This window comes from Notamacropus eugenii, chromosome 5 (genome assembly GCF_028372415.1).
Source record: "Notamacropus eugenii isolate mMacEug1 chromosome 5, mMacEug1.pri_v2, whole genome shotgun sequence".
In the NCBI taxonomy this organism is placed as follows: Eukaryota; Metazoa; Chordata; class Mammalia; order Diprotodontia; family Macropodidae; genus Notamacropus; species Notamacropus eugenii.
In genome coordinates, this window is record NC_092876.1 from 79543571 (window position 1) to 79614073 (window position 70503).

At 45.1% G+C, this 70503-nt stretch overlaps 2 protein-coding genes and 1 non-coding gene across 5 annotated transcripts; all 3 read left to right on the plus strand.

The window, feature by feature from the left end:
- The first annotated feature begins 8105 nt into the window (after window positions 1–8105).
- PABPC4 (poly(A) binding protein cytoplasmic 4) lies at window positions 8106–27753 on the plus strand. The gene is made up of 15 exons (XM_072609945.1): window positions 8106–8442; window positions 12320–12513; window positions 13591–13706; window positions 15066–15205; window positions 16492–16586; window positions 17094–17231; window positions 18136–18231; window positions 21554–21826; window positions 22422–22509; window positions 23392–23511; window positions 24772–24899; window positions 25002–25095; window positions 25203–25333; window positions 26652–26750; window positions 27373–27753. The coding sequence occupies exons 1-14, from the start codon at window positions 8250–8252 to the stop codon at window positions 26736–26738; spliced, it is 1893 nt and encodes a 630-aa protein (XP_072466046.1). The 5' UTR covers window positions 8106–8249; the 3' UTR covers window positions 26739–26750; window positions 27373–27753.
- On the plus strand, window positions 20015–20149 carry LOC140509393 (small nucleolar RNA SNORA55). The gene has a single exon (XR_011968717.1). It is a non-coding gene; the product is annotated as a small nucleolar RNA SNORA55 (small nucleolar RNA).
- Window positions 27754–32093: 4340 nt separating the features above from the next.
- PPIE (peptidylprolyl isomerase E) lies at window positions 32094–51880 on the plus strand. Of its 3 annotated transcripts, none has more exons than XM_072609946.1 (10): window positions 32094–32503; window positions 35244–35342; window positions 37278–37321; window positions 38923–38949; window positions 44674–44755; window positions 45548–45648; window positions 47346–47469; window positions 47920–48105; window positions 48908–49050; window positions 51478–51880. In XM_072609946.1, exons 1-10 carry the CDS (start codon window positions 32473–32475, stop codon window positions 51544–51546), a joined length of 906 nt encoding a protein of 301 aa, XP_072466047.1. In that variant the 5' UTR covers window positions 32094–32472; the 3' UTR covers window positions 51547–51880. The 3 variants fall into 3 exon arrangements, with proteins under 3 accessions (XP_072466047.1, XP_072466048.1, XP_072466049.1); XM_072609948.1 differs by lacking the exon at window positions 35244–35342 and adding an exon at window positions 35379–35490 and having other exon boundaries at window positions 32466–32503; XM_072609947.1 differs by lacking the exon at window positions 47920–48105.
- The last annotated feature ends 18623 nt before the right edge of the window (window positions 51881–70503 follow it).

Here is a 70503-nt window from a genome sequence, read left to right on the forward strand (position 1 = left end):
TAAGATCTTATTAAATGTTTGTTGGCTGTCCAAATTAGTAGCAGTGTAAGTAGAGAAAAAAATATGAGCATTAGGAAGAGACTACACACTAGATACCCATGGCCAGACATGGGTCAGAATCACCCAGGAGAAGGTAGGGAGAATTTGTATACAGAGAGGTAGAAGGGATGCTGGCTAAGAGATAGGGGCCTTCAGCCTCTGCTTCCTGAGCCCAGCTCTTTCACCTGTGTCCATTCCCCTCACTCCCCCTCCCAGTTCTTTCTTTTGTCCTCTATACAAGAGGTTGCTGTGTTTTCTCCTTCGTTCTTGAAGAGGACGTTTTGACATAACTTGACATTGATTTAAGTGAGGGAGGGCTGTGCAACCAACCTCACTTCTTTCTCCTGTGCCTCCTGGATCCAGTGGCCTACTACTAGAAAACCCTCTTCGAAGGAGGAAGTGGTTTTGGAGCTGGGGTTGGAGACCAAACAGGTGCCTCATCCTTATCTGGTCCCCCCAATCCCATGCAAATAAATGGCATGATCTTTGTCGTGAGAAAAAAATACTTTATCCCTCAAAGGCAGAGAGAGAGCCAAGGGAAACTTCAGTTCTGGGCCATTTCCTTCCTTGGAAGTAGGTAAGGATGATTACTTTTTCCTTTCAATTACTTATGCAGTCCCACCTTTGTTGAGCCTATGATGACGTGTGCTCACAGCTGGGGCTTGGGGCAGGGAGGGGTGCAAAGTTTAGATAATTTAGTGTGGAGTCTAGTAGGACAATGCTACCTTGGGGTATTATGTAGCTCAGTGGTTAGAGCACTCACTTTGGAAGTCAGAAAGACCTGAGTTCAAATCTAGCTTCAGACACTCACTAGCCACAAACCTGGGCAAGTCACTTGACCAAGGCTAGGGTTGTTATAAGGATCAAAGGAGATATTTGTAAGGTGTTTCCTGAAAGTGCTATTTAAATACTATCTATTAACATATAACACAAAAACTTGTAAAACAAAATTCTTTTTTTAAGCACCTGCTATGTGTGGAATATGGTGCCAGGCTCTGGAGACAGGGGTACTAATGAAACAGTCCTTACCTTCAAAAAGTTTTTTGGGGGGGGAGGGAAAGACAGGGTTTTTTGCACTTCATTTTTCTTGCTTTTCCTTCCCCAACATGGCTACTATGGAAATACTTTGCATGATTTCCTGTGTATAATGAGAATGTGTTTCTTGCCTTCTCAATGGGTGGGGGGAGAGGGAGAGATTTTGGAACTGAAAATAAAAATTTTTTAAAATTAAGAATAAAAAAAAGAGAAAGTGATGAGGAAAAGCATGCCAGGAATGGGGTTGACAGCTGTGGAAGAATTAAGACTGATACCAGACACATGGTTTAGGTTCAGATCAGCCAAAAACAATTTTATTTAATTAAACTTCATCTATAATACTAATTTAATCTAAGACATTTCTAGCTTGGAAAGAGATGTTCTCCATGACCTCTGCTGTGACTCTGCCAAGAAGACTTCAGGTAGTATTTATAAGAATCTTAAACTAGGAAAATTTATCTCAAAACATAGTCTGGGTTAACATTCCAGAATTGAGCACCCAAGTCTCTATCCCATTCCTTACTGACCACTCCCCTCCTTTGCTCTGGGAGTTAAACAGAGACGTCGTCCCAATCATTTTTATCTTAATCCTTTGCCTCTGAAGAGAGCAGGTGGGCTGGTGCTAGTCCTCAGGTAAGGTCTTTAGATTTATCTATAATCAATTGCTTCTGGCTGGAAAGGGGAGGGGGAGTGAAGAGAAAAAGGCAGGATTGTAAAGGTCAGTTTATTTTCTAATAAAAAATTTTTGTTCGTTTATCTCACCCTAACACCACCCTTCTTTCTTTTTTTTTTAAGAGGCAGTTGGGGTTTAGTGACTTGCCTAGGGTCACACAGATAGTAAGAGTCTCAGGTCACATTTGAACTCAGGTCCTCCTGACTCGAGAGCTGTCCCACCTGTGCCCCCAACATTTTCCTTTCCAAAAGTCTGAAAAGGGCACTTGAAAGAAATTTCCAGATAAACTCAGAAGGCAGTTTTCACTATGCTTCCACACAGTTTTATGCAAAGGCATGGAGGTGGGAAATGAGATATTATGTGCAGGGAATAGAAAGAAGGTCAGTTTGCATTAAAGAGAATACACAAAGTACAGTAATTTGGAATCAATCTGGAAAGATATGTTGGGGCCAGATTACTATGGACTTGAGGTAAATGTCAGAGGAATTTTGCTTTACTCTAGAGGCAATAGGGAGCCACTGTTCCTTTCTGAGGTGGGTGATGTGATCAAACCTCTGCTTTAGGAATGTCACTTGGACAGCTGTGGAGAAATGGATTGATAGTTTCTTATCTGCTTACGGCATTTGGACGCTGGGTCTGTGAACCGACTGTAGTGCTGGAAATGAGTCAAGACAAAAGGCACCAAGTTACAGAATTTCTCTTTCTTCCCACATGGCTGTCGGGTGTAGTGGAGGAAGAACTTGTATACACCTCCAGGTGGGGAGAAAGGCCTCAGGCTCCCTCCCTCAATGCTTCTCCCACTCTCCACCCCCAACACCTGGAACCTTTTGTTTCTTTGGTTCGTGTTTGTTTTGTAGATGAGGAAGAACTGGGGACGTAACAAGAGTGACCAGGTCAAAACCTTCTGACCCCCTAACTGTAGTAGAGGCTCAGCGACTGGGCTTTATGGGGGAGATCCAGCATCTGGAGTCCATAGCGGGGTCTGCCAGGTCAGCAGTTGAGGCTGGAAAAGATCCAGCTCTGAGGAGTAACCGTGGCTAGACCAGCACCTGAGATGTCAAGTCCTTCCCGGAAGGGAGAGAATCAGCTCTCGGCTGCGTTTCACTGATGGTGGAGGAGTGTTTGTGGCAGTCAATTTACATTGGAGTCCACTCTCTTTCCAGACTGAGACTGCTCTAGTTGTGGGATACCTTTTTGTTATTGGGGTCTCACTTTTTGTTTCCAGTAAACATCTCTTTGTTAAAGTGAATTTTAACTGGTTATCAATAATATTGAGGAGAATTTAGAATGAATTAATATTTAAGTCAAGCCAAAAAGCATTTATTAAGAGCTTAATAAGTGCCAGGCTCCGGGCTATACTGGGGGCACAAAGACAAGGCAAAAATGAAGTCCCTGTACTCAAGCAGTTTACATTAAAATGTGAGCGGACCGCAGAAAAGTTTAGGGAAGGGGAGGGGAAGGCACTAGGGGGAGAACTTGTTAGTGAAATCCTCAGTCATGGATTAGCTGCTCTGGCTTTTCCTCCAAATGAAGTTTTAGAAAGGAGCTCTCCAATGGGAGAAGGGGGCAACGAGAAAAGAGGAAGAAGGACGGGGAAGTAAGGTGGCATCATCCAGGGAACACGGCCCTAATGATACTACTACCTATTAGCACAGGTTCTTAATAAATGTTAATTGATTCACTGATAGCATTTATATGGCTTTTAAGATTTACAAAGTGCTTTACAATATGACTTCATTTGATCTTTACAACAATCCTGGAAAGCTAGTATTTTGATTATCCCCTCTGAATGGTGAAGAAACTCAGGTACACAGGTTAAGTGACTTGTCTAGGGTCACATAGCTAGGTAAGTATCTTAAGACTGGACTTGAACTCACCTTCTTGACTCTGAGTCCCAGTATTTGATCTAATCACTGATTAGATAACATTGCAGAGAGAGCTGGCCAAGTGATGCTGGGTGGGTACATACTGGCAGGGAGACCAGTATCTCCAGTATTAGGAGAATCACCTCATTCAGCCCCTCAGTTACCTCTAGAACCTTGACAGGGCAAGATATAGGCACTCTAAGGATCAGTGCCAATGCCAAGTAAGGTTTGGAGAAGCAGCTTCTGAGCCTAAGCTACTTTTTAAAGTTTTTCTTTATTTTTAATTCTGAAATGAACCAAATAAAATTAACATTCCCACATACAAAACAGAGCAGAGTTGTTACCAGGGCCTCCTTAATCTGGCCCCCTTCCCTTCTCATTTCCAAAAGTGTCATAAGCTTTTATTAAACACCCTCTATGTGCAAGGCACTATGGGAGACCCTAGGGTTACAGGGAAAGTGATACAATTCCTTCCTTCAGGAAGCTGACATTCCACAAAGTGGGACATAATGGAAAAAGAAAGATCCAAACACAAACCTTTCGGAAGATGTGAAGGCCAGAACGGCTCTTTCAGCCAACGGGAGATTGGGAAAGATTTGCCAAAAGAGGCCATGTCTGGGCTGAACCTTGGAAAAACGAGGAGGGTTCTGGAAGACCAAGGGGAAAGCCTCTCTGGAGGAGTACCTTCCCACCATGGGAATAGCTCTCACAAATGCACAGAGGCGTGAGACAAACGCATCAAATTTGGGGAAGGGCTAGTGGTCCAGTATGGTCAGAATTCAGAGTAAATGAAGGCACCAGTGGGGAAATGAAGCCAGAAGCGTAGGTAGGAGCAAGGTCCTGGAGGGGACTGAATCACAGACCCAGCCCAAGGAGTCTTTTATCCTAGGCTTTACCTCCAGAGCCTCTCAGGATTTTGGTGCCACAGCTCAGGAACATTATTTTGGCTGCTACATGCCAAACTGAACTAGGGAGACCAGTTGAGGCCAGTATCATGGCCCAGTGGGAAGGCTGAGGGCTTGAGAGTGGAGAGATGGCCATAAGATGCAAGAGGCAAAGTGAAGACCAAACTCCACATGGCAACTGATCTTGAATGGGAAATGCAGGGGAAGGAAGGTGATTATTTGAGTAGATTAATGACATCTTAGTAGGACAATACTTTTGACCTTGAGAATGCTCTAGGAGGGAATCAGGCGACCCCCCATACTCTGAGAACGTTGGTATCATGGAAAGAGCCCTGTATCTGGAGTCTGGAGGTGCCACTCAGCGGGCTGTGTGGCTTTAAGCAAGTCCTTTCGTGCCGCTAGGTCTCAGGGTTGGACTTGGCTTTTCATCCACCTCGAAGTCTCAGCAATGACTCCCTAAGGCTGCCAAAGGCCTTTGTGCACCTTAAGAAGCCAAGTCCACACCTGGAGGACACTGTGTAGCCCCAGAGGACAGGCAGCACTTTGGCTGCTGAGACCTTCCCAGCCTCTGGCACATCCACCCACAAGGTATTCATTAAACACCCACTATGTACCAGATCCCGTGCCAGGCACGAGAAAGGAAACCATGCCCGTTGAGCCCCTGAGGCTGGCAGCTCAATGAGGGAGGAAAGCAGGAATGCCGTGTAAACATCTTCAGCATCCCCGCGCATGTGATTATATGTATCCACATGCATCAGTTACGTAATATATGCCTAGATATATACGAAATGGACTCATTCCGAACGCACAACCCCCTGAAGGCCGGCGGACCGATGACGTCACTGGGGTTCCCTGACTTGTCCGGGACCGCGTGGCTAGGCTGGACTTGAACTCAGGAATGATGCCTGTATGTACATGAGACATAATCACACAATCCAGCCTAAAAGTCTAACACACAGAGGAGTGCAGCTGCGTCTACATGCGGGCACACACGCACACTACACGCATATGCCACCGGCTAGGTCGGGAGGTGGCACGGGCAGGCCGGGGAGGGCCAGCTCTGCGGACTCGGGGCGCTCTGGACCTGACCGCTCGGGCCGGCGGCGGGGCCTGGTGCCACCCCCGAACTGTAGGCCGCGCCCCCCCCCCACCGCGGCCGCCCGGGTCTCTCCCGCCCCCCACCGCGGCCGCCCGGGTCTCCCGCCCCCCACCGCGGCCGCCCGGGTCTCTCCCGCCCCCCACCGCGGCCGCCCGGGTCTCTCCCGCCCCCCACCGCGGCCGCCCGGGTCTCCCGCCCCCCACCGCGGCCGCCCGGGTCTCTCCCGCCCCCCACCGCGGCCGCCCGGGTCTCTCCCGCCCCCCACCGCGGCCGCCCGGGTCTCTTCCCCCCCCACCGCGGCCGCCCGGGTCTCTCCCCCCCCACCGCGGCCGCCCGGGTCTCTCCCGCCCCCCACCGCGGCCGCCCGGGTCTCTTCCCCCCCCACCGCGGCCGCCCGGGTCTCTTCCCCCCCCACCGCGGCCGCCCGGGTCTCTTCCCCCCCCACCGCGGCCGCCCGGGTCTCTTCCCCCCCCACCGCGGCCGCCCGGGTCTCTCCCGCCCCCCACCGCGGCCGCCCGGGTCTCTCCCGCCCCCCACCGCGGCCGCCCGGGTCTCCCGCCCCCCACCGCGGCCGCCCGGGTCTCTTCCCCCCCCACCGCGGCCGCCCGGGTCTCCCGCCCCCCACCGCGGCCGCCCGGGTCTCTCCCGCCCCCCACCGCGGCCGCCCGGGTCTCTTCCCCCCCCACCGCGGCCGCCCGGGTCTCTCCCGCCCCCCACCGCGGCCGCCCGGGTCTCTCCCCCCCCACCGCGGCCGCCCGGGTCTCTTCCCCCCCCACCGCGGCCGCCCGGGTCTCTCCCGCCCCCCACCGCGGCCGCCCGGGTCTCTTCCCCCCCCACCGCGGCCGCCCGGGTCTCTCCCGCCCCCCACCGCGGCCGCCCGGGTCTCCCGGGTCTCCCGCCCCCCACCGCGGCCGCCCGGGTCTCTCCCCCCCCACCGCGGCCGCCCGGGTCTCTCCCCCCCCCACCGCGGCCGCCCGGCCCGGCGCCCCCCGCACGGCCCAAGGAGGCGCTTCCCGAAGCCATTTCATCTCGTCTCCCCGTCGTCCAGAGGGAGAGCCCGAGGCCCCCGGCGGCCTCCCCCTCATCTCCCGCTCGCTGCACACAGCGGCTGTGAGCCGCTGGACTTGGGGCAGTGCCTGACATACAGCAGGTAACTAACACACGTCTGCCGACCGCTGGAGGCTTGACCTTCTTGGGGCGCCGAGAGGAGAGGGGCTGGGGCACTGGAACCCGGGCCTCCGGGCGCAGTAAAGGGTGACCCGCCATCTCGGTCTCGGGCGCAGGCCCCTAATAAACGAACGTGGACAAGCGGTATACAGTAGGCGCTCAAAGTCAGCTGCACGAGGACTTAACAGATGAACGTGCAAGGTTTGGACGGCTCGGACGTCCAGAACGTCCAGGAGAGGGCCGTCCCAAGCAGGGGGCCGTAACCGTCGCCTGGCCAACGGTCTTTCAACGGCCCCGCCCCGCCCCCTCCACCGCGGCCGCGTGCGGCGGCGCAGAGCGAGGCGGGCGGCGAGGGTGGGGGCGGGGCAGGGGAGGCCGCGGCGCACGGGTCCTCCGGGGCTGGGGGGCGCTCTGGCCCGCCGCGCGCCTGTCTCGTCGCCTCGCCGGCTCTCGCCCGCTCTCGCGCGCTCTCAGGCTCGCTCTCCTCGGTCGCACGCGCCGCCGGGGCTGCGTTGCGCTGCGCCGCGCTGCGCCGCGCTGGGCTGGGCCGGGGCGGGCCGGACGGCGCCGCCCGGGGCGCGCCGTGCCCTTTGACCGGCGGCGCTCCCGGGGCGGGGGTATAAATGGGGCGCGGCGGCCTCGCGGCTGTCTCTCTCTCCGCTCCTGCCCCTAGGTTCGGCGCTTCGCGGCCTCCCACCCCCCCCCCCCTAAAAAAAAATACCTAAAAAAAAAGAATCCCTCCAAGTGAAAGCAGAAGAACGGACGCGGACGCGGACGCGCGCGGAGACCGCTGCCGCCGGATCGGGGGCTTGGTGTGAGAGCCCCGGCGCCGAGAGGAGACCTTTGCCCCGCTCCGCCCACCCGCCGCGTGTCCTGCCCCCGCGTGTGGCTTCCGTCCGTCCGCGCTCCGGTACCGCGTGTCCGGCCCCCGCCCCCGCGCGTCGCCGTCCTCTTCTGCCCGTCCGTGCCCGGCCCCCACGTGTGCGGCTCCCGCGTGTTCCTCCTCCGTTCCGCCCGGGCCCCCACGTGGCCGGCCCGGGCCCCCCGCTTTCCTCCCGGCCCCCACGTGTCCTTGAGCCTGTGCCGGCCCCCTCCCTCCGCGCCTTCCCCACGTCCGCGGGCCGCCGCGCTCTCCCACGTGGCTTCTCCCCCGCGTGCCGCCGCCGCGGCTGCTGCTCCCGGGCCGGCCTCCGCTCCGCTGCCGCGGGAAGCGTCCTCGGACCGCGGCGTGCCCCGAGCCGAGCCGGGCCGGCTGTCCTGGGAGGGAAGGGCCGCGCCTGGTGCCCGCCCGGAGCGCCGGGCCCCGTGACGGCGGCCGCCCGAGGCCCCGAGGCCCCGCCGCCCGGCCCTCGCCTGCCGCCCAGGTCCGGCCCCGGCCGCGATTTAAAAGTCTTGTCTCTTTCTCCTTGCCTGGGTTCCAGAAGGAGGTCCTCCTGGCGGGGCTCGGGGTGCTGGGGGGCGGGGAGATGAACACTGCGGCCAGCAGTTACCCCATGGCCTCCCTGTACGTGGGTGACCTGCACTCGGACGTCACCGAAGCCATGCTGTACGAGAAGTTCAGCCCGGCCGGACCCGTGCTCTCCATCCGGGTCTGCAGGGACATGATCACCAGGCGCTCCCTGGGCTATGCCTACGTCAACTTCCAGCAGCCGGCCGATGGTGAGTGTGGCGGGGGGACCCGCGGGGCGCCCGCCCGTGCGGCTTGTTGGGAGTCGCGTTCGTTTCAGGCCCTTGCAGGTCGGTAAGGTGAGGAAGGCTGTCGTGTTCCAGCCGAGCTGGGGAGGCTCAGAGGTTAGGGGACTGGGAGCCCAGGCTTTCCACTGTGCCAGGGGGCTTCCCCCAAAGCCGCCCGAACGATTGAACGCAGTTTAACTAACAGGTAGGTGACCGCAGTGCTGACTGGAGTCGGGAGACCTGAGCCCGGTTCTTCATGGCTAGGGTGATGTCTGTAGCGCGCACTGTTGGCATCCCGGCGGTGGAGCGCTCCGAGCGTTACTCACCGGGTCCTCCCTGTGTACTTGTGTTAAAAACCCTTGGTGGCACTGGTCAAGCGCTTCTTGTGCAGTCCCACTGCGTTCTAGAGGATTTACCCGGTTCTGAGACTCAGTGGGCCATGGAGTACAAGGGAGTGAGGTCTGGATTAGGAGTAGCCGGGTTTCTGACCCGTCCACCATGCTTGAACGAAACTGAACCATCCCACGCTGACCCTGGCACTCGAGCACTTGGAGAGCGCGAAGTAACCAGTGGTCTTGAACTGCCGATAATCAAAGAAGTAAGGAGAAGGTGCAGCCATTTTGCTGATTAAAATTTCCATCTGCATCTTGGGTTGCACACACACCCCTTCCCCCTTTCTGGGGCACATGTGTAACCAGTTGAACACAATTAGCTTCCGTCGTCTTGGACACAGGAACAGAAAAACTCTTATGCAGAGGGGGGAAGTAACCTGTTTGTTAACTGGTAGTTGTCCAAATTCTTCCACACTTTCTCTCACCCGGTGGGTAAAAGGGACAGTCCGCAGGTCAGCCTTTCTGAGAGAATGCCTCAAGGCTGGTGTTGTCTGTCCAGTGGGTGTCTGGAGGAATGGAGCATCATCTAGAAAAGCACGATGGTAGCAGCTCTGGGGGCAGTCCCAGCCCAGCCACTCACTAGCTTAACCTCCAGGTCTCAAGTTTCCTAAACTGTGGGAATATTATATCCTACCTTAGGGCATCAGATGAAAGAGGGTATATGAAAGCATTTTGTAGCCATAGAGAATTATCTATAAATGGATATCTTTGGACTAGGTGACCTAGTTCTTAACATTATAAAAGTTGTATTAGCAATAATACAAAACCAAAATTATTTGAGCAACTGTTTTAAAACTTGAGGTAAGGAAAGTCTAAAATTCCTATCAGTCCCTTTGGCAACAAGAAAGCGCACTCTCCCAAGTTCTCAGTTACTGATATCCCTAGTTAGCCAGTTGGGAGCCTGAGGCCCAGAGAATGTTAGTTATTCAAGGTCAGAGTAAGACAGTAGAAATAGAACCCAGGCTTTTGCCTTCTCATTTAGGGCTCTAATCAGTAGTGAGATGTAGTCTTTTTTTGAACACAGTGTGATTTTAAACCCTACCAGTACAAACACACAACATTGGGGAAAATAGTGCTAAGAGGCTAAACATGGCCTTTTTAGGGGAAATAATGCTCTCTTTGGTACATGTGTTAGCTGCAGACTGCCTGTCACCTTTGAACAAAAGTACTGTTCAGTTGCAGATAACATAAGCTATTGGTTTGCGTCTTTGCCAAGGCATACTTGGGCAGGTCCTCTCCCTGCTATAAATAAATACTGCCCACTTGGACTGAGTTGTCTTTAGAAGTGCCTTCTTGAAACTCTGTTTTACAAAGTTATTGATTTATATCATTGAAATGAAATCCCTTGGTGCCAATTACATTAGTTGCCCACATTATACTAGGGATTGTATTACTAAATACAAATATATAATAGAGCTTCAGGACTTTTTCTGCCCCTCCTGCACACATTTTTATTTTCATTTTTCTGTTTGTCCCTAACGCCACTCCAGCGTAAATGGAACCTGTAGGGATTTTGCAACCATTGGGTAGAGAATGTAATTTTTCTTAGCAGATGTCAGTAATTTTGGAGCAAAGGATAAATTTTATATAATTTGGACCTTGTTTTTATATTCAAAGCTGATGAATTGACAGATAGGACTTTTAAAGCAAAATAAACCTTTTCCTCCTTGCTTAATATGTGTTTGCAAATGAGTATGAGTCTGTTCTGAACTTAGTAGCATTTTTAGACCATGGCATTGGGATGAATGGTGAATTCAGCATTTTTAGGGCCACAGCACTAATTTGGAAGTGCACCCACTGATTATTCAGGGGTTTTGAGAACTGGAAATGTGCATGTCTGATTTTTTGGTGAAAGAAACTGAAACAATCAAAATAAGATAATTTGGTTTCTGATCACTTTAGTGTCTGTAATTGGAGACGTTCTTGGCTGGAAATTTTCAAACTATCTGAAATAAACTTGATACTCTGAAGACACACTGATTGAATGGGGACAGTGTGGATCTAACTTGAACTAGTACTGAAGAAAGAACTATGTTGTGGCTGTCAGATCAGAATCAAAATTGATTCTTTGCCCAGGAAAACCTTTATTAGCCAGAGTGCCTGGAGAATAAGGGGAGTCAGTCATTGTGTTAGTGATAGTTGAGGCTTGTGTTTGTTATACCTTCAGTAGTGCCCTTTACTAGTCTCCTGAAGACTGAGAAGTGACTTTGCCCAGTCTCTAGCTAGTCAGAGTTGTGCCTTTACCAAGCCTCTTCTCCCTGTGAAACCTAAAGCAACTTGGGGTATGTGTTTTCTAAAATGTATAGAGAACATAATGGAATTTTTCTTCAGACTTACCAGCTCAGATGTTCTCATTGTCCAGGACTAGATGTAGAAAATTGGGCATTTAGGCTAAGTACATATCTAGCCCAGCATCAGCCCCAGATTTTGTGTGTATTTGTCTTCACTCCCCACTTTTAAGTGGAGAAAATTCTAATTGGCTTTTGTTGCCCATTTTAGAGATACTTTAGGGAGAGTTCCCTAAACTCATTTGGTCCTATTGGGCCCTCCGATGTCATTGCTATTGGGATGAAACTCAGGCAGTGCAGATCAGTACCTCTGCAGCTTGTAAAGATTTTATCTGCCTAGGACTAGAGCAAGGAGGCCACCTGATCAAGGCCACACAAACCAGCTCTGGCATCAGTGGGAGGCTCCCCATCCTGCTGTATATCCCCTGGACTATACTGTCTCAATGTTCTGCATGCCTGGCATAGTCTTCAAAATTAGGAGTTGTACAGCCCTCAATTTTCCAATAAATAAAAATGAGGGGTATTGGGAGGTGGAAGGAACGTCAAGTGTCTGAGGATCCTCTAGAAAGTGGAGCAAGTCTGAGCTGTAAGATTTGTGAGGTGTTTTACGTACTATCTCACTGGATCCTTAGGAAGATTGATGAGCTAGGTCCAGTTCTATAGATGAGGAAACAAGTTGGAGGTAGTTGTGACTGGCTTGGGAATGAGCATGAGCCTGAAAAAGGCCTCAGGAATTTGAGGGGGTCCTGAAGCTTCTTTCATTATCTGTGACATGGAGATGGAAGGACCCTCAGGAGTACCTAGTCTGACTTCATTTATAAAAGGGAAAGCAGGGTTACCCAGGTCCTGTTACTGGAGAACCATCACTCTGAAGTTTTTTAGTCTTAATTTGTTGATGCTTTCCTAATCAGAAAAGCAGGCCATCCAATGAGATTTCTGAAATAACTTTAGGGTAAGATGGACAATAAGTTAGCAAGGACGTTATTGAATAGGAATGTTTTTGTGTCTTGGACCCTCTTGGCAGCCTGAAGCCTAGGGACCCCTTCTTCAAATTAATTAAGAACCTCTAACCCGGTAATAGTCATGGTGTTCCAAAACAGACTGGTCTAATGGCCATGTTTCCAACTAGTTAACCTTCCTTTTCACTTAGTCCTTTCTCGGATCTCCTCTCTTCCTTCCTAGCTGAACGTGCCCTGGATACCATGAACTTTGATGTAATTAAAGGCAAACCCATCCGTATCATGTGGTCTCAGCGGGATCCGTCATTGAGGAAATCAGGAGTTGGGAATGTTTTCATTAAAAACCTGGATAAATCCATAGACAACAAGGCACTTTATGACACCTTTTCAGCATTTGGAAACATCTTGTCCTGCAAGGTAAGTAGTGGTTATTCCCAAGGCAAAGTTGAACTTAACTTTAATTTTTATTTAAAAAAAAAAAAAGTAGGGATGGTAGGGCAGTGTAATGAAATTTAAAAGTTTCTCAAAAGGCTAGAGAAACCTGACTCTTAATTTCCCAAGTCTGTCTTTGAAGAGACACTGTCTAGATGAAAAAGAACTCTGCACCTGGGAGTCAGAAGACCTGGTCTGCCGTCTTTAGGCAGACTGAGGGTAGTGGTAATGACTTTGACAGTTAGATGGATCTAAGGAGAGAAGGATTAAATACTGGATGTATACAATGGTAATTCTTTATGGTAACCCTGACAGTCTAAGGCAAGGAGAGGTCCCCAGACTGCCTGGGATACAAGAAGGATAAAGCATTGGCCACAGCCAGTAGAGCCCTTTGCATGGACTTGGATCCTGCAGGCCTTGAGCTCAGCTCAGAGAAAATTACTCTTTTCTCCAGGCCTCCTCTCCCAGCTTGGGCCTTCTCCCTAACTTCTGTTCACTTTTGGTCCTTCAGTTTTACTGTTTTTATATAAAACTTAACAAATGCCCAATAAAGGAGCATTTCCATTTCTCTGAATTCTCAAAGGATCATGGCATCAGAGTCCTTCAGTTCTTCTCCATCCCCATATCAGCTCACCCACAGATACAAATCCCCCTGTAGACTGGCTTTCTGGCTTCTCCCTTCTAGTCATTGTTTCACACACCTTCTCAGATAATCTAATATAGCCCTGGGATAGTCCACTCTTAACACTGAGTCCTTCCCAGGCTCCTGATTGACTTCTAAATAAAATTCACGCTCTCCACAGACAGTTAATAGCACTTACAAGGTAGCTCTTGTCTACATGTTTAACCTCGTCTTAATGCAGTCAGTTACCAACATCTTGACTTTTGTACAGCCCTCCCTGAGGCTGCATTGCTGCCTCTTCCTTACGCTCACATTATCACCTTCTCTATCCCTGCATCCTCAGACTGTAAACTCTTAAAGGGTCACAGGTATCTTTGTGTTAAGGACTTCCGTGTTAGTTGAATTAAGGCAGTAACTGATTTGGTACCTGTATTTTTTAGGTGGTGTGTGATGAGAATGGTTCTAAAGGCTACGCATTTGTGCACTTTGAGACCCAGGATGCCGCAGATAGGGCCATCGAGAAGATGAACGGCATGCTTCTCAACGACCGAAAAGTGTGAGTGTCTCAGCCAGAAGCAACAACCATCGCATGAACCGTGGTGCATCTCAGTATTAACAGGGACACACAAGGCTACTGTTGCTCTCGGCCCAAGCCGTGGCCTCCTACCTCTCCACTACAGGGCTGGTGAGTCTCCCTGCCCAAGGCGGGCTCCTTGCCCAAGCCTTAGCCTGCTACCTCTCCCTTACAGGGATCAGTGGGCCTCTCCTCTCCTGAAAACGAGAGGATGGCTAGATGAGGGCCCTGAGCTCACTCTGAATTGGGTTTATGTTGATGTCTTGAACCATTTTGGTCACTTTTAAATACACACAAATGTGTATTTAAAACAGATTCTTGTTTTTAATGAAAATAATGCCTCTTTCTGTAAGTTCAGGCTGTTTACACATTATGGCTCTTGGCCTTTTTATCGTAAGAAGAGTTCTGGCCTAGTTGCAATGAATCTTTTTTAACTGAAACCTCACAAATCAAGTGTGTTCACCAGTCCCTGTATTGTAGGAGTTGGTCTTGTAAGCAAAGACCTCACTTTGGAGTGGTCATTTTAGGGTGGAGATGTTCTGTTAAAAGCAAAGGGATGAGGAGGAAGGGGCAGGCACTTCACTAATGTTTATATCAAATGCAAAGAAAAGGTCCAAGCTGGGACTGTAATGAATAAGAACATCCATGTCATCTCGCACACACCTGGTGGGGTAGAAGGGTGGGAAACACAAATGAACTGAGAACTGGCATATATATCTGTCTGAGGAGCAACGTATATATCTGTCTGAGGAGCAACGCACCCTCCTCCCCCAAATGGTTGTTTTCCACATATTTAAGAAGTATAAAAGGGAACATTTTTAAAAATGTAGTGGTAATAATCTTGGCCCCTGGCTCTGTGGTGTAGTAGAATGAGCTAGAAAACTTGGCTTTGTCATTAGTCACGTTGGTACCATCAGAGAAGTCACTTTCCTTTTGTGGACCTCAGTTTATATGATTCTTTTATGAAAATGGGAATGCTATCTGGGGTCCCTAAAGATTTGCATTCTGTAATTAGGTGTTGTTGCTGTCTGGTGAGATGGGCGTGGAGGGGAGGGTATTGGTGGGATAGCAGGTAGGGAGGGTGTATGGATAGATGGTGCTGGCCCATGGAGTCAAAGGTTTGTGGTGCAGTTGACAGGTGGGTCAGGTTGTGTTGTGTTCTGTTGGTGACTTTTCTGAGCCTGGCTGTGTCCCCTGTTGCTATAAAGGTTGATGGGACACCAAGGCTTGCCACTATCATTGTGTGACTTGTCTGCCAGTGCAGACTGATTGATACCTGGCAGCGACCCGCTGAATCAGGCACTTGCCACTGGCAGAATGATTTCCTTTTTCACTTTCTAGGTTTGTTGGTAGATTCAAGTCAAGGAAAGAACGGGAAGCAGAACTGGGTGCCAAAGCTAAGGAATTCACCAACGTTTATATCAAAAACTTTGGAGATGACATGGATGACGAAAGATTGAAGGAACTTTTCAGCAAATACGGTAAGTCTATGATTAGAGTGTGAGGTCTGTGTTTGACCCCATGCAGGGCTTGTCTGCAATGAGAAGGTTTGAAGGCAGGACCAAAATCTCATTACAAGAAGAAGGCTGACTAGACTCTTTCTTTTTCCTTTGTGCTTTTTTATTAAAAACGTAAACATAACAAACTCAAGTATTCAAATTAAGAAATTAAATGAAATCTGAATCCATAAATATGTTCCGTTTTAACAAAGATCAAAACAAAAGGCCTTGTCTTGTGTCTATGCCTTTCTCACTTTTGTGTGATATTTATTCTGACCAGTTCTGCTCCTCTGACTCTTACCACTTCATAAAAGTCCCTTCTCCTTCTAGTCCCTATTTCCTAAGGTCTCATAATCACTAATTCTTTTATATGTTATATTTTGCTAAATTTTACCTGTCACATAAAATGTTTCCAGTATTTTGCTCTATTTCCTTTTTTGTGATATTTAAAGTCCTAGCAGTGGGATTACTAGATCCAAGGATGTGTTCATGTTTTGTACCAAGTCTGCTGTCCCACAACAGTTCCTTAGCCTTGCTAATATTGAATTTTCATCTTTTTTTTTTTTTTAACTAATATTGTGGTGTGTCAGTAAGCAACCCAACATACCCAGGGGGCCCTGCTATCACAGGTTCTCAGATCTGCATTCATAAAAGGAAAGGCAACTTTAGAGGGGTTAACATCACTTTAATCAAGCTCATGTATTATTCCTTTAACCAAGCACATATATCATTCACCTAATTCAGGGGAATCAGCACCCTGAACTTCAAAGAAAATTCAGAGAAATCAAAGATAGACAAGTCACAACCCTTGAGAAACCAGTGCCTCATTAACAAAAGGCAAGGGCCTTCCCACTCATCTTCCCTAATCAAACTCCCCTTAATGGGCAGGCCTGTTAATGGGTGAGGGGAAGATCTTTAATCACATTAAAGTAATTAATAATACAAATACATATACCTACTCCTAGTAAAGACTCTTGATTGATAAAGGCAAGATTCAATCAGAGGTACTTGATTATACTAAAACAAAAGCAGCATGAGATCCTGTTTTGCTTGCTGTCACGCATGGGTGAAAGGTGTGAGCAGTTAAATAATGATTTGCATTTCTCTTATTAGAAAATGAGTATATCCCTTCATGTGGTTGTTTAAAAAATCTGTATATCCACCTTTAAAAACTATAGTTTAAAGGAGCCTTCTTCATGAATGTTTGGTATTGAATTTGTTTATTGGTTTCACAGACTGCTTTGATAATGACTCTGTCCTTCATACAGGTAAAACTCTGAGTGTAAAAGTGATGACTGACTCTAGTGGGAAATCCAAAGGCTTTGGTTTTGTGAGTTTTGAGAAACATGAGGATGCCAATAAGGTGAGAACACATGCAAGGGCCTCTTAGGGACTAGAAGTGGGAAGGGATTGTGCAAAAAGGCCTTTTAAAGAAAGGGTTTATAAAAGAGAGAGTTAAATGATAGAGTAAGCATTTTCTGGTAACTGTAAATAGTGTAGCTCCCTGCCCTCGTGGAGCTCACTGTGGTATAGGGGTGAGACAGAAGCACAGGTAACAAAGGTGAATAGTGCATTCTAATAAGGTGCCAGAACAAAAGGTCACCTGAGGTCCAGAGGGAGGATTACCCACAGCAGATCAGGGAATCCTTCCTGTTGGGTCATGGTCAGTTTGTCTACAGTTTCATAGAGAAGCTATTGGCATTGGCCTCATGAATACTGGAAATACTTGAATTCTTAAGAGGCCCTTTTTGTAATGAGTACTTCTCAAACAGGTTGTGTGGGTTGTACCCAAAGCAGTGTTCTTAGAATAGATAAATAGATGGATTTGTCTTAGGACAGCTTAACTCAGAACTTACCTTTTCTTACCCAGGCAGTCGAAGAAATGAATGGAAAAGACATCAATGGGAAGATGGTCTTTGTGGGCCGGGCGCAGAAGAAGGTGGAACGCCAGGCTGAATTAAAGCGGAAATTTGAACAGCTGAAACAGGAGAGAATCAGCCGCTACCAGGTGAGATAGGGTCGGATGGGCACGCTCCAGGTAGTGGCTTCTATTTAAAAAAAAAACCAAAGCAACCTGTGATAGGGTGATGGAGACTGATAACATATACTGTTAGGTTCTGTTTTTCAGTTTATTGTCTGGTTGTGCACTTAGGTAATCTGCAGTTAGCACACAACGTATTTAACTGGAGGTATTTTGTTTTTTCATGTTTTCATTTACCTGTCAATCACATGTTAGCCTACAGCCAGCTGGGCACTGTACCAAGTGCTGGTAATACAGAGAGGCAAAAGACAGTTCCTGCCCTCAAGGAACTTAAATTCTAATGGGAGAGACAACATGGGACAAACAGGCTGTATACAGGATAAATGGGAAATGTTTAAAGTAGAGTCAGGGTGCCAGAATGAAGGTGGTTGAGGAGTTTTTCCTGTGGAAGGTGGCATTTTAGATGGGACTTAGAAGAGGAAGCCAGGGAAGGCAGTAATCTGAGCAGAGGAGGAAAAGCGTTCCAAGTGTGGGGGACAGCCAGAGAAGAGTCACTGCGCATGTTCTTGGTTTTGTTATTTTTTTAACTGTATTCAGGATACACACATTTTCCCATCTTTGAATTCTTTATTTCTGATGGTTCAGTAATAGATTGTGTTGAAATTATACAATATATACAGCCATTCTACAGTTGGACAAATAATCTTTGAATATGTTTGAAGTGTCTCCCCTCTATCCTCCCGTTCTTAGCACCTTTTGTTGACAAGAGAGTTGACTTTGAGGGAATGGTTAGGACTTCACACATCAAAGGAAAACCTCTCATTTGAATCTGCTTGTGAGTCTGATGATAACAACTGTAATAATAGTTTAACTCTTGATAGTATTCCTTCTCCTGGTACAGATTTCAAGATATGCATGTTGTTTTCTTTAGGGGGTGAATCTCTACATTAAGAACCTGGATGACACCATTGACGATGAAAAGTTAAGGAAGGAATTTTCTCCTTTTGGATCCATTACCAGTGCCAAGGTAGGCTTTTTGTTTTAAATCAAGGAGGATAAATAGGTGTCTTCAGGGAAGCTAGGAACCTCAGGAGGGACGTCCTGTCTAACTTAGCCCAAAAGAGTTGTGAATCCTGCCCGGGGTGTCCTTTCATGTTGTCATGAAGCAGCCTTCTGAAAGGCAGCCTCTACGATGTATTCCTCCTTTTAATGCTCAGCATTTACTTCAGCTGCTCTCTGGGAATAGAACTAGGACTAGGTTTGGACTTCCAGCAGAGACGATTTGTTCTTCAGCTATATGAAGGACAAGATGTTTCTAAGGTCCCTTTCCCCACTCTAGAAGGTTCTGTGTTTTAGAAACCACTTCCTTGAGTTTTTGTTACAGTTGCTTCTTTAAAATGATTTATTTTTAGTTTTCAACATTCACTTTTATAAGATTTTGAGTTCTAAGTTTTTTCCCCTTCCCCAGACTGCATGCAATCTGAAAAGGCTATAGTGCAATCATCTTAAACATAGTTCCACTGTAGTCTTGTTGTAATAGAAGAATCAGAACAAAAGGGGAAAACCATGAGAAGGAAAGAACAAAAAAACCCCAAGAAAACAGCACACTTCGATCTGCATTCGGACTCGTTTTTTCTCTGGGTGTTGAGAAAAGACAATATTCTCCATCTTGAGTCTTTTGGAATTGTCTTAGATTGTTGCAATGCTGAGAAGAGCTAAGTCTAACAAAGTCAGTCATCACATGATGTTTTTAACTCTGTGTCATGTTCTCCTGGTTCTGCTCCCTTCACTCAGCATTAGTTCATACAAGTCTTTTCAGGTTTGTCCCAAACCCACCTGCTCACCATTTCTTAGGGAACAGTTGTATTCCATTGTATTCATATACCACAATTTGTTCAGTCATTCCCCAGTTGGTGGACATCTCTTCAGTTTCCAGTTCTTTGAGACCATAAAAAGGAGCTACTATAGATATTTTTTACATGTGGGTTCTTGTCTCATTTTTTTTTTTTTAAATCTCTTTGGGATACAGATCCTAATAGTGGTATCAAAGGATATGCAGTGCTTTAGTGTTCCAGTTTTCCCACATCTTCTCCAACAGTTATCATTTTCCTGTTTTGTCATGTTGATACATCTGATAGGTGTGTGGGTACCTCAGAATTGTTAGAATTGTTTTAAATCACATTTTTCTAATCAGTTACAAATTGCTTTTCAAATTACTCTTGACCACAAGGAAGAATCTTAGGATTGTGATTATGTAGCAAGACCTTTACAAGGAGAGGTGCTTTGATTTGATTTTTGGAAATGGATCAATATCTTTGACTTCATAAACCCTAGCAAAATTTTTGACTGGTCATGTATGTTTACATATATTAATTTCTCGTTAAGATAGGAGCCCCCCTCGAGCCTAGAAAAAAAAGATACTTCTAGAGACCTTTCTGGAGGACTATTCCCTTAACATTGTGTGAAAGGGAGTTATTTCATCTGCTCTTCTCCCTAAGTACCCTCATTTAGTTAACAGTAGTCGTTACTAGTACTCTGTAAATGAGGTACTGATGTCTTCCCTCCTCTTTTGGAAGAGGTGTTCATGGCAGGAGAGATTTCCCTATTTCAGCCAATCCCTGTTCCTCATCCCCCATCGCCAGTGGCATTTCCAAGTAGGAACATTGGTCTCATGGCTTGGGGATGGGGGCTGTATGTGCCGTAGCCCAATTGCCCTCCAGGGACATCGACTTGTAAGAAGTGCCCTGGTGCCAGAAAAAGAAGGGAAATAAGCCCGTTCGGGCTGCATCAGTGGTCTGGCATGAAGAGTTGCACCTGCATCTTTCCCATTCTTGGCTGCTTTGTGCCTGTCTGGGGACAGGTGGTGCTATAGTACCAGCAGAGGAAATCCAGACAGGTTACCTTCTGTTTACTTTGGGGCTTGTCTCTACAACTCTGCCACACTTAGGACCAGTAGTCACAGGAGAAGTGACAGCCTGTGTCAGTGTTATGCAGGCCTGGGGCATGGGCAGTGGGGGAAGGGGGAAAGTGAGGCCCCGTGGCACCCTGCTCTTTTCCTTCCCTTGTATAAGAATGCACGCAAAGGAAGGAAGGTGTCGTTGCAAATTGTATTAATCCCGTGTTAAAAGCAAAGATCTCTTTCAGCTTTTAAATACTGTATTTAAGTTTCCATAATACTCTTTGAAGTCCATTGGATTTGGAATTCAGATCTGAAAATCTGAAATGAAAGAGTGTCAGGGTATATACAGGGTGCAGAAAACAGACCTGTTCGTGACAGAGACAGAACTTCAAGGCATTTTGCCTTGTGGTCGAACTGAGCCACCAGCATTTAGGTGTAGTAAGGAGCAGTGGAGATGGTTCTGACTAGCATTGGCCTGGGGGGTGGGGGAGATGATGTGAATCTCTGATAAGTAGACTAAGCTTGAATTTGGAAATACATCAGAGCTCCAAGTTCATTGGGAGTTTTATTCTGGGCTCTAGGAACTTGTTTTCATCTATTTGGATCGTTGTATTTCTGTACAATTCCTTTTCTTCATAATTCAGTGTACAAATTTTAAAATGCCTTGAGAAGGAGTCTCTAGGCTTCACTAGTCTGCTGTAGCCTAGTGACAAAGAATCTGGACTGATGGGATTTATAACAGTTCTATACTTGTTTCCTTACCTTTTTCCTTGGTCTAGCAGATCTTGGCACCAAGGACAGGAAAGAACTTGAATTCATTTACCACATTCTATACAGAATTTTAATCCATAATTCCTCTATTACTGTTTGTTGGACAAATGTTTGTGCTAGTCACTTCTTTATTCTTGGACATGGAATCTACTATTGCTTGCAGGTTGACTACAAGAGATGAAAGTCAAAGTTGGAGATTGCTTTTCCAATTTGCTTCCAGTGTTGAACTCACAGATTTGCTTTGGAGCTATAAACTAGCCCCTCAGATCAAGCAAACTGGAGCTTTCTAGTTTAACAGCTCCTTTTGTCCACTCGTACTCATCTCTCATCGACTTTACACGATTGCAAATTGAGGGGTTTTTTTTTTCTGGACATGTCAGGATTTTAGTGAGATGAAAAAATTCACCTCTGTCCTATCGACTTAGGTGGGACCAGGCAGTAGGATACGGTGATGTGATTCTCCACCTGCACATATGAGGAAATATACAGAGAAAACATTTGCATGTTTGGTTAGAAAGCAAAAACACAAGAAGGAGATAGGGTGGTAGAAGGGGAAGGGGGGGGAGTATCTATTTGGGGGGAAGCATCTTGATTTCTGATATAGCATAAATTCCAAAGAAAGGGGCTGGGCCTTACTACAGATAAAAACTGTTGTGCTAACATCTTCCCTTCGTTTTAGGTGATGCTTGAGGATGGGCGAAGTAAAGGGTTTGGCTTTGTCTGCTTCTCTTCACCTGATGAGGCTACCAAAGCAGTGACAGAAATGAACGGGCGCATTGTGGGCTCCAAACCTTTGTACGTTGCTCTTGCACAAAGGAAAGAAGAGAGAAAAGCCCACCTCACCAATCAGTATATGCAGCGTATTGCAGGAATGAGAGCCCTCCCTGCCAACACGATCATTAACCAGTTTCAGCCAACTCCTGGAGGGTACTTCATGCCAGCAGTGCCCCAGGTATTTATAGTCGTGGTTTATAGGAAGGAGGCTTCCCAGAAGGGAGTTAGAGGCCAAAATGGAGCATTTAGAGTTTTAGAAAGAACATGGCTAATGTCATGAGACTGTGCCACCTGAGAGAATCCAGGCTGCTAACTGAGGAGATTTGACAGCTCCAGAGACATCCTGTTGATCCGTGGGTAGACATGACCAGGAAGCCTGCGCCTTGGCTTGTCCACCTCCCCAACTCTTGGTCAAGCATGATTTCTTTGGGGTGATATTGGAGAAGGACATAGGGGACATTCCCTTGGATGAAATTCCCAGATTCTTGAGGTACTGATTTGTACATAACACAGCACAGGTGTATGGTAATATGATTGTATAGGCTGTAGTATTGCTGGTAAGTGTTTGACCTGTAAGATAGGACAGATGGGCATGTCAGGCTGTACCAACCTCAGATGGGAGCATAACAACATCTTTGCTGGTGCAAAAGAATTACAGGGTATCTCTAATGTAGCCTTTGAGAAAAGGATGGGGCTAAAGGAGAGAAGAGTATAACATAGTAATGATTTAGGATTAAGTACATTCAATAAAAGGTTGTGGTTTTTTTAATCAGGCGCAGAATAGACCTCCTTATTATGCTCCCAATCAAATAGCCCAGATGAGACCTAATCCACGATGGCAACAAGGTGGAAGACCTCAAGGTAAGCTAAGGGATGAGCTGTGCCCCATGCTGTAGAAAAGTAGAAAGGGTGACTTATTAGTGCTCTGTGCTCAGAAGCTCTCAGTCAGCCCCATTGGTGTTTCTGATGGCTGGTTCCACTTGGAGTCTCCGTAGGCTCTGTATTATCTGAGGCTGAGCTGACACTGTTGGGGGTGGGGGGAAGTGTCACTCTTTTTAGCATGTGGTCCCTTTATTCATATGCCAAGAATTAAGCTATTTGTTAGCTACTAAGTTGAAAACCTAAGTCTCTTTTTGCGTAGGTTTATTAGTAATCACTTTAGTAACTTGAATCCACAGATATAAGGAACATACAATCAAAAAATTGCAAGTAAACGCAGATTACAACTTCAGATTTCTGTTCACAGTGGTCATAGTGTAGGTATGTTAACTAGAAGTGTGCTCCTGGGATTATGACCAAATTGTTTAAAAATACAGGTGTAAAATTACATCTAAAGAAAAGGAAGGGTAATCTGCACCCTTAAAATCAGGTTCCACTTAGACCATAGACAGATGACTGCTACAGGATTCAGTGAGCAGTAAGGGCTCGAGAAATTGAACCTGGTCAGGGAATGGAATTTTTTTTCACATTTCACTGAAAACACATTGACTGCATGAATAAGGATTTCTGCTGAGGTGCTATATGTAAATCCATTGTGGATTAATGTATGTAGAACAGCATCAAGTGAGGGAGATGACATTACCAGCTGGGATTGAAGTGGAGATCAAAAGGATTTAAAGACTATTTTCTCATGATGGTTTTTCTTCATGATGCTTATTCTTTTCCCCAAGTACCCACACAGTTTCAATTTTTTAATTGTTTGGAATTATTCTTAATGCTTGATGCTGCTTTTCTCCCCATTAGGCTTCCAAGGAGTGCCAAATGCCATTCGCCAGTCTGGGCCACGTCCGACTCTTCGCCACCTGACTCCAGCCAGTAATGCCCAGGCTTCCCGAGGTCTCCCTACTACACCTCAGCGAGTGGGTAAGTAAATATATGTCATTAAGTGAAGGATGGGTGCTTGGATGCAGACATCAGTGATTCCCCATTTTGTAGAGGCTAGAAAAAGTCCAGGTCCAGCTGCTCTGATCTCCAACCTAGCCCTCTCGCCACTTTCAGAAAGGACTTGCTTCCTTCTATTTTAAAAGTATTTTTTATTTTGTTTCCCAATTACATGTACAATTTTTTTTTTTTAAGATTTTGATTTCCAGATTCTCTCCTTCCTCATCCCTCTTTGAGAAGTCAAGCAGTTTGACTTCATTGGTACACGTGAGGTCATGCAAAACATTTCTGCAAAAATGCAAAAGAAAACACAGAAAAAGAAAAATAAATGAAATTAATGAAAAAAAGTAAGCTTCAGTCTGCCCTTGGAGTTCATCCATTCTCTCTGGAGGTGGAGAGCATTTTTCATCATGGGTCATTGATCAGAGAAGCTAAGTCTTTCACACTTGATCATTGTGCAGTATTGCTGGTACTATGTGTGGTGTCAGATTTCCTCATCATGTAAATGGAAGGATCTGAGGTGTCTTGTGGCGTGAGGTCTTAGAGCCTGTGAGTTTGTTGTAGAGACTTTACAGCGAGGGCCCTGTCTAGCTCCAGAGCCACAGTCCTAAGTTGTTGAGGCTTAGGTTTTACTGTTAAATTTCCTTAAGAAAATATCAGCTATATAAAAATAATGAGATTTTGTTTCCTAGCACCTTTGTCAGAAGCACTTTGGTATTCATTGTCTCTTTGATCTTTTAAATCTGGATTTGGTTGTAATGGAAAATACGTGGGATTTTAAGTCACAACCTGGTCTTTAAAAAATCTCTGCTCTGATAAGCTTTGCAGTGTGGGTGTTCCTTGTGCTTCTCTGCTCTTTCCCCTCCTCCCGCACTGACAGGAGGGATGAAATCATGCCCCGGGGCTGAATCAAGTCCTAGTTCAGCTTTGGGTAGGGTTAAGTACTAAGCTGGGCTTTTCTGAAATGGAGCCAAGTGTATATATCAGGCTAAATATAGACTCAAAATAATTGTAAGTGGCTTCAAAAAGGATCTAGTTTTCTCTTTTGGTGCTGAGGGTAGTGAAGGATCCATGAGTGTTTTCTGTGTAATCCTTACATGTAATTGAGTTTACAAAAGAATCCTTGATCCATGTGGTACAGGTCAGCAAAGGCTTATGGGCAGCTCAACCACCCTTCATGTTAGTATTGAGTTTCTTGGTTCTTTGCTGAAGCTGAACATATTTTTGGTGCTTTCTTTTTAGGGGTGCCCTCTGCTGTGCAAAATTTATCTCCTAGACCCTCTGTAGCTACCCCTGCACCTAGAGCTGTTCCTCCTTACAAATATGCTGCAAATGTCCGAAGCCCCCATCCAGCTATCCCGCCTTTGCAGGTAATAGGGAAGCCTCTGTGCTGAAGTTAACTGGAGGGGTCTCTAGTGCATGTTGAGAGGGATGTGAAAAGTGACCTGGACTCTTTAACTCTTGACCCACAGACACCTCAGCCAGCAGTCCACGTGCAAGGCCAGGAACCCCTGACGGCTTCCATGCTGGCCGCTGCTCCTCCCCAGGAACAGAAACAGATGCTGGGTAAGTAAGGCATTCGTTGCTGGGGTGGGGTCGAGGCGGTTCTCTGCAGAACTGGGTCTTTGCAGGGAGCCAGGCTGACCTAAGCGTGTGTTAAATTTCTTTTGTAGGAGAGCGTTTGTTTCCATTAATTCAAACCATGCACAATAATTTAGCGGGGAAGATTACAGGTATGCTGCTAGAGATTGATAATTCAGAACTGCTGCACATGCTAGAGTCTCCAGAATCCCTCCGGTCAAAGGTAAGGCTGCTTGGTTTCATGGAAGGGCATTATTAGAATTAGCAAAGGGGCAGCTTATTTGCTTTCTGCATAATGAAACATAGCCTCGTTTAAAGGAAGAAGACCCAAGTGTGAATTGCTGCCCTGCTGCTATTCCGAACACTTGGGGGCTGTTTTCTCATCTGTGAAATGAAGTGGTTGGAAAAAGATGGGGAACCTTGTCCTGTGAACAGAGTAGCTTCAAAATGGATTAAGTTTGGGGAACCCCATGTACATGTAACACAGCACCCTGAGGGGAGAAGGGCTGTACTCCTCCATCACCCACTGGCATTCTCAACACTTGGGCATTTTTTTTGCTCTATGTCTGCTCAGTAAATAAACGAGAGGGATAGGGGGAAACTAGGGTCCCCCCAAGAGTGGAAGGGCAGCCTTCACAGACACTCCAGGCCCTTCCCATTCTGCCACGGCCCTTACTCTCCTCTGCTGGCATGGCACTGCATCATCTCCAAGGTCTGAAGTGTCTGATTGGTCTCCTGATCAAACTCTTCTTTTTCCTCTGACTTACTTGTCTTTAGTATCCAGCATGATGTGCCCTCCTTCCCTTTTGAGCTTAGACTCCAGCCAATGTGACATGCTCTTTTCTGAATCACCTTATTTTTCTCATCCTAGGCTCACCGCCCCCCTCCCCCCCCCCCTTTGTTACTCTTACCAGCTGAGGCCAGTGCAAATAAACACAAAGCCCTTCCCCACCAACCTCTATCCCACTGGGTTTTTGTGTTTTTTTTTGTTTTTAAATTTATTTTTATTTATTTATTTTTAATTCCCACTGGTCTTTATAACTTCATTTCGCCCTGACCTCTCAGCCATTTTAACATCTCATCAGCTGCCTTTGTGCATTTGCACAGGATACCCCACCCCCATGAGGAACAAATGAACAAACCCTCCTTCAAGGCTCACTTAAGTGTTAGACCTCCTGGAAATACCTCAAATTAGGTTAATTTCCTTAATTAACTCCACATTGAGTTCCTTGAGGAGTAGAACTATGTATTTGTTTTCAATTTGTATCTTTAATTGAGCACACTGTGTCTTGTGCCTAATAGGTGCTTCTTTAAAAACATCATGTTGAATAGGATTAGTTGAACTTAATGATTTAGCTTTGAATGAATGTATCTGGGCCTCTAAGCTGGAGCTGTGGCTTGTGCCATATTTAATGGGGACATTTGTGGGGATTATGGAAAAGTAAATGGAAAGGGCCTCCAGGGGAGGGACTGGTGGTATTTTCCTCCATGCCCTGCACATAGAACACCTAATTGAATGAATGATTGATCACCTGGTCCAGGTGGAGGAAGCAGTTGCAGTGTTACAAGCTCACCATGCCAAGAAGGAAGCTGCTCAGAAGGTGGCCGTGGTCGCTGCTACCTCTTAAACCAGAAAACTGGTAAATGGATTTCCGTTAGAAAATATTTTGTATCCTATTGGTCCCCAATTAGGGAAACCCAGGCAAGCCTTCCTCCAACCCTTTGCTTTCAAATTCTTCTTAGATATATGTGGGTAGGTTAGAAGTATGTGAGCTTTGTTGATGACTCTTTGCTTTGGAGGCTTTAAGGGTACGGAGAAAAGTGAAGACAATTGTTGCTAGGACCAAAACTGATGAAAGAGTTGGCCAGCTCCCTATACAAATAATTCAGTGGGAGGGCAGTTTTGGTTCTTGGAGCTGAAAGATCTGGCTTTGAATCCCTAGATCTTAAAATATGTATGTAATGATAAAAGGACAGGGACTTGACTTTGGACAAACTTCTCTTCTGGACTTCAGTTTCCTCATTTGTCAAAGAGAAAAGGAATGGATTTTGAGACTGGAAATAAGTTTTGCATGAATACACATGTGATACAATGTATCAATTATCTTCTTAGTGAAGGAGGGGGGAGAATTTGGAACTCAGTTTTTAAAATGAATTTTGAAAACTGTTTTTACATGTAGTTGGGAAAAAATAAAATACTAAATTTAGAATTTTTTTTTACTAAACTGAATGGTCTCTGAGGAATCCTTTCTTTCTTTGCAGGATACTCTGAAGTGAAATAGCCCCTTTATTAGATGTTCGTTCACTCAACATGTGGAGACTTCTTCAGTTACTACAGACTGAACAAGACATGGCAGAAGAAGCTGCTGCCATTCTGGAGATTTTTTCTTTTGAAAAAATCAACTTGAAAGGTCAATTCTTAAAACCCTAAGAAGTTTTCCAGTGGTCAAAATGGGCAGGTTTCTTGTGTGTTGCCTGGACCCTGTTAATCTTTAATTTAATTTTATTTAATTTTTCTCTTCTAAAAAAGCTTTTCTGACAGTATTTTTGTTTTGGTTTTATCAGGAATTGGTTTTATTTGACGTATCCAATTTACAGAGTCTGGAAAAGTGTTTCTCAATAAAGAAGTAAAACCTTCATAAATTGCCTCTTTATTTTTATTCCCATATTTTCAAACTCTACTGGAGTTTATTTGACTTATGTCAAAAATAAGTCCAAGTTTTCACTGGAAGGAGTCTTAGGAACACAAATAAGTCAGAATGGAATTGCACAGATAGTTTGTTATTCCTTGTTTGTTCTGGTTTTCCAAGCAGTTTGCTATTTCCTAGGTAATGAGGAGGACTGTTTGGGGTTGTCATTAAATTGACATGTTAAAATATGATCCTGTCACACTTGAACTGTCACATTAGAACCCAAAAGCTCCTCATAAATAGGAAATGTTTATATTGGCTTCAGTTATGTACAATGAATAGTTTTTTACCAAGTTTCAAGCCAAGACTGGACTTAAATGCTTGCATGGGGAACTTCAAAGAACGTTTCAGGGGTCAGAAAACGAATTTTTATTTAGAAAGTGGCATTGCTTTTGGATATTATTGAAGTAGTGCCACAGGGTCATCTGAACTATAGCTTCCTTTAATAGCAAACTTTATAGTATGCTTTTTATTCAGTTTAATACATAATCCATTCCAAAAGGCCAGCCTAGTGACCATCTGGAAGTAGAGGGGATCTGGAGTCTGTGGTGTCACGTAGTATCTATGACCTTTTGGGGATGCGTAATCTTATCTACCTCATTTTCTAAGGATGATAGCACCTGTGCTTATAAATGTTGTACGTAGCTTTGCCTGTTGCTCCACTCTTTGCCATGTGAAGTTGGTAGTTTTGACCCAATGCCACACTATCGGAGGCATGTGCTGAGTTGGCTTTGGCAGCGCAGGCTTCATGCAACAAGTAGAGATATGAAACCTGAGTTTTAAGAGTTGGACTTTTTAAATTGTGAAATGTCATATTTTAGTACATCACAAATCTCCTTAAAGAATCAGGATTACACTAGCTCAAAAGTATTAAACTGGATGAGGTGGTGTGGTTGAGTCACAATTTCCACTGACAGGGCTGACTACCATGTCAGATGGCTTACAATTACATATTCTGTTTGCTGTGCTATCCAGCTGCCTCCTAGTAGGGACTTTAATAAATTTTGGATGACTGATCATTTGAAGTATTGGGACCTACTAAGTACTGTATGAGCAAGAACACAACTAAAGATTTTTTTACAATTTTAAGTTCCAAATTCTCATCCTCCTTCCTTTACCTATTCAAGGAAAAAAAAAACAAAACCCATTACAGTTACGTACAGTGATGCAAAACATTCCCTCAGCCTTGTCTAAAAAAACAAAATATGCCTCAATTTGCTGTTAAGTCTGTCAGCTCTGTATCATAAGCATGTTTCATCACATCTTTTGAAGCTGTAGTTGGGTAATGTATTGATCAGTGTTGTCAAAGTCAATAGTATTCCATCATATCCCCAACTGAAGAACATCCTCCTCAGTTTCTGATTCTTTTCCACCACTTGTGCTTTGATCTCTGGGATACAGACCTGGTGTTTCTGGATCAAAGTATGCAGTTTTGAGGGGGGTAGTTCCAAATTGCTTTCTAGAATGTTTGAGCTAGTTCACCACTTTACTTGCAGTGCACCTGTTTTCCCACAACCCCTTCCAGCTATGATTTTCCATTTTTGTCATCTTTGCCAATCTGGTGGGTATGAGATAGTACCTCATAGTTGTTTTCATTTACATTTCTCTAATATTAATTTAAAGCATCTATTCATGTGGTCATTTATAGCTTAGAATTCTTCTCTAAAAATTTCCTATTCATATTCCTTAATTGGAGAATGGATACCAGAAGATGTTTAGAAGCAAAAAATCCTAGAATTCTGGGGTGCATTAGCTTTTGAATCAATATGCTTAACGTTTGCCAAATACACTTATTACTAATGTATCTGTAACATTCAATTCAATTTGTCCCGTGGAGGAATTCCCACTCAGGTATTTACCTCAAGGGTAAACCATTCCTTGTTTAATAAGGGTAGTCTAGAAGGACAGGTTGAACTGTCAACAAACCATGTTTGAAGAAACCAAATGAATGAGGCCACAGCCTCTGGGAGCACTAAAAAAATTAGTCCTACAAGCTGCCTGGGAATCTACAGCTAGTAATCACTAGCTTGTCCAAAGACCAAAACTGCACATCCCCAGAAATGCGGCAAGCTGAAATGTGGCTTCTGGAGGAAAGATGCAGGAGTTCTTGAAAATCTTGAGCACCACCCACTTTGTAATGAGTGGTAGCTATTCAACTCCACAGTTCTATTGTAGCCCATCCTGGCACCGATAGCTTGCCAACCCCACGTGACCTGTACACTTGTGAATGTAAAATCCTTTGAGCCCCTCTTTAATAGTTTTAGAATTTGAAGATGTTTATTCATTAAGTCAGGGAACTGAGACTTGGGTTCAGTAGTTCAAACTGTTCCCTGGTAAGAAGTTTTTGGAATGTATGAGCTGTCTTTGGAGTTAATGGCTTCCCCTTTGCCAGAGTTTCTGAAGCTACGTTTGGGTGATCATTTGACTGGGATGTTCAAAGACGCCTCAGGTTCCTTCTAACTTTTGTAATTGTGAAGCGACACCCTTTGGTCGGATGCTACCCTTTGAGCAAGATTATTCAGTGAAGCTCTAAAACTGAAGGGCTTCAAAGTAATTGAAGAAATAATTCCCTACTAGAAAGCTTACTGATTTTCTTGGCATAGACCTTTTTCCATTTTGGTTACTTTACTCTGTATGCTTTGCAGCTCATCAGCATCCTTCCCAAATTATGGCACCCAGAACATCACTATTTCAAATGTGGTCCAACAAGAGTGGCAGAAGGGGAGGGACTGTTCCTTAAAGCTTGTCTTCATTCAGTCCAAGACTAACTTGGGTTTTCTTTCGGTCATCTCATACTGCGGATTCATTGCACTTTAGCTCACCCAAACTCACAGGTCTTTTTGTCAGATAAACCAATCAGAATTCTAGAGTTGGAAGAGTTCTCACTGTTTCTCTCTAGTCTTCATAATCAACATTTTGACAAATGGACATCTAGCATTACTAATCTAACCAAGCCTGTCCTATTGTACTTGTGAAGTTGGTTCTTTTAACCCAAATAAAGTAAGACTTTACTTTCATCTGTTTTAGATTAGGCCAATGTTTTACCTCATCAAGATCATTTTGCATCCTGAACTTCAATCAATGTTACCCCACCCACCTTTGTATGAGTTGCAGATCTGGTTTGTGTAACTTTTTTAAAGATTGTTTTTATTGGCTGGATGTGTTAAATTCCAGAATCTAATTATTAATGCCTAGTGATTTCTACTTTAGGATGGATTTAAACTAGATAGGACAAATAAAGCCGTAGATGTGTCTATATGTTTATACATCCTTAAAAAATAACTTCACTCTAATGAAAAAAAAGCTGATCCTTCCCATCCCACCAGCCTTCTTCTCTATAAATGAGGGGGTAAGGTGTCTTCTCAATATCTTTGCTTTTTATTAAGATCACCGATAAAAATGTTAAATATCACAGGGCCAAGCACAGATTCCTGGGACCCTGTACCAAACAGTGCCCTTCAAGTTGAGTCCAACCAGTTCCAAATCCAACAAATTAGCATTATGGAGCCCCATCATTTCCACAAGAATCCTATTAAATAACTCTCAGAAGCTCTGCGAAAATCTGGGTAAACCACAGAGCATTCTTCTCATTTATCTTGGAGCCTGTCAAAACCCATCACAAGGCAGGCCAGCTCTCTCTGTGATCATCTCTCTAGATCCTCCTCTAGATCTTCGACCAAAATTAAACCAGCCTCACTGGCCTGCACTGTCAGATCCTTTCCTCCCTTTTTAAAATATGGGGACACTTTGCCCCTCTCTGGCCCCAGAGGACCAGCCTCCCAGGTCACGGAAGCCAGTCCTGAGAGATGCCCGCTGGCACTGCCCCTCCTGTGGGTGAGGGGAGCTGAAAGATTGCTTGTGACTGCCCGAGTCCTTCTCAAGCACTCAGGAGGAACTTCAGTGCCCACAGTGGCAGCGCCGGGCGCCATCCGCCTCCAGTGCCCGCCCCCCCCTTTCCTCCGATGTGCCAAGAACCACAAGGAGAACAAAAGGCCCGCTAGCCCCCCTTTTAGCTCTGGTGTGCGACCCCCCGGGGTGTTCCGGCCAGACACTGGAGGGGTCGGCCATTCCCTTCCCCAGCGCATTTTACAGATGAGGAAACTGAGGCAAACAGGGTGAGACGCCGCAGCGAGGACGTGTCGGAGGCGGGACTGGACCCTCCGGACCCGACTCCGGGACAGTGGTCGTCCCCTCCCCCAACACGCGTTTTCATCTTCGGTGGAATTCCCGCGTTGCTAGACGGGCCAAGCGGGCCGGCCGTTCCCTCACGCAAGCCCAGGACATGACGTCAGAGCGCACAACGTCCCGGGGCCCCGCCCAGAGGCCGCCCCCCGGGCACCGCGGCCGGGTCATTGGCGAGTGCCCTACAACGTGGGCTTCTGGTGGGCACGCATTAAAAAACCACTCTCTCAAGTGAGTAGCTAAGCGCCACGGCAAACATCTAAGGCCGCCCATTCACTCCTTTCTCTTCCACTCCAATCTCCTCAAAGAAAAGCGCGATTGGTGACGCCACGTCGGCCCCAGGCTGCGCCTGCGCACAAAGCCTCCTCTTAGCTCGGCCAGCCTATGGCTGCGGCGGGACTCCGAGGAACGCAACGCCCTCTGCTACTGGGCGTGGGCGGAAATAGGGGCGGAGGGAGTCGTCGACTTCCGCCTCGTAGCCCGACGCAAGATGGCCGCCACCAAGCGGGTCCTATATGTAGGTGAGTGGAATTTCACCGCACTGGGTGGGGGCAGAGGTCGAGGTTCCAGCAGGAGTGGTTTTCTACCTGGCCTAGGGATGCTGGGCCGGTGAGGAGAGTCTGGAGGGAGGCCTTGGCCCTCAGGCCTGGTAGGACAAGGGAGAGATTGTGCGGGGCTAGCTATCGCGAGACTTGGCTGACAGCTCGGGGGTGGGACCCAGCTCAGTTTGTGCTGGGGGCGGGGCGAGTGATTGGAGGCGGGGCTGAGGGGCGGGGCGCGCTCTGCGCTCCGTGGTTGGGTGCTGAAGGGGTCACGCGGTTCAGTTGTGTAAGCGTTCTTTTACTTGTAGGTTACCTTTGCCTGCTGGTGTATCCCCCTGCAGGAAGTAGCCTTCAAACTGGCGATTAATAAATGCTGCCTGTGGCACTGGGGATGGGGGCTGGACCTGTAATTTCCGTGGTCCAGGGTACTCCCGGGTGAGGACACGCCCCTCACCTGTAGGCAGGCAAAAGGTGTCACCCTGGAGCCCGCAGCGCAGCCTGCACCATTTATTAAATGCCTGTTGTGTGCCAAACCCCTACTAAGTGTTGGGGACCTAAAAGACGGTTGTCCCAGCTGCAAGGGAGTCTGAGGACACGGGTCCGAGTATTCCTGACCCCACTGGGGGTTTTCTTGGCAAAGATCTTGGAGTGGTTTGCCATTTCCCTTTCCAGCTCATTTTACAGATGGGGAAACTGAGGGAGGCAGAATGAAGTGACTTGACCAGGCCAGATTTGAACTCAGATCTCCCTAACTCCAGACCTGGCCCTCTCTCCGCTCTGCTGCCTAGCTGAGAAGGGAACATAGTAGACATTAATAGAGTGACCGAATGCTTGTTCACCAAGGAACTTCCCCAGCCTTTTTTAAAAATTTTATATTTTTTTACATTTATTTATTTTTAGTTTTCAACATTCACTTTCATAAATTTTAAATTTGTTCCCCTCCTTCCTCCCTCCTCTCCTCGAGACAGCATGCTGCATATATATTCCTATTAAGCATATTTTCACATTAGTCATGTTGTATAGAAGAATTAGATGAATGGGAGGCACTGATGAGGGCTGGAAGGGGGCAGTGAGACCCTTACAAAGACCAGGGTACCAGGGGCAGGTCACCTGGAAGGAATCCATGCATGGTCTCAAGCCTTCTTGAGGTCAAAGTAAAGATTTATTACACTTCTCAGTGGCCAAGAATTCTTAAGGAACCTGTGATTTGAGTGGAGTACAGTTAAAGTTTATAGAGGATATTTTATTGTAAAACATGTGCCAAGTGTGAGGACTAGGTGATTCAGGGCAGGATTAGGGAGTGGTTAAGGGGTGATTCGTTCTTAAAGGAACATGCACTTTCAGGGTCGACTGTGCAGATATTTTACCCAGAGTCCATTGGGAAATAACCCAAGAGGGGTGCTACATGGAGGTGTGGTTTTAGGCCTGAAACATCACCAAGTCAACTGAGGGTCGGGACTGACTCAGGAATGCCAGGCTGCTCTCATCAGTGTCTTGTTAGACAAGATAAATGTAATGGAGTATACGTATGTCTAAGTCTAGGACACATATGATTGGTCAGTGAGTAGAAAACATCGTTACGACCCAGTGCACAGTCCATTCAGCCAGTACACAGCTGGTTCAGACTAATAAATTCTATTGGTGCAGCTGGCTGCTGTATCAGGAAGGGAGATACAAGTTTTGCTAGGCCAGGCTGTGTCCTTGGGCTGGGGAGAAACTGCGTGAGATTGTTTTGAGGATAGGGAGAAATGTGATTTTTAGAGAGATGTTATTTTAAAGTTGGGGTTCAAGCTCAGGCACCCAAGCACCTTATCAGAACCATGAGAAAGAAAGAAAATAGTCTGCTTCACTCTGCATTCAGACTCCATAGTTCTTTCCCTGGATGCAGATGGCTTTCTCCACCATGAGAAGGACCTCCCCTGTGAAGGACAACATTGCAAATCCCTGCTTGCTTTCCAGTTTCTCTCCCCTTCACTGGGACCTGTTTAGCTCAGACTAGACTTTCTAAGGAATCCGTCTGACCCTGTCATTTTTGTGCTTAAAACCCTTCCCTGGGCAGGCATTTTCAGAAGCCCCTTCCCATTGTGCTGCGCTGCCCTGAGGATTACAGAACACAAAAGGTAAACAGTCCCTGTTCTCCCAGGAGCGTACAGTCTGCCCAAGGAGACAGCATGTACATATATAAGTACATGCAAAATATGACACGGCAGGGAAAGGTGTAGTGCAGAAGGTGGTCCGTGAGCTGAACTGTGAAGGAATCAGGGATTTTGATAGAAGGGGGGAGTTGGTGATTTCCAGGCATGTGCAAAGGCATGGAGATGGGAGATCTAGCTGGATGATCCTGAGCAAGTCACTTGTTTGCCTCATTTTCCTCAAATGAAAAAATGGGGAATATAATAGCCCCTACCTTCCAAGATTGTGGTGAGGATCAAATGAGATAATGATTGTAAAGTGCTTACCAAGTGCCTGAGACAGAGTAAGTGATAAATAAGTGTTAGCTGTTGTTATTGCATACACGTAGGGCGTAGCCTGTCAGGTGCATCAAGCACATTACTGGCACACAGTGTCATGGATTTAGAGCTGTTAGCTCTAAGGGACACTGTAGGTCACTTGGTGCAAGCCCATCCACTTAGACTTTGAGTTGGACTCTTGTCCCTAACCATAGGGCTGGAGCATACATGGAAGAGAATTGAAAAGGATGCCTTTGCTTCATTTGTAGGGGGCCTTGCAGAGGAGGTGGATGAGAAGGTCCTTCATGCTGCTTTTATCCCTTTTGGAGACATCACAGACATTCAGATACCGCTGGATTATGAAACAGGTGAACATGTTTATTACTTCTTTTTCTTTATCTTAGGGAGAAGAGTTCAGAAGTATCAAAGGAAAACTACACTCTGACTTGTTGTAACATGGGGGGAACAGCTGTGCCTTGACTGAAGAACCGGGTTCTGGGAACCATCAGATCAGTGGTATGGTAGGGAGGGCACTGAACTGAGGTTTGGGAAGACCAGGGTTCATATCCCATCTCATATATTTAAGAGCTGTGTCATTCTGGCTAAATCCTTCCATCTCTGTGAGCTTCAGTTTCCTTATCTGTAAAATGACGATAATATTTGCACCAGCCTCACAAGGTTGTTGTAAAGTTCATATAGAATAAGGTATGTAAAGTGCTTTGCTGGTCTTAAGCCCTTGTATTAATGGGATCTCTTACACTTGGGCCCAGTGGGATGACCAGCTGTTCTCCATGCACATCATCCTGTCTCCCAACTCCGTGCCTTTGTGCAGGCTCTCCTTCTTAGAGGTCAGGGACTATTGAGTTTTTTTTTTTACTTTGTATGCCAAGCAGCTCGCATGGGAATTGCATCAAAGTGAGTAAATATTAACTTTATCGACAGCTTATGGGATTGGGGAGGAGTCTGTCTTGGCCTTTGAGCCATTTTTATCATATTTGACTTATTCCCTTGAAACTGAAAGCTTTGTAAGCTACTAACACCGTCAGTGGGTCTCCATTCAGTGTGCCTGGTTAACCCAACCTCCCCAGCAGTGTGGCGCAGCAGGACCAGTGGCCACTGGGAGGCAGGGACCCAATAACCAGCACTGACGGGTGGCCCCACCAGTCCAGCCAAGTGAATTTCCATAATTTTCCCTTCTCCTCCAAAGGTGCCGGCTGTTATCATGCCATGATAGTAATGTTATATTATTGTAGGAGATTCCTCATAATTCTATAGTGCTTGATATTTTATAGAGTCCTTCCGTCACAACAGCTTTTTGAGAGTATGGAATGTAAAGGTTATTATTCCTGTTTTCTTCATAAAGAACAGGCAGCTCAGGGAGTTAGAGAAAGGATTTCCCCAAGCTCACACAACCGGTGTCAGAGCCGAGAACCGACCTGAGGCCTTCTCACGCCTTCATACCACACTGCTCTTTGTCATCCAAGTGTGTATGTGGCTTTGTTCTCTAGTTGCCGCATGTGTCTGGCCTTTCCAATCAAATTAGGCCCATTTCCACATCAAGGAACATGCTCTAGCTTGCTTCCCATTGTGCTGGGTGGTACACCAGAGGCATGGAAATATATTTGTTGAATGAATAATCAATAGTTGATTGAATTGTGGTCTGTTGCCCAGGCAGCTTTGTAAGCAAAGGTTAGCAGAACTTATTCATAGCCAGTTATGTTTAAAATTCTGATGTCATCAGACAGAACTTATTCATAGCCAGTTATGTTTAAAATTCTGATGTCATCAGACATGTTAACACATATTTTCATTTAGATAGAGCTACTCTTCCTGTGCCATCTTCTCCCAAGGTTTCATCACAGTATGCAGCGGACCACAAGTTCTGGCAGGCCCTGCCAGTCTGGGAAGGCTGGGAGGGTGGCCTTGAGAACTCATCCATAAGATGCTGGCCACCAGGTTTGTAGCACTTTTTGGCTGACCAGCTCCAACATTTGTATACTAAGCATTGTGATCTACCCCAGTATACCTTAATCAAGTCACAGAGCTGTTGATACATTAAAGCAAGATAGTGGCTGCATTTCTAAGATGTTGTTCGTTCTTGCTGAGTCCAGGCTAAAACATGAAAAGTTCACGGATCTCCTCATCAGTTCCCAAATGGGCTAGAGAGTAGCGTCAGAAAGAAATCCTTCCTGATATAGATTTTATCAGTTTCTTGTTTTTTTTTCCCATGAACTCCATTGGTAGCAATGCATCCTGTCATGAAGTTATATAATCTAACTGCTTCTTTCTGTATTCTCTCTCAGAAAAACATCGAGGATTTGCATTTGTTGAATTTGAGTTGGCAGAGGTGAGAAACATACAAGTTTTTTGGTTTTTGCATTATCTTCATTTCCATATGTATTCTCCCTTATCCTCTGCCCATAACCTTTTTAGGAAGAAAAAAGCAAAACAGTTCAGCAAAACTGACCAATACATTTTCTGAACCTGGTAGGATATGCAGTGTTTCATACCCATAGTCCTCCACCTCTGCAAAGAAGGAGTTAGGTGGCTTTGCTCCTTCCTTCTTTGGGGACGAGCTTAGAAATTAGAATTGCACAATATGATTTGGGGGGGGTTTGAGTGGGCATTCTTTGCATTTCAGCGGTTGTCATGATGTGCATTGTTCTCCCATTTCTGGTTGCTTTGCTTTATGAGGTTCATTGGAGTTTGCTGTGATTCTCTCTGGACTTGGTACTAAGCCTCATTCTTGTGTCACACTCTGTGTAGTTGCTCCTCAGTTGATGGGCATCTGCCTGAGAAGCACACTGTCTTAAACAGTTTTGAAAGCTTTGGTTTCCCTTCTTTTGAGTTTTACTACAAAATGATCCATTCTTCCTTGGGGCCACTCCTTGGACTGTGTTCATACAAAGGAAGGTTTTTTGGTGGAGATCCCAGTGAAATGTGTGCTAGCTTTCAGGGAGAACTTTTTTCATTTCAGGTAGCCTTGATTAAGCACCCTCTCTATTCAGGACACTACTCCAAGGGCTGGGGATACCAGGACAAAATCAAAAACAAAAACTTGTCTACCCTCAAGGAGCTCACATTTTCCTGGAGACTATATACTAGACATGCAAATAAACAAAGAATATACATCTGTTTTGTATAAAGAACATACAAAGTAATTCATAGCAGTTTAGCAGGGAGAGGATGCTAATAATGGGCGGTGGCATGTAAGAAGCTGGGCCAGGAAGGGCCTGGAGTAGGACGTGGTTCTGGTCTGTGCTTTGAAGGAGCCTTCTGGTAGGTGGCAGGGGGGAGGGAGTGTATTCCAGACATAGGAGAATCCATGTCCAAAGGCATGAGATAGGATAGTATGTGGGAAGCAGCCAACAGAGAATGAAAGGGGGTCACAATTAAGGCTTGCATGGGAGGTGTGAGCCGGAAAGGTCATGAAGACATGTGGATGGAGTATTGGCTGCTGGTTGGGCACAGGGGCTGAGGAAGCCTTCGTGGCTGTAAATTCCCAAAGTTGGAAGAGTGGCAGGGATGTCCTTGGAAATGGGGATGTTTAGAGGAGGCATGGGTTTGGGATGGTGATGTAGGGAGTTCTGTTTTATACATGCTGATTTTGGGGTATTTACCAGATACCCTGATGGTGATGTCTAGCAGACAGTTAGTAAGAGGGATAGTAGTTCAGGGGAGAAATTAGGAGTAGATAATATAGATTTTAGAAGTCATCTGTTTAGAGGTAATAATTGAACTCACAGGCATGTTGACATCACCCAGAAAAAGGAGAGGGCCCAGGACAGAGTCTGGCCCACCCTGGAAAGAGGCTTGCTTAGATGATTACACAATGGAATGGTTAAGGCTGTTTTTTAAAAAAATCACCATTTCTCCTTAAATGCCCAGTTGCATTGCATTGTGGTTTTTACAATATGCTAATGAACTGTTTTTGTTCTCTTTCCCTAGGATGCTGCAGCAGCTATCGATAACATGGTATGCATCATGTTCCTTATTTCTTACTGATGTTTCTGTTTAGTTTTATACATCTTAATGACTTCATATTTGTTTGTTTATATTTTCTCTCCTCCACTAAACACATCTCTATTTAAAATAGCCAGTTTGTCGCTAGTTTAGAGCCATTCTTGATTTTTGGTGAACAGTAGCCTCGACTTAAGGTGAAAAATAGCCATACCTCGAAAGCTGTTACTTTGTCCCTGCTTAGTCTGACATTTACTCTGATAACTTCCAAGCACAGTGAACCTAAGGAAAAGATTTCACACCTACTCATGCCTTATTTTAGATCTGTCCTAAATGGATGACTGCACGTGCTGGCTCCTCAACCCATCTGCATTTTACAGTGAGCACAAAGAGAGCTCATTTTCTGATGGTCAAGATGGCTCTGTGTGTGTGTATGTGTGTGTGTGTGTGTGTGTGAGAGAGAGAGAGAGAGAGAGAGACGGAGGGAGGGAGAAAGAGAAAGAGAGAGATTAATGGGAGAAATCATGAGAATACCTTGGAGGAGCTTGTGAGTGGTTCTCCCGAAGAATAGTGATTCCTCTTCTATACAAGCAAGAGTGCTGGTTTTGCAGTCAAGAATACCCTCGGTTCCCGTCCTGCTCTGATACTGACTAACTGTGGGATCATTGCCACCAACTTCTTAGTGCCCCAGGTAACTAACTCTCCAAGAGAATAAGTTAGACACTTTACCAGTGGGCATTGGGTGAGGGCAATTCCACACTAGGAGTTCTCCCAACAAGGAAATCACTGGACCAGAACCAAAAAACCCCTAATAAATATTAAAAGTTCAATTCTAGTAGTTCCTAGACTAGACAGAGGTCATTCTGGGTCCTTGAAACCACAGCACTGGCAAGTTCTCCCAAGCCAGAGAGGCTTCTACCTTGACTCTTCGGGTAGACGTTTAGTTTGTTGGCTGAGGTTGGAGGGCTCAGTGCCACAATGGCTGCAGAAGGATAGAGGGGCTGTGATCTGCCTTGGCAGAGGGAGTACTGAAAATAGATGAAATTTTAGGCCCTTGTATTATGATAATAGTATGTGTTTATAATGTAGCATTATCATAGCTTTTAATTATGATAAGCATTATATGCATCATCTCTTGTTAGGAAGACAGGAAAAGCAGTGATACTTCAATTTTACAGATTAAAAAATGAAGTGGAGGAGAGACAGTACATAGAAACAAATATTTGTTACAGATTAAAAAATGGAGGATAAGTGAATGTCTCAAGGTCACCCAGCCCACGAGCAAAGGGTCTGAGACTTACATCCCAACTCTGCAAGATACCTTTAATCACTGGTAATATTTACCACAAAAAGAGCAAATGCCAAGAAGACTTTGGTAAGAGGAAGGGAGTGTTGATGTAGGATTGCCAAACTTTGACCACGATTGGATTCATACAGTGATGGCAGGGAGGAGGAATTAAGTGTGACTCCAGTTTTCAAGGATGATGATAATGCTATTAGTGGAACAAAAAGTTAGGAGGAAGGGTAGTTTTTGGGAGGGAAAGATAACAAGTTCAGCTTTAAATGTTTTGAGTTTGAAGGGACAGGTTCCAACCAGCCCTCCATCCCTGAGTCCCCTGTCCATTTGACCTGTTATCATTTCCACTCTGTGAGGTGGAGATAGCCAAGAGACAGACAAACTCTGAGGAAACTTGGCAGTAAGAGGTAGATTTCGGAATCCCCCAGATTGAGGGAACAAAGTCACAGGGATGGATGCATTGAAGAAAGGGTACAGAGAAGGGACAAGCTGACCAAAGACAGACCTCTGTGAAACACCTACTTAAAAAAAAATTTCAGTATGTTTGATTTGATTCAACAGACACTTCCCAACAAACTCCTACAAAGTACATTCTCTGAAATTATTAAGCAAAACCTTTTAATGGTGTGATCACCGCTGATAGCAGGTCACGGTCCACTTGGCCATTTAGAAACTGATGTAAAATCCTGGGCTCTCTGGCTTTGAGAGTTTGGCGCCATCATTTTCCTTTGGATTTGGCCTCACCCCTAGTGAGGTGCCCATTGTGGACTCTATTTACTCTATATATTATTCTCTTGGTTCCATCTTTTTCAATTTGTATTACTTCATTCATAGAGGCAGCAAGAGGGTGCAGCAAATAGAATGCTAAGCCTGGAGTCAAGGAACACCCAAGTTCAAATCCAGCCTCAGACACTGACTGACTGTGTGACTGGGCAAATCACTTAATCCTGTCTGCTTTAATTTCCCCAACTGCAAAATGGAGGTCATAAAGCAGCCACCTCCCAGGGCTGTTGTGAGGATCAGTTGAGGTAATATTTGTAAAGCACTTACTAGGTGCCCTCCCTTTCTTCCTTCCATCTCTCCCTCTCTTCTTCCCTAATTCCCTTTCTCCCTCTCTCCTAGTGATCCAGTGATTCTCTGTCAGCTTCATACTTAGGCTGTGAGAAGATGCCCATGTTTAAGGGGGAAGAGGAAATGAGGAGCCAGACTAGGGGTCAGAGAGAGTATAAGTGTGAGGTTGGAGCATCATGAAACTAGAGGGCATTAGAAAGGGAGGGGTTACTGCATGGAGAAAGGAAAGAAAGAATTTGACTTGGTGGTGAGTTTATTAGTAGCCTTGGAGAGAGCAATTTAAACAGAGTGGTGGAATAGAAGCCATACTGTAAAGGTAATGAGGAGCAGTTGGGTGGTGAAAAAAAATGAAACAAGAGTTCTTTTTGTTTGATTTTAAAGAATGGGAAAGAACTGAGCGTGTTTATAGCCCGATGGGGCAGAGTTCAGTGGGCAGGCAGGCATAGACTAAAAATGCCCAGGAGGAAGAGGGTATGATTGATGGAGCCACAGGGATAGAGGAGGGTTCAGATGAAAGGGTCAGTCTTGGCAAGCAGCATGTCCATGCCGCCTCCTCTGAAACTCAGCTTGTGGAGCTGAGGATAGCTTCAGTCTTTCAGTGAGATTCTGATTAGAATGAATGAGGATGGGGTGTGGTTAGGAATCTGAGAGAGCAGACTTGAACAGTTCTTGTGGGGATTGTGATAGAGAATCAATTAGAAGTGAATGAAGGGATTGCATCAGTGAAGACTCAGATGAAGCTGGACAGTGTATCTTTGTAGTGGGTTCCTGACTTCCTACAGGAGCTGTCAGCCGCCCTGTGGGACTGGGAGGGGAGGAGGGCAGAGATTGGGAGTTATCCAAGGTTGAAGGCTTGCCAGGCAGAAAAGGCAGAAAAAAGGTCAGATGGTCAAGGGACTCAGGTGTGGAGAAAGAATCTTACTGAAATTGTTAATTATAGGGTCAGGCCTGCTTAGGATGGGAAATGAAAGATAAGAACTGGGTTTATAGACAGGGCAAATAAGGAAAAGTTAAGAGACTGCAGCACCCATGATGGGGAAGAACAGGTATGGGCGGAGTCAGAGAGAGTGAGGTGGCAGAACAGGAGAGTGTGGTCAGAGGATGAGATTTCAGCGTTTAGGATCATTGGGCTTGAGCTCAGAGGTAGACGCCCTGGTGGGTGGGTAGTGAAAGAAGGGAGAGGCAGAGATCACGGGAGTTAAGGAGAATAGACTCTGCAAACTTGAAGGTTCACAGAGGTCATTGTATTGAAGTCAGAGAATCATAATGTTGAGCTTTGGGATGCTTGGGACCCCAAAATACGAACACCCCAGGTCCTGCCCAGATGAATTTGACTCAAACCTTCTTTTACCCAAAGTAAAAACAAAGTTTATTAAAGATTTGCCATATTGGGTAGACTCTTAAGAAGCTTAAGCATTTGTGACACTTGTATTGACAAGCAAGCCAGATAGAATCTCAGCTAGACAGAATCAGAGCTGGATTGAATCTGAGCGCCTTCATGGAAGTGAGATGGAACTTGTATACAGAAAGAGTGTGGGAGGGATCTGGGGGTGGTCTAGTAGTATGGGGTGATGGGAGGAGGAATTTAGGGAGGGTCTTGAGGAGAAGTCTATGGAGGATCTTGATGGGACTGGGGTGACTGGAGGTCAGAACCAAGAGAGTGTGGATTCTGATGTGATGGGGTGGGAAACAACTGGAGGCAATTGGGAGGTAACAGATGGTGGAGGGTCAGGCTAGGTTAAGGGTAACAGATTCAGGCATGAAAAGCCAGATTAAGAGGGAAGATTCAAGGAGAGTTCAGGGGGGTTTCCAGAGTGTACCCCATTAACTGGGTCCAACCCAGAACCGAAGAGGAATTCTGAACAAGTAAATGTCCAGCTTCCCCTGAAAGATCTTAAATGAAGAGGGGAGAGAGGGACCTCCTTCCTGTTGAAGCAGCCCATCCCACTTTTACCCGGATCTGACTTAGGAGAACATTGGGCCTTGAGTCAGGAGAATCGGAGTTCAAATCTGGCTGTATGACAAGTCATCAGGCAAGTCATCTAATCCTGTTTGCCTCAGTTTCCTCATCAGTAAAATGAGCTGGAGCAGGAAATGACAAACCATTCCAGGATCTTTGCCAGGAAAACCCCAAGGGGGTCACAGAATCAGACACAACTGGAAAAATGACCAAACAACAATTGTTAGGAAATGTTTCCTTACCTTAGGCTTATAGCTGCCCTTCTGTTAACACCCCTTTTTACTCGAAGTTCTGCCCTGAGCAGGGCTGTCACAAGTCTGATTCCTCTTCCTTATGACTGCCCCTCAGATAATTAAAGACAGACCCTTCCCCACTGGAGGCTTCTCTTCTCTGGACCAAATATCCCTACTTCTTTCAGCCTGCCCTCTGGGATCGTGGTCTTTAATCCTCTCACTCTCCTGGGTGCCTACGTCTCTTGTCCCGATCTGTCATGTCCTCCAGAAATGAAGCACTCAGAATCAAACACAAGGGACTGAGGGGACAGGCTGTTGGAAGGCTCAACAGCGTGGGCAGGCAGGATATCCCAGGATGCCTGCAGGGAAAGGAATGGAGAGGAAACTGTGAGGAAGGTGGGAGCGTGTGCCAGATGTCAGGAGGTGACAGTGACAATGATCAGAAGCTTGAACTTCAGAGGATCAAAGGTGGTTCTGTGAAAACAACCAAGTGAGGGATTCAATGTGTTTATGGAGAGCAGGGACTATATTGGTTCTGTCTCCAAGCTCCATGAATTAGGAGAGATGCAGACTCAGGATTGGAAGTTGGAAGGAACCTTAGGAGATGCAAAGTCTAGTGTCATCGAGGTAGAAGGCCACACCCCTGGGTTCAGATATCTTGAGACTGCACAGCCAACTTTTTGGGGAAAACTTGATTTCACTTCCTGTGAGGCTATGGAAGGAATATAGTAAGGAGAGCATGGTTGATCCCAGATCCAAAGCCAGAAGGGCCCCCAGGGCCCTCCCCTCTTTTACCAATGGGCATAGTGGGGGTCCTGGGATGTTAAATGATCCTGCCCAAGTTGTTATGAGTAGTAATCATCAGAGGTGGGATTTGAACCCAGGTCCTTCTGTGAAATGGAATGGGGGTTTTTCAAGGCTCTAGTGGAAGGGCTGGGGAGCGGGGGCACTTGGTGGGTGGGGAAGGACACACAGAGTGAAAAGAGAGCAAGAGTGCTTCCCTCCCTGCCTCTGGCTTAGCGGAATTGGGAGGAGAACCAGCTCACCAGGGCAGGTGGAGATGGCTGGCGAGCAGTGCAAGAGGTATGAGGGCCCTGGATTTTTTATCTTCTTCAGCAGCATGAACCTTGCCAGATATGGTCGAGACACTTTCTGAGTTTTCCTCTTGTCCTTTTCAGAATGAGTCTGAGCTCTTTGGAAGGACAATTCGCGTCAATTTGGCTAAACCCATGAAAATTAAAGAAGGCTCTTCCAGACCAGGTGAGTGAGTGAGTGGAAGGACTCATGGCCCATCTCCCATAGGTGTCCTTGGGTGTGTTTCACAGCACATGGGGTTCCTGCGTGGCTAATGCTCCCACTTATGGGCGCTTCTGCTGTGGTGGGGAGGGATAACAGTGGACATAGGGCATGTCCCTGTCCATGGACAGAGGAGCTGCGATAAGAACAGTTGACTTCTCTTGATACAAAAATATACAGATTGCTTCTACTCTGGAGGAAAATTTTATTTTTTTACTTCCTTTCTGTGATTTGCCATGTGCTGCTCATTGGAGATGGGCAATGATATCAACTTATAGTCATGTAGGACTTTGTAGTTTCTGAAATGCATCTGTAACAACCACTGTGTGAGGCTGGAAAGTACAAGAATCTTAATTCCAGTTGTACAGTTAAGGAAACTGAGATTCGCAGTCTGTCAGCTCCTTTGCCCAGGGTTCCAGGGTGACTAAGGGGAGTCTCAGAGACTGCCCAGGCCAGGGTTCCTTCCAGCAGCTCGGCTAGAGGACAGGTGCTGGAACCCCCACCCCACCCCCATCTCTGTCGCCAACTTTGTTCCTCCACACCATTCTTACTCATCAGAGCTAAGAACTGTTTTTTATACAAATAAAAAAGGGATGAAATTTTCCATTATTAGCCTTTCTTCTCTTCAGCCATGAAGGACAAATTGTCCTTCTATACTTGATGAGTAAGCAATGGTGAAGTGGACGTCGCCACTTAGTGGTCAGTCACTGTTCTGGCCCTCGTACCATTGACGGTGTTTCGTTTCTTTCCATGCAGTGTGGTCAGATGATGAGTGGTTGAAGAAATTTTCTGGGAAGACACTTGAGGAGAATAAAGAGGAAGGAGCATCAGAGCCTCCCAAATCGGAAGCCCAGGAGGTAAATGACAGGGCTCAAGCCTTCCTGAGTAGGGACTGAGTCAGTTATAATACTTTTGATACTGGTCATGTCAGATGAGGAGAAAGGAAGGGGAGAGCATTTAAGTGCCTACTATGTACGAGTACTGTGCTAAGCACTTTTACAAGTATTCTCTCACTTGATACTCATAGTAACCATGTAAAGTAGGTGCTATTATTATCCCCACAAAGGTTAAGTGACTTACTCAGGATCATACAGCTGGTGTCTGTGGCTGGATTTGAACTCAGGTCTTCCTGACTCGAAGTCCAGCTGCCAAGAATGGGAGTGGAAAGAACTTAGGGGTGGGACACCAGCCTTTGATTTATAATATCAGGAACTCCTTAAATGTTGAATATCCAAGGGTGTAAGGGCCCTGGTTTGTGGCCATGGTCTGTAAGACATAGGTCCTGTTTTTAGCTTTCTGAGATTGAGGAGCCAGAGAGAGCTGAGAGCAAGGGTGTGTGATGTGAATGTGGATTTAGGGAGCTCCTGTCCATTGCTTAGCCCTTCACATTTTGGGGGATTTTTTAAGGAATAGATGACTTTCTCTGTTAGGAGCTTATAGCCTAACTAGTTGGTTATATACTTGTCTTGCATCAGAAAATGCAGAGACCACAGTGGTTCAGTCATGACTGTCACCTGGGTTAGATTAACTGGAAAGTCTCTTAAAGCAAGACGGCTCTTGGAAGGATATGGTGTGATGGGCAGGGGAGAGGTGACTATTCTGGGATTTCAGGTGGGTCAGTGTAGAGAATTAAAGGGGAGAGCCAGATGTTTGACCAGACATGCTGGGCTGAAGCAGCAGGTATAGTGGAAGAGCCCCGTAGGGTTAGGGAGAGACCTGAAGGCACCTCCTTGCCTCTGTGCTGCTCTGACAGGATTGCCAAAGAGGGGAGTCATGTTGGGGACCTCCACACTCTCTTCCCAGCACCTCATCACAACCCCACCCTCACACAAGTGAAAAAAAAGTCTTTAAAAAAGTTATTTTTATTAATTTTGTTAGCTGTTTCCCAATTACATGTAAAAAATTTTTAACAGTCAAACAAAAATTTTAAAAATTTTGAGTTCCAGATTCTCTCCCTTCTTTCTTTTCCTCCCCCCTTTTTGGAAAGGCGAGCCATTTGATATCAGTTGTACATGTGAAGTCACGCCAAACATTTCCATATTAGCCATGTTACAAAAGAAAACACGCACTAAATAAAAAGACAAAAGTAAAGAGAGTGAAAAACAGTATTCTTCAGTCCGCACTTGGATCATCAGTTTTTCTCTGAAGGTACATGGTGTCTTTCATCCTGGGTCCTTTAGAATTGTCCTTGCATCATTGTCTTGGGCAGAGAAGCCAAGTCTTTCACAGTTGATCATCCCTAGAATACTGCTGATCCTGTGTACAATACTCACTTCATTTTGCATGAGTTTATATAGATCTTCCCAGGCAAAAAGGGTCTTTCTTGACAGAATGGGCAAGGAGGGGTCTCTGGTATAGTGAGACGGTGGTCAACCGGAAGTCTCATTGTGGGTCTGCACTGAAGTCTGGAAATGCTCTGTGTGTGTGTGTGTGTGTGTGTGTGTGTGTGTGTCTTTGTTGTCTGAAGAAAATATATTTCTTCACAATAGGAAAAAAAACTACTAATGTTAGCATTAAAAACATTTTTTTACATCATTTTTTACCTTTTCCTCAGGGAGAGCCCCCAGCCAAAAAGACGAGAGCCAATCCTCAGGTGTACATGGATATCAAGATTGGAAACAAAGCTGCAGGCCGAATCCAAATGCTCTTGCGATCTGACATTGTCCCCATGACAGTAGGTAGGAGCAAGCTGCCCATGATTCCGTCCCAGTCCTAGCTCTCCTCTACAGCATCTCCAGTGAATGATTAGCCAGCATGTACTTGAAGGCCTCAGGGACAGAAAACTCACTCCCTCTTGAATTGAAGCAGCCCATTGCCTTTGGGAGGGCTGTGATCATTAGGAAGATTGTCCTTGTGTTAATACCAAGCTTCCCTTTCTATAACTTTTCCCTATAGGGATCCCTCTAGAGCCAAGGAGAACAAGTCTGACTCTCCTTCTTTTAGACCTCTTGATATTTAGGGGCAGCGCTGGGGGTTAAGACATGGGTAGAGGAAGAGAACCAGCCTGTGTTGAGGCCAGAAAGGGAGGGGAGCAGAGAGTTATTAATTAATAGAGCATCTTCTCTATAAAGGTTCTCAAAGAAAATCACATTATTCTAAACTGAACTCATTTGATTTTCCCAAACCAGAGAATTTCCGTTGTCTGTGCACCCACGAGAAGGGTTTTGGCTTCAAAGGAAGCAGTTTCCACCGCATCATTCCCCAGTTCATGTGTCAGGCAGGGGATTTCACCAACCACAACGGCAGTGGAGGCAAATCAATCTATGGGAAAAAGTTTGATGATGAGAACTTTATCCTGAAACACACAGGACCAGGTAGGGATAAACTCAGGACTTTCACACTCCCTCATTTTCTAGGAAATCTGAGACTGAGTTACAGCTTGAAATTTTTGGATGAAATCACACATGTTATAAAGTATTAGAATAGCCTGTTGTGTGTGCTTGTGTCTGTACCAGTGCCCAGAGGGTCTGTTCTCCGATGGTTTGCCAGCAGACCACCAGCTCTGGCAGGTCCCAAAACAGACTGTAAGTTGTGGGAGTGGTGGCCCAACTGTGGGGCTTGTGACACAAGCCTAGTCGCCAGTGATGGATTGTTTTGGCTCACACAACTTGTGAAGCCATCATGGAAGGCATGGAAGGATGATGGCCTACACTGGTGGAGGGAACAACCACCCTGAGGAAATCAGCCTATGTTCGTATATCTAAATATATGTGCACAGGGTGTTGTGAGTACTGAGCTGAGCAGTGCTGCTGGCAGTATGTACAGTTAAGAAATGCTTTTAATCTAACATCAGTGTGGTTTCATCATTCTTACTTCCTTTCCCACTTCTCCAAAACAGAGCAAAACAAAATAGCCTTGCTAGGATTATAGTAATTCTGGGATTGGTTTCTCAGGTTGATTGTCAAATTGTAAAAAGAAGAGACAGGTATCATTGAAGTGAGACATTTTAACAGTTTTGTGAGCACTGGAAATCAGTCCCAGGAACTGGGACAGGAACAGGAAGCTGGTGCTGCCTGGGTGCCATGTGTGCCTTGACTGGTGCTTCTCCCCAGGACTGGCCATACTGCCCATATGCCTGGAGTTGGGAAGCTGATGTGCTGGTTCTCTCTTCCCCAGGGCTGCTCTCCATGGCCAATTCTGGTCCAAACACCAACGGCTCTCAGTTCTTCATTACTTGTGACAAGACAGACTGGCTTGATGGAAAGCACGTGGTCTTTGGGGAAGTTACCGAAGGCATGGATGTCGTACAGAAGATTGAGGTATGAGGATGGGGGTTAACTTGACTTGGTCACAACTGAACTCATCATCTTCCTCCCCCAGCCTCTCATCCCTTCTGTCTCCTTTATCTCAGTAAGTGACTTGGCTTTCCTGCCTCTTCCTCACTCCTTTTGAGGTATCTGCAACAGCTGTATTGTGACATTTGTGATTTCTGCCAGTTCTGCTGTGGTTTGTGGCCTGCATTCTGAATTGAGGGAAATCCTGAATTTCAGGTAGAGGTTAGTAAAATAAAGAAGGAAGTATTTCCCTATCTACATTTATGGACCCCCTGAGATCTGTTCATGGACCCCTCATTACGGGCCCTCATTCAGAAGAATAGCTCTGATTATGTCAGTTTTCTCCTAAAAAGCTTTCAGTGGCTTCTATAAACTCCCACCTCTTTCACCCAACGTTTGAGGCCTTCCCCATTCTGGGCCCAGGCTGCTATTCTGGCTTGATCTTATTCCCCAGCTTGTACCCTGTGTTCGGGCCCAATCCAGTACTTGGCCTCTGAGCCCATTTGAGCTTTTGTTCTAGGTTCTCTGCACCTAGAGTGTCCTCCCTTGGCAAAATCCTTCCCTCAGGAGCCTTTTCCAGCCAGCCAGAAGGGAGAGCTGCCTTCTTTCTCTGACTCCTGTGCATGCATGCGTATGTGTCTGCATCTGTGTCTCCAGCACAAGATGCTGACCCCAACATCCTCACGTTTCCTAGAGGAATCCCTCACCTCTCTCTGACTCTTGGGCCCATGATCCTCATAGTCAGGGGCCATCTGCCCTGCCATTGCTCCCCATGTCCTTGGCGTCTCGCGCTCTGCCAGAACCTCAGTGCTGTCAGCCCCTTTTGTGTTGTCTCCCAGGTAGATGCGAAGATCCTTGAGAGTACACAGTAAGTGCTTAGTAGGTGCTTCACTGCTCCTTTCACTTGTTTCTTAAACTAGCTGTTGAGTGTGTAGCCCCATGTGCAGAGAGAGCCCCGAGCTCTGCACTAGGGATTCAGGAAGAAGAGTATGATGGTCTTTGTCCTCATAGGAGAGATGGGCCCCCTCAGTCAATTCACAACACTGTACAGCAAGTGTGCACTAACTCTGCAGGGTATGAGTGTGAGAGAGTACAAGGTGCTCCTGGAGGCAAGGGGAAGCAAGGCCCACAACTCATATTGTGATAGTCCTGTATGAGTCTTATGTAAGGGCAGGGGCCACCTTTTCTAACAGGCTCCCTCACAGTGCTTGGCCGAGGATCCAGAACACAGTGAATAGATAGGAAGTGTTGGCTGAGTTCACTTGAGCCCAAAGACCCTTAGAGTGGGGCCTTTCTTGTAAATTAATGTAGGAGCTGGTACATGATCAAATGTGAGCCTTGTCCAGGTGACCATATGAACATGTGGAGGCCCTGCCAGGCCTTCTCATTTGTCCTGTTCTTGCAGGTCCCCTGCAGCAGGATGAGGGATATGGCTACCTTCTCATATCCTTTCTGAACCTCGGTTTTCTCCTCTTTAGATTGGGCATGATCCTTGTATGCTCACACACCTCATAGGGTGGTTATAACGAAATGTATCAGTTAAAGTAAGGTAAACTGAGGCAACAAGTTTCAAACCTGGCCAATCTTTTGGTAAAGCGCCAATCTTCCAGTAAACAGGATGTCAGCTTCCCCAGTAAGCAGAGACCCCAAATAAGGGGGACAGGTCTCTTTTACAGGTTTTGGGGAAGATGATACAAACAACAGAATGGGGTAGAGGACAGCATGACTGGCTACATACCTGGGGCATGGGGAACAGTATGATTGGTTGGAAATTTGGTGATGAAGGGCTAGCGATGACCCCTTCTATTCCCCCATGATCAAGAAATGTTCATTGTTTGAGTCCACCTATAAGATATAGTGGTCCAGACTTTTTGGACTGTAAACCAGACGTCCTTGAAGGTTAGCTCAGTGGCCCAGCTCCCTCATGGCAAACCGCATCCCCTAAGGTTAGCTGAGTTACTTGAGGCAAGAATAGAGCAGTGATTAACGAGAACTGGATTTCTAAACTTGGGCCATTACAGGCCAGCTGAATTCTGAGCTAAGTTCAGAGCTGGAGACCCATGACTGAAGCAGTTACAGGACAAAATCAATTAACTGTAAATAGGATCAGTAAGAAAATGATATAGAATCACTTGATCATTTCAGAAAGTAGATCTAAAAGTGTCCCCATGTAAATGAGGACTAGTTACTTAGGGGCAGGTGGAGAAGCGTTTTAAGTCCTCAAGAACAAGACTTGTCCTCTTCATGGTTGATGTGCTCAACCTGTGTTCTCCATGGGCAGTTGGACTGCCTTCGCCTCAGGCCAAGCATAGGGCCCAGCACATCCAGGTAGAGGGGTGCTTGGTGAAGGGCGAGTGGGTGCCCTGGGTCAGAGATCGTTTTCTTCACTCTTTGTTTCTGTTGCATTGAAAGGCTCAAGGCAGCAAAGATGGGAAGCCAAAACAGAAAGTGATCATCTCAGATTGTGGCGAGTACGTGTGAGTCTCTCCTCTTTCTCTTTCTGGACTCCGAGCCGAGTTGCACGGGAACAGGCAAGAAGGAAACGTCTGAGATGCCTGGGCCAGAAAGGGCCTCATCCTGTCTGGCAAAGGATGGCCCGACATGGCAGCCTTGTGGGCTTTCTCATGAGTGAGCACTTTACTGCAGTGTGCCTGTGGAGACCATGAGACCTTCAGGAAATCAAGGGGGAAAGACTGTAGATGGATTTTGTGACTGTCCTTGGGTCAGGACCCCTCTTCATCCAGGGCTTTTCTGGTCCTACAAGTATTGTTTTTGTGTCATTTTTATTCTGTAAAAATAAATTTTAATTTTTCTATTTGTGGTGCATCCCTTCATGGAGGTTTTGCCAATGAAAGAATTGTAATTTTCCAGGAATAAGCTTAGCACATGAAGATTTACAAAGATTTCCATCCTTCCAGTACTATGAGAGGTGGTGCAGATGCCTTGAGGCAGTGGAAGGTGCACCAGACCAAGCATCCAGAGCTGGGCTTCAGCCTTTCTGCTGCCACTTATTCCCCTTGTGACCTTTAGCAAGTCCTTTCTTTTCTTTGGGCCCTTCATCCAGAAAATGGAAGATCAGGCCCTTTATACCACCTAACCTTAGGATCCCCGTTTTACAGATAAGAAAGTTGAGGCTCAGGTACGTGACATAACTCATCCTAGACCCATGCCCTGGACCCAGGATGCCTGGCTTCATCATTTTCCTCTTTGTTGGAAGTAGCATGAAGCAGTGAATAGCGTTGGTCTTAGCATCAGGAGGACCTGATGTCACCTGCCTCAGTCACCTACTGACTGTGTGACTTCTCAGTGTGGTCACAGACCTGCATTAATGGTGAAGGAATTTTCATGTTGGCAGTTCCTTTCGTAAGTCCAGGATTCCCTCTGCCCTCTCCCACCATGTCCCCATCCCTAGAAGCAAGCTAGCTAGTCAAGGCCCATTTCCTGACCTCTCTAAACTCCCTACTCAGCTAGCCTCTGACTTATTGGGAATAAAGTTTACCCTTGTTTGCTTAGGTAGGGAGATAATCCTGGTTAAATGGCACCCCAAGATGCTCCTTCGCATAATGCTGATTTCCCAAAGCAGCGCCTATCCAGCCTAACACCTCCCTCTTTTTCCTGCATGGACTCTCATGGAGCCTGTAAACTGACCCCAGACGCCCTCGCTCTCTTGACTAGTTGATGAGGCCCTTTCCTCCATCCTCCTTCTGTGTCAGGGGCCCCTGGGCAAGTTCTTGGCATTTGGCTACACTTGTTTTCTCGCATCAATCTGGGCCCTGATGGAATTTATGTAAAACTGGGGATAGATATGGAGCAAGGATTCCCCCCCGTTGAGTCTTTGGCCATCAGCTTGTGTCTGCAGGGGTATACTTGAGTAAAAAGGGGCCCCCCACTTTTGACCTGCCTGGAAATGGAATCGCCCACTAAGTGTGGCTGGGTGTGCCATCACTCCTAACCACCAGCTCTTGGCTGGCCTTCTCCCTTCCTTTCCCAGCAGGCTGGTTCTGGCAGCTGCCCCTTTGGCTTTCTCACCCTTTTCCTGTCTATACCCACTGGCTCCTTGGATTGCAAGACATTTTCCTTTTCCCCTCTGAGGACCTTCCTGACCAGGAATCGCAAGGCCCATTTCTGTAGGTGGTTTTCAAAGCCCTTTCTCCACTACGCTGTGAGGCAAGGACAAGTTTTACTACACCCATTTTTCAAATGAGGAAACAGATTGGGAAAGGTGAGCAACCATCTGGTCGCTAGAGTCTATCAATCAGAGTCAGTATACAAACCCAGATCTCCTTCCACCATAGCACATGGTGCAACGTAGGTCTGGCCTCACCAAGTCCTCATACTCCTTGCCCACCCTAGCTCTCCCCTCTCCAGCATGCTATGAAAGCAGTCAAAAGAAGAGGCCCTCCTTGTGTCTTTATTTAGGTACTGATGCCCCCTCCCCAAAGGCAGCTGGCTATTGCCTGAGAAATAGGGGTTCACCCCTCCCCTCATTACTTATAATGGGGGAAGCACTTCCTGAAATCCATCCCAATCCCCTAGGGGTAAACCTGGCCCTCCAGGGGCCAGACCTGAGATGCCTCAGCTTTGTCACCAGCAATAGGGTCCTCATGAGGGTCCATGGACATGTGACAGTTCAGTCCTGATTTGTACGCCTTCCTTTCAAAGCACGGGAAAAAGACTCCTTTCCTCCCAGCTGTTAGAAAAAAAATACATCCCTTCACTGAACCTGTTTCTATCCATTCTGTCCTCAGCAAACTCTGGCCTCCCCCGCGTCTGGGGGAAACATTTCATGTCAATCACAGCTGCATCCAGAGGCCACACGTGGGTGGTACTGTGACTGCAAACAGCTGGGGATGCCAAACAGTATTTTTCTATGAAGGTGAGGGGGTGGATCCATGATCTTGCCTTATGACAACAGGATTCCAAAAACTGGAACCACCAGCCTCAAATATCAGAAAGTTCTAACCCCTTATACCCAAGGGAGGAGAAACCATCTTCCATCTGTGGCAAGCCTTCAAGCTCAGAAACCCTGGCACCACTGAACAGGTAATCAAGCAGAGAGACCACAACAGCAGGGCAAGTAGCCTGGGTCCCATGGAAAGGACCTTGGCTCTAGAATGTAAGGACCTGGCTTTTAATTCCACCTCTTGATATCTCTACTTGTATGCTCTTGGGCAAGTTGCTCAGCCTCCATGGACCTCAGTTTCTTCATCTGTAAAATGAAGTCTGAGATGAATTCCAAAATTCTTTCCAACTTGGGCTCAATGTTCCTATGATTTCTGGAAATCCCCAGTCACTGCTTCACCCCACAAAGGCTGTCAGAGGTGTGTGTGTGTGGCAATCAAACTGTGCATACCCTTTGATCCTGCAATACCAGTACTAGTATCCCAAAAAGATTTAAAAAAAAAAAAAGGAAAGGAACTATTTGTACAAAAAATATTTATAGCAACTCTTTTTCTGGTGACTAAGAATTGGAAATTGAAGGCATGCCCATCCATTGGGGAATAGTTGACCAAGTTGTGGTATATGAATGTGATGGAATATGATTGTTCCATAAGAAATGGTGAGCAGGTAGGTTTCAGAAAAACCTGGAAAGACTTACATGAACTGATGCTGGGTGAAGTGAGCCGAACCAGGAGAACAGTGTACACAGCACAGTTGTTCGATGATCAGCTATGATAGACTTAGCCCTTCTCAAGAATGCAAGAATCGAAGACAACTTCAAAAGACTCATGATGGAAAGTGCCATCCACATCCAGAGAAAGAACTGTGGAGTCTGAATGCAGATCAAAGGAGAGTATTTGCTCTCTTTTTTTTGTTGTTTTTTTTCCTTGTGGTTTTCCCCTTTTGTTCTGATTCTTCTTTCACAACATAACTAATGTGGAAATATGTTTAATATGATTACGCATGTATAGCCTATATCAGATTGCATGCCATCTTGGAGAGGCAGTGGAGGGTGGGATTTAGAATTGAAAGTCTTCTAAAAGTGAATGTTGAAAACTAAAAGTAAATCAATTTCATAATAAAATTAAAAGGACCAGAAGTTCCAGCCCCTCATTTCAAAAAGAAAAATGATCTTTTATAGCAAAAAATCATAAGCAAAAGAAATCTGTATTTGTCAAGTCTGAGAATGTATGTCTTATTCCGCATCTTAAGGCTGTTGGCTCTCGAAGCAGTGTGCATGCCTTATCTTCATGTGCTCCCTGAGACTGGAGTTCTTAAATCTTTCCAAGTTGTTTTTCTTTGTAGTACTGCCGCTATTGTATAAATTGGGCTCCCAGTTTTACCCACTTCATTCTGTATCATTTCATACAAGTCTTCTCAAGTTGCAATACTTTTCTATTATATTCATATAACACAGTTTGCTCAGCTGTTCCCCAGTGGTTGGGCAGCCCTTTAGTTCTTAGTTGTTCGCTACAACAAAAAGAGTTGCTACAAGTATTTTTGTTCATATGTACCTTCTTCCTCTTTCCTTGATCTCTTTGGTGTGTAGGCCCAGTAATGATATCACTGGGTCAAAAGGTATGTAGTTTAGTATATTTGGGAACATAGTTCTAAATTATTTTTCAGTACCAGAGAAACATGTTTTGGCTTTTAGATCAGCCCATTTCTTATTATTATTGATTTCCAATATATTCTTCTACCTCTGTTGAGATATAAGATAACTAATTTCATGGCTCTAGCCCCATAACTTTTTCTTCTGAAAGCAGTGATAGAAAATGAATAGTTTTTGAAAGTTCACATATGTGTTTCTTGATCTGAGCTAATAGACCGAGTCATGAAAATTTGCTGACCTAGAGTTAACATCAGAAGGAATCAGTGTAAACCCTTACACTTGGGTTCAAAACATCAACTGCACTGATACAGGAATGAGGAAACAGGGCTATACCGTCATCTATGTAAAAAGAACCTAGGAGTTTTAGTGAACTACAAGCTCAGAATATGAGTCAGCAATGGGATAGGAAAGCCAAAGGAAAGGCACTCAGTTTTCATTAGAGGTGAAGGATTGTAGGTATGAAACACCGCAAACTCTGCATTGATTAGTTTTGCTGAGCTACTTTTTTTCTTTATTAAGGGGATTGTTTCTTTGGGTATGGGAGTGGGGAGAGGTATAATTGGAAATGAAGGTGATACAAAGAAAAGTTACCAATAAAATTTTTTGTGTAGTCCTGCTAGCTCTTTTTGTGGTGGCAAAGGAAATGGAGGGGATGCCTCTCAGTTGGGAATGGCTGCACAAGTTGTGGTATATGAATGCAATTGAATGCTATTATGCTATAAGAAATGATGAGTAGGATGGTTTCAGAAAAACCTGGGAAGACTTATATGAACTGATGTAAAGTGAAGTGAACAGAACCAGGAGAATATTGTACACAGTAACAGCAATATTGCAAGATGATCAACTGTGACTGACTTAGCTCTTCTCAGCAATACAGTGATCCAAGACATTTCCAAAAGACTCATGATAAAAAATGCTCTCCACCTCGAGAGAAAGAACAGATGAAGTCTGAATGCAGAGCGAAGCATACTTTTTCTTTACTTTCTTTATTTTCCTTTAATTTGTTTTGGTCTGTGTTTTGTTTCACAACAGGACTAATAAGGAAATGTATTTTGCATGACTGCACATGTATAACTTATATCAAATTGTTTATTGTCTCAGGAAGGGGAAAGGGGAAAGAGGAAGAAAAGAATTTGGAACTCAAAAAAATTTTTTTAAATGATAAAAATTGTTTTTACATGTAATGGGGAAAAAATAAAGTGTCATTTTTTTAAAAGTTAAAAAAATAGCGTTGCTCTCCTCTAACCTGGTCAGACTACCTAGAGTGTTGTGTTCAGTTCAGCACCATATGTTAGGAAAGACATTGTAATGTTAAGGGAATTTGAAGATCTTCCCTGCCCTTTAATAGGCCCATATGACCTGCTTTGAGCTTTGACCCAGTCCACAGCTTAAGTCACAGGGAGCCAGTGACGGGAGGAGCTTGCTCAATGGATGGAGCAAGAAAGGTGCAGCAGGAAGAGAGAGTGAGGTGGAACTGAGAGAGAGGCAGCAGGCAGAGTAGAGCAAAGCAGCTAGCATGAGTAAGAGAGGGAAGAGTTTTGCCTAAGGGAGCTTGTTTGTGGGGAGGCCTGATGGGAAGAAAGGCTTGGGGGTGGTGGTCTTCCCTCTATTGGTAATGTGTACAAACTTCCTTTGTGGCGAAAATGACTTTCTGGTATCTGAATAAATATTTTGGTTTCATCTTTGAGGAAAAGAGTTTATATATTTTGTGAATTTACCCTGGAAATATGCCTGCATATACATGACAGCTGTTGTGGGTATCGCATTGGTGCTACAGACATCCCTTCATCTGTTGGGGTACAGACTGAGAAATGATATTGTTGGTCAAAAGATTATGCAGTTTTATAGCTCACTGGCCATGGTTCCAAATTATAACAAATAATTTTTTAGAAAAAAAGGAAGAGAAAAAAATTCAGCAAAATTGAAGAGTATATTTTTTAAAATCTGACATTTGATGTTCCACACTTAGTGAGACCCCCCTCCCCCAATTCCCCTGCCCATTTCTGCAACGGATTTGGGTGGAGAGAGAAGGTGTCTTCTCTTATCTCTTCTTTGGGACCAAATTTGTTCTTAATTTTACAGCATTCATTTTCAGCTTTGTGGATATAATTCTTACCAGTTACATCATGTTAGTTATTGTATGTATTGGTTTTTTTGGCTCTGTTTACTTTACCAAATATCATTTCATGTATGCTTTTCCATGTTTCTCTGTGTTCTTCGTATTTATTGCTTCCTGCCACACAGTAATATTCCATTTCACTCACATGCCACATTTTCTTTAGCCATTTCCCAAATGATGAGCATCTACTTTGTTTCAGAAACCTGCTGCAAATATTTTAGTGTGTGTGGAGCCTTTTTTTATTGTTCATGACCTCTTTGGGGTGTATGTCTAACAGTGGAATCTCTAGGTCAGAAATTATGGTGGACATTTTAGTCATCTTAGCATAATTCCAAATTGTTTTCCAGAATGTTTGTACTAGTTCACAACTCCACCAACTGCATTCATGTTTCTATTTTCCCATAAAATATTGATCATTCCCATCATTCGTCACCTTTCCAGTTTTCTGGCTATGAGTTGAAAGTTCAGGTTTGTTTTGTTTCATATTTCTCTTATTAGTGATTTGGAGCATCTTTTATGTGGTAATTAACCATTTGCAGTTTTTTTCCAGAACAGTTTATTATATTGTTTAACCACTTATCTCCTGGGGAATGACTTGGTTTTACATATTTTTGATAGTTGTCTAAATATGTTGAATACCAAATCCTTATCTGAGAAATTTGATACAAAGATTATTTTTCCCAGCATAGTAAACTCTTAATAAATGTTTACTGAATGAGCAAACCAGAGCTATTCACATGTAAAATAACACCCTTAGTCTCCAGGAGAGGGCACAGGAAGTGCAGGCAAGATTTCTTGGCTCTCCTTATGAGTCTTGGCCTGTTATCTGAGCTCCTTACCTCACTTCTCTTCTCAGTCACTGAATTCCTCTATCCAGTGCTGCTTGCTTTTAAGGGATGCTGGGCTGACCCACATGAGCTCTTTGAAGGGAAGACACAAGACTTGGAATAGGAGGCCATGTGATTGAGGACTGAGGCTACTTCTTCCTAACGATGAAATCTTGGCCAAATCTCTTCAGGTCTTTGCAAAGGATATAATAATTCCTGTCTTACCTACCTTGCAATCTTGTTACGTTATATTAGAATGTAGATGGGATCTTAGATATTATGGAGTCTAGCCTCTCCTCATGCCTTTTTACAGACTGGGGAAAAAGCTCTAAGGAGGCTGTAACATTTGCAGAGTGGCACAGTAAGTGGCACATTCAGGATTTGGACCATTGTCTTCTAAATTCAGGCCCAAAATTATATCCACTAGAGCATAGATATGAAGATATTTTATAAATGTAATACATAATATAAACACATAATTATATACTCAATTAATAAACATTAAGTGCCTACTATGTGCCAGGCACCATACCAAGCACTGGGAATACAAATAGTTTTTGCCCTCAAGGAACTCACAGTCTTAATAGAGGAGATGACAAGAAAACAATAGTGTGCCAACAATATTGTGTGCATGTGTGTGTGCGTGTGTATGTGTATATGTGTGAGAGAGAGAAAGAAAAAGAGAATAGGTGTATGTTTGTATGTATGATATGTGGAAAATTATGAATTCCCCAATTGATAAATGGTCAAAGGATAGGATCAAGCAGTTTTCAGATGAAGAAATCAAAGCTCTCTATATAGTCATATGAAAAAATGCTCTAAATCACTATTGATTAGAGAGATGCGAATTAAAACAACTCTAAGGTACCAACTCATACCTATTAGATTGGCTAAAATGACAAAAAAGGAAAATGATAAGTACTAGAAGGAAGTGTAGAAAAATTGAGACACTAATGCACTGCTGGTGGAGTTGTGAACTGGTCCAACCATTCTGGACAGCAATTAGGAACTATGCCCAAAGGGCTATAAAAATGTGCATACCCTTTGATCCAGCAATACCACTACTAGATTTGTAACCCAAAGAGATTTTTTTTAAAAAGGACCTATTTGTGCAAAAATACTTATAGCAGCTCTTTTTGTGGTGGTAAAGAACTGGAAATTGAGGGGATGTCCATCAATTGGGGAATGGCTGAACAAGTTGTGGTGTATGATTGTGATAGAATACTTTTGTGCTGTAAGAAATGACAAGCAGGCTGATTTCAGAAAAACCTGGAAAGACTTACATGTGATACAAACACGAAGTAAGCAGAACTAAGAGAACATCATACAGTAAAGCAATATTGTGCAGTGAGCAACTGTGAATGACTTAGCTCTTCTCAGCAATACATTGATCCAAGACAACTCCAAAGGGCTCACGATGAAAAATGCTCTCTGCCTGCAGAGAAGGAAATGATGGTGTCTGAATGCAAACTGAAGCACACTAGTTTTCACTTTATTTTTTCATGTTTTTTTCCTTTTGGTCTGTTTCTTCTTCCATAACAAGACTAATATGGGAATATGTTTTACATGATTTGTTTACTATCTTAGGGAGGAGGGAAGTGAAGGAGGAAGGGAGAAAACTTGGAAGACAAAATTTAAAGATGAATGTTAAAAAATTATTTTTCACCTGTAATTGAGGAAAAATAAGATATTTAAAAACAACAACAACAACAAAAGAAGACAGGAAAGAGAGAGAAGGTACTAGCATTAAGGGTTACTGAAATAGGCTTCCTATAGAAGGTGGGATTTTAGCTTGGACTTGAAGGAAGCCAAAGGGAAGAGATGAGGAGGGAGAGCATTCAAGGCATGTGGGATGGCCAACAAAAATTCCTAGAGCTGAGAGACAGAGTGTCTTGTTAGTGGAACCACAAGGAGACCAGCATCACTGGATCAAAGAGTACATGGGGGGCATAAGGCATAAGAAGACTAGAAATGAAGAAGACAGGTTGACTATACAGGACTTTGAACACCAAATAGAGGTCTTTATATTTGATCCTGGAACTGATAGGGAGTCACTAACGTTTATTGAGTAGGGGAATGACATGGGCAGACCCACACTTAAGTATGATGGCTTTAGTAGCTCAGTGGAGACAGACTGGAATGGAGGGAATGTTGAGTTCCAGAGATCAACCAGTAGGCTATTGCAATAGCTATTGCAATGAAGTGTTGAGGGCCTGCACCAAGGGTGTAGGAGAAAGACCACCTCACTATGTGAGACAGGACTGAAAGGGATGAAGGAAGAAAACATCTGGGTGATGGGAGATGAGGAGGGGTGAAGAGGGAGCACTCAGAGAATGACCTCAATTTTTTTAGTAAACTATGAGACAAATCACTCAGCTGAGAGGATGGTGTGGGGAGAGGAAGCCATGGGAGGGTGGGGGAGGAATAAAAGATTTAGAGGAGTGGGATGGTGAATAGATAAGGGAGGTATAGTAGGATTGCCCAGAAGTAGTGAGGGTCCAGTTGAAGTTCATTTGTAGTGGACCCAGTCAACACAGTTTCGTGATTTTCTCCAACTTTGTTTGGTGACACATGTCTAGGATCAAAGACAGTGGATAGTGGGAACGATCCAAGGCTGAGACTTAGCAGGGCTTGCTCAATTGTAAAATAAAAGGACTGGAGACTCAAAAGAAGAGGATGATGTAAGTTGAACTGATTCACCAAAGGGGTCAAGATAGGGAAAAGAGAATGTTAGGTAGTGTAGGGGTAATGGCCTGGGAAAGAATTTAGGGACTGAGGGGTTAGAGGTCACAATATAGACAAAGAACCGAGGGAGACAAAGCAGAGGGAGAGGTGGAATGATGATAGATTATGATCAGATAAGGGAACTTCAGAGTTCTTGAACATGGAAGTGGTGCATTTTGGACGATGGTAAGACCAAGGGCATGACTGAGGTGGGATGAACATGAGCAAATTGAGGAACTATGAGACTAGATATTGGATGGGGCATCAAAATGTATGTTGAAGTCCCCTAGTATGAGGGCAAGAGCTGGGAAGGAGAGAAAGATTATGAATCAGACATTGAATTCGAGTTAAGAGAGAAGTCTTGGAGACTGGTACACAACAGCCACCAGAATCCTGCTTGGGTTGTAGATATGACTTATGTGAAGATCAAAGGGGAAGATAATAGTGATTATTTGTGTTGGAGGGAGAACCTAGAAATGGCAGTAAGGAGCAGGGGATATTCCACCTTCCTCAGCTCAATCAATGAATCAGAGGAATGAGTCAGACTGCAACCAGACTATGCCCTCAGGAGGAACTCAGGTCTGAGTGAGAGGCAGAAGATGGAAAGAGATTTAATAGGGAAGCAAGTTTGTTATCTATGAAGCAGGCATTCCAGAGGGTACAGTGTACTAACCTTGTTGGAAATTAACTGCATATTTAGAGTTTTCATGCACTTTTTTTTTCTTCTAGAAGCAATTGGGATCAAGTGACTTGTCCACAGTCACACAACTAGTGTGTCTGAGGTCACATTTGAACTCAGGTCCTCTTGACTCCAGGGCTGGTGCTGTATCGACTGCAGCACCTAGTTGCCCCCTTATGTACTTTTAATTCTTTTCTAACTCCCCTCTCAAATTCAAAATTCAGTCCCACATATTCCATAGACTACAGGAACCTCACGCTGTGACAGTGAGTTTTTCAGGTTTTTTAATTAACTTATTTATTTTCCATTTTCAACAATCATTTCCACAGATTTTCTCCTCTTCCTTCCACTCTCCCTCCCCAAGATGCCATGCAATCTTATATGGGTTCTACACATATATTCTTATTAAACACATTTTCACATTAGTCATGTTGCATAGAAGAATTAAAAAGAATGGAAGAAACCATGGGAAAAACCAAAACAAAACAAAACGTAACACAACAGAAAATATTTTGCTTCATTCTACTTTTCAATTCCATAGTTCTTTCTCTGGATGTGGGTGGCATTTTGCCTCAAGAGTCCTTTGGAAATGTTTTAGATCCTTGCATCGCAGTCAAGGGCTAAGTCTACCAGAAAAATTCCTCACACACTGTGGTTGCCGCTGTGTACAAAGTTCTCCTGGTTCTGCTCCTTTCACTCAGCATCAGTTCATATAAGTCTTTCCAGGCCTCTCTGAAGTCTTCCTGTTTGTCATTTCTTATAGCACAATAGTATTCTATTACATTCATATACCACAACTTGTTCAGCCACTCCCCAATTGATGGACATCTCAATTTCCAGTTCTTGGCCACCACAAAAAAGGTGCTATAAATGTTTTTGTACATGTGGGTCCTTTTCCCATTTTTATGATCTCTTTGGGATACAAGTTTTTCAGTTTTGTTCTGGTTGGGATTTTTTTGTTTTGTTTTGGGGTTTTTTTGGCCTAAAATAGTAACTCCTGATGTGAAAAATTCCTCTACTGGTCTTCAACATCTCATCAGTAACCTACAGACTTAGGGGATTGCCCAGAGCACAGAAAGTCCAGTGACTTGTCTGAGATCCAGAAGCTGGAACTTGAACCCAGAGCTTCTTAACTCCCAGGTTGGCTTTCTGTCTCCCCTAAACCCCACTGCCTCTCATGCTAGGAATTAGCCGGTGTTTAACCATCCTCATTACTAGTGCAGAACCGATTCGTGTAAATTTATGCAATGAATCACCTTAATCTGACAAGTAGTAGTCTCATTCTACAGATAATTCAGCCCCTACTTAGACACTTAAGCATGACTGGTCACAGGATAGGCACATAAGAGGCAGGATTTGAACCCAGGATAGGTGGATATTGGGGAATGGGGCTTAGGGCCTGAAGATCATGTCGTCCAACATCCATCTGTAACAGGAAACCCTGACTGCTTAAACATGTCCAGCAGCAGGGTGCTCACCGCTTCTCAAAGACATCCCTCATTGTTAGGGAATTCTCTGTTATACTGAGTCCTGATCTGCCTCCTGTAACTGCTGCCATTTTGGTTCTGATCTCTGAAAGAAAGAAAGAGGGAGAAAAGAGAGAAGCAAGCATTTATTAGGTGCCTACTGTGTGCCAGACTCTGTGCTGAGCACTTCCCAAATATTATCTCCTTTGACCTTCACAATAACCCTGGGAGATGGGTGCTGTTATTATCCCTATTTTATAGTTAGGAAACTGAGGCACATGACTTGCCCTGAGTCACCAGCTAGGAAGTGTCTGAGGACAGATGACTCCAGGCCCAGCAAAACAGGCCTGATCCCTCTTTCACATGATGACCTGTCAGTTATTTGAAGACAACAATTTTATTTCTCCTCAGTTTCCTCCAGGCTGAACTTTTCTAGACAGAGGGAAAGTGTATGGATGTGAGCAAAGGCCTGGAGGTGGGAAAGCATGAGCATGTTTAAAGATTGGAAGGTCCTCCTGACAGCCAGGACGTAGACTCTTCAGCACTTTGGCTTCTGTTCTTGGCCCCTTGAGGCGTCTGAACCCTTCCCAGACCTGCACGTGACTAAGGCTCAGCCATGTGTGTGACCCTTGTCTGGTCCTCAGGCATCTGCTCAATGGGGTAATGACATCTTCTCTGAAGTGGGGTCTCTCATCTTTTTCTTGAATCTGCAAACTGAGTTCATAGTAGTTCCTTCTACTTTATGAAAGAAGGCGGCCCCACAAGGGGAGCTCAGTTATGAGGCTGCATGGAGGGAGTTGGTGCTACCCTCATGGTGTGTCCTATGGGGCAGAGGCTGCTTCCCTCTACCACTTTTTGAAAATAAATTTATATTGATAGTTTTTGTTTGGACTTGCCTTCACTTTCCCTCAAATCCAAGGATATTTTTTAAGCAAAAAGGAGAAAACAAATTGGACCACCATGTAAAAACCACCTCTTATCTAGCCCGTACTCATCTATCTATACATAGCATGTTGTCTTCCCATTAGGATTAGTGAGTGCCTTGAGGACAGGGAGTACTTTTGCCTTTCCTTGTAGCTCCATTATTTGGCACAGAGCCTGGCATAGAAGAGAAACTTAATAAATGCTTATGGACGATGACGATGACACTCATTCAGGTGTGGGATGCCTCTTCTCCCTTAGACGCCAAGCTTTGGGTTCGAAAGTGAAATTGGCTGTTAGGATGCCCATGCATCCTGTGCTGTCCCATAAGGATCTGGCTGGGGCATGGGGATAGGTCACACCTTCACCGGAGAGAGCCTTTGCAGAGTGATGCATCCATGCTCTTGTCTGCCCACAGTATAAGTTATAGGCTTCACAGACCAGAAATCTCCCTTTAGCCCTGTACCAGGAGCAGCTGCTTCCGGGATGGCGGAGGGGCAGGGAGGACAGCTCATGAAGCCAACGCCTTCTCCATCTCCTGGGTAATCACCACCTGTCACTGCCTGCCTGCTGGGTGGGGTTCTTATCCCAAAGTAATTTACTGAGGAATGAAATACTTCCCAAACCTTGGGTGCTTAAGCTTCTCTGTGTCCTGCTGTGGCCCAGGGGCTTTAGAATCACGGGTCTTGTGATCCAGGAGACCCAGTGCAGCAGAGCCAGAGGCCCTCAGCTGGATGCCGTCTGGGCTGCTCACCACCTGCGTTACCTTGCACAAAGAGATTCCTGCCTTTGCATCCCTAGTTCTAGGTGTTTCAAAATTCTGGTTGTGCTATTTATGAACTGTACGTGACCTTGACACTTATCCCTCTGGGCCTCAGTCTTCTCTTATGGGTGACAGGGTTGACTCTAGATCTCCAGGGTCCTGTCTAGTTCTCAATCTTGTGATTCAGTGGGGACCCTGAGGAAGTTATGTTGGGAAGTGGTGTTTATGGGGGACATTTTCCCCTCATTCTTGTTTTTACCTCCTTTTTTTACTTCTACTTAGAAAATCTTTGGACTTAACAGTAGAATATATCAGTCATATATCAGCCAAACAGAGGTAGAGATGATGTTAGAAAAGCAGAGAACAGTCCGTCTTAGTGGAATGAGTTCTGGCTCAAGTCAAAGGCCCTGTGTTCAAGTTCTGGCTCTCAACCAAATGAACGCCTTTGCCTAACAGTACAGGCAGACCCAGTGACGAGAGCATCTTGGCTGTCCTCTGCTTCCTGTCTTTCACAGGGCCTCGCTGCAGCACAGGGTCTCTCCTCCCACCATCCCCATATGTGTTTGTCAGCTGCGGTTTCAGAGTATCCATCCTGTGGTTTAACTCTGCTTTTGCTTTTTCTTTTTAAGGACTGCCTAGTGCAGACATCTCCTCCCTTCAATTTATATTTGGTTAAAATAAGTTTCCAAGGAGAGACTGCACACATGTATATTGGAAGCCTAATGCCAGAGGGTGCTGGGCTCAGCTCTAACATGATGGCTTGTGGGTCTCCCCCGCCCATGAGCCATGAACACAGTTTCACCCTAGGCTTGCCTGAATCCACAATGGCCAAATGAGGCATCTTGCTGGGTGTTAAAGGACCCTAGGCTCCCAGTCCATCTATTAGAACAATAGGAGTGTCTTGACCAGCAGAAGCTCATGGCAAACTGAACAGCAGCTGTGCAGTTTCCAAAGAAAGTTTTTATCCTTACTATGCAGCACGGTTTTTAACTCAGTGTAAATCCAACAAGATTTATCAGGTGCCTAGTATATGCCAGGCCCAGCAGCCATACTTGGGTTATAGTTGAGGTTTTAATTCACCTTCCTACAAGGTCACATCAATCTTGAAACACTCCTAAGCACCCTCTGCTTCTGGGGCTTCTCCCTCCCTCCCTCTATCCCTCCCTCCCTCCCTGCCTCTCTCTCTCTCTCTCTCTCTCTCTGTGTCTTTGTCTCTCTCTTTCTCTCTCTCCCCGATTGGGTAGAGGGTGAACATCTCTCCAGAGGTTTCCTCCTAGGTGCTTCATTTAAGGCAGCTAACTCATCATTTCTACTTATTTTTATTTTTGGAGGCAATTGGGGTTAAGTGACTTGCCAAGGATTACACAGCTACTAAGTGTCTGAAGCCAGCTTTGAGCTCAGCGCATTGGACCACCTAGATGCCTTGCACTGGGTACATAATGGGTGCTTAATAAATACTTATTGACCAGCAAAGATAGAAGTTTGTTTGGTGGGTTTGCTATGTACAGAAAACCTTCTCCTTTCTGTGGATTGTAAACATTTTATTTATTTATAACATTCATTTTAAAATTTATTTATTTATTTAAATATTTCTTAATTACATGTAAGAAATTTTCTAACATTTGTTTTTGAAAATTTTGAGTAACAAATTCTCTCCCTCCCCCGTCTCTCTCCCCTATTCTTTGAGAAGGCAAGCAGTATGATATTGATTAAATACAGGAAGTCATGCAAAACACATTCCCACGTTAGCCATATTGTAAAACAGCGGCACCAACAATAAAAAACAAGAAACATAAAGACCACAGATAAAGCATGCTTCATTCTGTACTCAGAGTTCACCAGTTCTCTCCCAGGAGGTGGACTGCCCTTTTTTTTTTTTCTTTTTTGACATTGGTCTTTTGGAATTGCCTTGGATCATTGTCTTGATCAGAGTAGCTAAGTCTTTCACAGCTGATCATCATTCCATCATTGCTGTTACTGTGTACAGTGTTCTCCTGATTCTGCTCATTTCACTTTGCATCAGTTCTTTTAAATCTTCCCAGGTTTTTCTGAAACCATCCCCCGGTTGTTTCTTACAGCACAATAGCATTTCATCACTAATCATATACCACAACTTATTCACCTATTCTCCAATTTATAGATGTCCTCTAAATTCCCAGTGCTTTGCCGCCATGAAAAGAGTTGTTATAAATATTTTTGTACACGTAGGTCCTTTTTTTTCCGTTTGATTGCTTTGGGATAGAGACCTAATAGTGGTATTGCTGGGTCAAAGGGAATGCATAGTTTTTTAGGCCTTTGGGTATAGTTCCAAATTGTTTTCCAGACTGGTTGGACCAGTTCAACTGTGAACATTCTTGATCTGTATTCTTTTCATGGAGGTAATAAGCTAAGGTTCTTCTAAAAGGAAAAAAAAATCTGTTTCTGAATCAAATAGCTGATAAGAGGAAGGGAATAGCACATAGTGGTATAAAAAGTCCTGGCTCCCCTGAGCTGATGCAATGAGCAATAAGATGGAACCTGCTTCTAAACCTTCAGCAAGTTGTCTAAGCATCAGTTTGGCTCACAGGGCTCAACAGAGTCTGCTCTTTTTTCAAGTTCAAAGATTGGCCAAGCAGGGAAAGGATGGTCATCCATGAAAACTCTGGCATTATGGAAGGACTCATGGCCACCATCCATAGCATTACTGCTACCCAGAAGATAACAGGAAGCCCTCGGGCAGACTGTGGTGTAATGGGCACGTGCTGCCCCAAACATCATTCCTGCTTCCAATAGTGCCAGTAATAAAGCTATGGCCAAGGTTATTTGAGAACTTAATGGGAAGGTTAAAGGTAGCCTTCCATATTCTTATTCCCAATGTATTTGTTGTTGATTTGAACCAGAAAAATCTGCCACTTGTGATGTTATCAAGGACATGGTGGATCCAAAGGGCTGGCACCTTGAGTTCTTCTGAGGACCAGGTTAGGGAGGAACAGCAGCCACTCTCTTATTATTTCCCTTCATGACCACTCTGATCTGTCAATAACTATTGACAATAAGTACGTTTATGGCAGTTTCTTAGTAGACCTCAGGGCCTCCAAGAAATAGACTAGAAAGTCGCAGATCTCAGTCCTACTCCAGGGGAGTCCACATCCCTAACTTATTATCCTATACTGAGGACCATATGCCCTAAGGCACCCCTGTAACAAGGGAGAAGCAGTTTCCAAACAAAGTCAACATTGTATTCAGTGCAAATAAAGTAAAATAAAAAGAATTACAAAAGGAAACCAGTAATATCAAAATACAGTTATGAACAGATTTTTTAAAAAAAATTCCCAGGCCCTAGATTAAAAATCCTTGGTATCCAGGGTTCTATAGGCTCTCTTCTCTCTGGGGGAGGTTGGACTGGGTGTCCTCCCAGGGCCCTTGCTCTGAGATCCTATGGTTTCTAAAACAATCGGAGCCAGAACTGGCCTCTGTCTAAGATCTAATTTGCAAATTGAATGGCATTCCCCCCCCCCCAATTTAGATCTTTGAGGAAATATTGAAGAGGCTGGGCTCCTGATCCTCCCTCTGGAGGCAGGTGTGACAGTGCTACCCACTGTGGGAGCAAATGGAAAGGTGGGTGAGACGCACTTGCCATATGTGACATGACGTGGATGCTTTCATTTCAGAAATTTTGGTATTTCTAGTCATTCAGACAGTAACCTAGCTTCTTGCACACTCAGCTGATAAATGCATAGTCTGATCTCTCTGCTTCAGAGAGGAGTTGGTTGTGAAGAAAGAAACATAGGTGTTGCTGTGTATCACCTCCTCTCCAAAACCCTGATTCTATCCCAAGAGACTAAATGTCAGAGCTGGGAGGGCCCTTAGAACACAGGATGTCAGAGCTGGGAGGGCCTAGAACACAGAATGTTAGATTTAGAAGGGAGCTCAGAGAAAATCCAATTCAGGCCCCTCACAGAGGAAGACATTGAGACTTAGGGATCCAAAGATCCTTGATTTAGGGCTGGATGAGACTTTAGAGGCCATATAGTTCAACCCACTCCTTTTCCAGATAAAGAACTGAGGCCCAGAGTGTAAATGACTTGCCCAAGGTCACATGGTTAGTAAGAAAGTCAGAACTGGAACTCAGGTCCTGTGACTCCAATTGCAGCCCTCTTTAATGGCCGAGGCAGACCTGGGACTAGTGGATGGTCAGTTCCCCTGAGTCTCTGCCTTCAGCATTCTTTCCAGGCCACCCTGTTTTAGTTGGCCCTGGCCACAATTCTTTTGGACATGGATCTTTCCTCAAAAAGCCAGGTTGCTAAGGGCAAAGGCCCCTCGAGCCTTTCCCATGACCTTCTTCTGCTGAGAAGTCCAGCTTCCAGACTGGCAGTAGCTTCTTTCATTGAAACTCCTTCTTAGAAACAATGCATTCAAGGCTTGGCTGATCTGCCTGCATTTTCCTGCCTCAATGGCCACCAGGGAGTGGGGCTCATTCTCATTCCACTCAACACAAGGTCCAAATTAAGCCCTGCCGACTTGGTGGATAGATGAGTCAAGCTTAGTAATGCACTGAATTCAGTATGGGACTTCCCATGGCCCAAACTAATTTACAACATACCAAGAAGCTGGGAGAGGGAAATAAGGAATAAACCAGACACTTAGGGAAATGCCTAGTCTTAGCCATCTCAGATTCTTCCTACCCTATGTTGGCACAAATGGATTCAGCAGGAATGAGCAGTAGTAACATGGGGCCAGGCCTTTCCATCCGTTCTAAGCCTTGAATCAAAAGCATGAGTCAGGCTGGGTCTGTCACCAAGCCACCTGCCTCCGGGGCCGCTGTGGATTACAGGGACCGGTAATTGGATAATTGGTAGTTCAGATAAAAGAATATAGAACACAGAAAGCACTTCAGTCTTTCTAAAATCAGGCTTGTCTTTAGAAATTTCCTTTTTTTTCCCTTCTGTATTTCTTTTTTTTTTTTTGCATTAACATTAGAAAGATAGCTTTGTAGACTCCTGGCTGCTGACTATCCACTCTGAGGCAGAGTTAACCATCGGCAGCCCCTGCAATGTCTCCTTGGTGACTTCAATGCTCCTGTGTGGGTTTGAAGTGAACTCCTCGGGGGAAGAGTGTGGCTTAACCTGGGGCCTTTGTGTAAAGCAGAAAGAGGCTTGGGTGGGCAGGTCAAAGACCTGGGTCCAAATTCAAACCTTCCCACTACTCTAGCCTATCCTCAGTGGCTTTGGGCAAGTGTCTTCTCCCCTCTGGACTTGTGTAAAAGGAGAGCATTGCACTAGATTGTTTCTAAAGTCCCATTCAGCTTTAAAATCCTGATGATAGTGAGGGGGGGAAGACAGAACACTGGGAGTCATGGAACTGGGTTCGAGTACTTGTAACTTAGATGGTTCCCTCATCTTTTGGG

What these genes read in the sequence shown, in the direction of transcription:
- PABPC4 (XM_072609945.1), top strand. Translation starts at nt 8,250, where the DNA reads ATGAACACTGCGGCCAGCAGTTACCCCATGGCCTCCCTGTACGTGGGT. An exon ending in AACATGAGGATGCCAATAAG is followed by an intron (nt 16,587 to 17,093) that starts GTGAGAACACAT and finishes TTTCTTACCCAG; the next exon opens with GCAGTCGAAGAAATGAATGG. An exon ending in GGAACAGAAACAGATGCTGG is followed by an intron (nt 25,096 to 25,202) that starts GTAAGTAAGGCA and finishes TTTCTTTTGTAG; the next exon opens with GAGAGCGTTTGTTTCCATTA.
- PPIE (XM_072609946.1), top strand. Translation starts at nt 32,473, where the DNA reads ATGGCCGCCACCAAGCGGGTCCTATATGTAG. An exon ending in CAGCAGCTATCGATAACATG is followed by an intron (nt 38,950 to 44,673) that starts GTATGCATCATG and finishes TGTCCTTTTCAG; the next exon opens with AATGAGTCTGAGCTCTTTGG. An exon ending in CATTGTCCCCATGACAGTAG is followed by an intron (nt 47,470 to 47,919) that starts GTAGGAGCAAGC and finishes TTCCCAAACCAG; the next exon opens with AGAATTTCCGTTGTCTGTGC.